At 33.3% G+C, this 72,089-nt stretch overlaps 5 protein-coding genes across 7 annotated transcripts; 1 reads left to right on the forward strand and 4 right to left on the reverse strand.

Moving 5' to 3' along the window:
• Positions 1-16,924: 16,924 nt before the first annotated feature.
• On the forward strand, positions 16,925-23,118 carry LOC107945296 (UDP-N-acetylglucosamine diphosphorylase 2). The gene is made up of 15 exons (XM_016879252.2): positions 16,925-17,509; positions 17,790-17,844; positions 17,948-18,099; positions 18,725-18,764; positions 19,292-19,384; positions 19,466-19,569; positions 19,651-19,725; positions 20,217-20,256; positions 20,371-20,453; positions 20,534-20,611; positions 21,036-21,179; positions 21,715-21,782; positions 22,270-22,384; positions 22,536-22,692; positions 22,782-23,118. The coding sequence occupies exons 1-15, from the start codon at positions 17,300-17,302 to the stop codon at positions 22,877-22,879; spliced, it is 1,512 nt and encodes a 503-aa protein (XP_016734741.1). The 5' UTR covers positions 16,925-17,299; the 3' UTR covers positions 22,880-23,118.
• Positions 23,119-23,262: 144 nt separating this feature from the next.
• Positions 23,263-25,437, reverse strand: LOC107945297 (urease accessory protein D). 3 transcript variants are annotated; one of them, XM_016879254.2, is made up of 8 exons: positions 25,271-25,437; positions 25,118-25,183; positions 24,954-25,028; positions 24,809-24,853; positions 24,396-24,551; positions 24,149-24,231; positions 23,900-24,068; positions 23,263-23,494 (listed from the first exon to the last, which is right to left on the reverse strand). In XM_016879254.2, exons 1-8 carry the CDS (start codon positions 25,373-25,375, stop codon positions 23,381-23,383), a joined length of 813 nt encoding a protein of 270 aa, XP_016734743.1. In that variant the 5' UTR covers positions 25,376-25,437; the 3' UTR covers positions 23,263-23,380. The 3 variants fall into 3 exon arrangements, with proteins under 3 accessions (XP_016734743.1, XP_016734742.1, XP_016734744.1); XM_016879253.2 differs by having other exon boundaries at positions 24,396-24,629; XM_016879255.2 differs by having other exon boundaries at positions 24,396-24,629; positions 25,108-25,183; positions 25,271-25,413.
• Positions 25,438-27,291: 1,854 nt separating this feature from the next.
• Positions 27,292-31,829, reverse strand: LOC107945295 (bifunctional purine biosynthesis protein PurH). The gene is made up of 11 exons (XM_016879250.2): positions 31,464-31,829; positions 31,261-31,336; positions 30,877-30,973; positions 30,400-30,502; positions 30,165-30,298; positions 29,605-29,782; positions 29,187-29,341; positions 28,693-28,902; positions 28,198-28,545; positions 27,882-28,008; positions 27,292-27,692 (listed from the first exon to the last, which is right to left on the reverse strand). Exons 1-11 carry the CDS (start codon positions 31,702-31,704, stop codon positions 27,541-27,543), a joined length of 1,821 nt encoding a protein of 606 aa, XP_016734739.2. The 5' UTR covers positions 31,705-31,829; the 3' UTR covers positions 27,292-27,540.
• A 17,502-nt stretch (positions 31,830-49,331) lies between these two features.
• Positions 49,332-50,476, reverse strand: LOC107945293 (RING-H2 finger protein ATL73). The gene has a single exon (XM_016879249.2). It carries the CDS (start codon positions 50,009-50,011, stop codon positions 49,511-49,513), a length of 501 nt encoding a protein of 166 aa, XP_016734738.1. The 5' UTR covers positions 50,012-50,476; the 3' UTR covers positions 49,332-49,510.
• Positions 50,477-57,970: 7,494 nt separating this feature from the next.
• LOC107945292 (polygalacturonase QRT3) lies at positions 57,971-60,482 on the reverse strand. The gene is made up of 3 exons (XM_016879248.2): positions 60,155-60,482; positions 59,828-60,055; positions 57,971-59,216 (listed from the first exon to the last, which is right to left on the reverse strand). Exons 1-3 carry the CDS (start codon positions 60,338-60,340, stop codon positions 58,146-58,148), a joined length of 1,485 nt encoding a protein of 494 aa, XP_016734737.2. The 5' UTR covers positions 60,341-60,482; the 3' UTR covers positions 57,971-58,145.
• Between the last annotated feature and the right edge of the window lie 11,607 nt (positions 60,483-72,089).

Consider the following 72,089-nt stretch of genomic DNA (forward strand, 5'->3'; position numbering starts at 1 on the left):
ATTAGCAATAAAAAATAAAAGCAAAAACATTGATTGGGTTGCTTTTTAATTTACTCAGCTCTCATGATCTTATGAAAAGGAGCTAGCTTATGGAGTATGGACCATATTACTTACTGTATGGGTATTGGAATAGATCGTCACTCCTCAACCTAGTTTGCGAGGAATTTACGTATAAACCCACTCTCACTCGGGATGCTTACTGCTCGTATTGGAAGTTTCTGTCATATCATACCTCAGCTGCATTACTTTACTTGTATAAACACCACTCTCCAAATGCTTTCCACGCCTTTTTTTCTTGTCTTCCTTCATGCGTTTCGTCTCACCCTTTCCATCCCATTTCAACCTACTTTCTTTACACCAAATATATATATATTAAGGATTAAGTTGACAACCTTTATATCTATACTATAAATGAAGTATCTAACTCATATTATATCACCAATTGAAAGAAAAAACAAATAAACGTATAAAATTAAATAATAAAAGGAATTTATTAGTAAGGTTATATAGATAATTTATTTTTTAAAATAATTTTTTTTTGACATGAGAGCATTACAGGTAAATTTCAATCCCAATCCCTTTACCTTTTAGATTATAAAAATAGTTAAATTTTAATTTGATTCCGAGATTTATTCTATATATTTTAATTCTAACTTAATTTGATACCTCAATTTTTATAATGTCATTAGCTAGACTAAATACTTTATTCTAATTAAAATGATGATGTGAATTATTAAGAATTATTAGCACCATTAAAATTCTTTATTAAATTCATGTTCATTACAATATTATGTTTTTGTTATATGAATACCAAGTTTATTATATTTTTTTCAAAATGCCACACCAACAAAAAAAAATTCTAACAATGTTAACAAATAAATTTATATTTTTAAATTCGAAAAATAGAGAGACAATATTTCTAGAAATAAAAGTATGAAGATTAAATTCTAAATATACAAAGAGTACAAAAACTTTGAACATATTGTAACCTTTAAATTTCACACTATAATTTCGTCAAGAAATAAATTTCACATATTGGAAACCATACTAGTGATTAATGAGTCTAATGTTAGGTAAAAACCCTATACAAGAGTAGGATTATGATTTTCGGTTCTTAATTAATAAAATGGTTTCCGATGCTTACACTTTATTATGATCTAAACTTTGAGTAAATAAAAAATTCGTCTCCAAATTATAACGTTTTTCTCACTTAGGTACCTAAACTATTTTTTTTGGTTAAAAGTGGCACCTAAACTTTAACTCCGTCATTAATTTTGGTCCAAACAGTTAATTCTAATAAAAAAAATCTCATAACCAATCAATCAAAATGTGACACATGACATTTTAAATTAAATTAAATAATTTTTTTTCCTTCTCTATTATCCCACGTTTCATCTTTCTTTCCCCCTCTTTCATAACAGTGAGGAGAAAAAAGGGAAATGTGAGATTTCTCTTTATATGTTAACGTTTATAAGGGAAGAGCAAAGCAGTCAGTGGAATTTCCTTCTCCTTTGTTTTTCACAACTCAAGTTGTAAAATGTAAGACTAATGCCACTCAAGGAGAGTATGAGCAAGAGTATTCACATCATACATGATTGGTTTTTCCCTTTCTGTCAAGGCTTATAAAATTATGAATAAACACCAGAATCTTTCCCCTTTTTCTCAAAACTCCTCTTTGCCTCTGTTGAAAAAGAGAGGGAGGAAGAAGATCAAACATGGGATAGGAAAAAATATTGGATTTAAATTTTTATTTAATTACAAAACAACAGAGTTTCTCCTCAAAAACCACAAAACCAAACACCAAAAACAATATTTTGAGTGTTTTATTGAATTAATGTCACTGTTTTTTATTTTTTATATAATAAATTAATAAACCAATAAAAAATTGATCATAATAAAATTTAAACTCAAAATATCATGCATGATAAATAATTAAATTTATCATTATAAATTGATTTTTATATGAATTTAAATAAATATTTGTTATATATTTTTTCACCTAAGGTGTGGAACCAAATTTGAAATGGGCCGAAAAGCAAATCCTTAATGAACGATATTTATTGATCCATTATAGTTGTAAGGGGTAGGGAACAATTTCCCCTGTGCTTAGCTTGAGCCTTGACGGCTTCAAAACTATCTACCTGGGCCTAGCTCGTTTAATTCTTTCACTTCCACAGCATCAATGTGAGCAACCTATTCATAGATATAGGGGTCAGTTTTCGATTTTTCTTGCCCCATATAGTCGAATGGCAACATCACATGATGAAGCTGGAAAACCTTTACTTTCTTATAATAATAAAAAACCCCTCTACTTTCACTCCAACACTGGCTGGCCTATGGTTAAAGTAACACTAATCTTCAACTATACGCATGCATGCATGGAGCGGAATGGACTGCAGAAAAGCTACGTAACTGCCATTTCTCCTCTCACCAACTTGTTGGTCGTGCTTCTTCAAGATATTTAACTCTTAACAATTATATTATTTATTTCATTCAGTTGTTAAAATATGTCACAGATTCCTATACTTTTCACACATTTGGTACTTAGTCTTTGTATTTTTATTTTCAGGAATTTAATCCTTTTACTTTCAAATTTCGAAATTTAAGTCTTATTGTTAACTCTGTTTAATTTTTTCATTAAATTTATTGGTGTGACATTTTGAAATAAAAAAAGATACTCACTTGGTGGTAGACCTGCTCATGGGTTGGGCCACTGGGCCCGGCCCGAAAGCCCGGGTTTGGGCAAAAATATAGTGCCGAAAAATGGGTTTGGACAAAAAATAAGGCCCATTTAAACAACGGGCCGAACCTCAGGTAAGGCATTTTTGGCCCGGGCCCAGTCTGGCCTAGCCCGAATTCACTAAAGGACCAAAAAAATCTGTTTTTTTTTAAATACTATTTTCTTGTTGTTTTCTCCCTATTTTGCTACCATTTTACTATTATGTTGCTACTATTTTGTTGTTATTGTTTGGATATTGTATAAAACTTATTTTATTGTTAATTTTATTATTATTTTAAAGACGTTTGTTAATTTTGTTATTATTTTAGAGACATTTGCTTGTTAAGTTGCATCTATCTAGTGTTATTTAAGTATATATATATTTTAAATTTTATTTTCAATTTGTTGGGAAATATTTATTTTGATGTTTTTAGTATTTTTGATGTATTATATATATTTTAAAATTATATAAAAAACAATATAAAAATTAATATGGGCGGGCCGGGTTGGGTCCGAGTTTTAGCATTTTTATCCGGGTTGGGATTGGGCAAAATTTGAGGCCCATTTTTGGGCTGAGATGGTTTCGGGCCTAGCAAACTGGCTTGAATTTTTAGTTGAGCCTAGCCCGGCCCGGCCCATGCACACCTCTACTTGGTGGTAATGTAACTAAAAAGATTATATTTTAATTAACCTTAATTTAACCGAATAATTTTAACTTAGATCTAAATTTTAAAATCTTAAAAAGTAAAGACTAAATTTCTAAAAATGAAAATGCAAATTTACGATTAAATAACAACTTAACTACCAACCCTTCTAAAATTGATTGGTTAACAGGGTAGTTATATAAAAAAATTTTAAAAAAAATGAAGAGATTAAAGGAGAAATTAAATTGTATAGATGTAAGAAGCAGAGGTAAATGGGAATTTTGAGTTTGGTTGGAATTAAAGATAAAATAAGGCAAGGTGGGATTAGTTGTGATGGGCAATCCCAACAGCTATTAGCTCAATTTCAATTATTATTTTATCTGAACTTTGGACAATTATCCATATTATTATTGCAATATATTAATAATAATTAAATTATAACACAAATATAATTATTAAAATTTTGGTTGTCTTGTAGATTTAATTTTGTTTTTTCTTATAGATTTTATACAAAAAAGTATAAAAAATTATTTTCCAACTAAATTGATATCAAGTTAATTAATAACACCAACTTAACTAAGAACTTTAACAGTAATAATATAATAATGTTTATATTAAATTATTGTTGATCGAATATTAACTTAATTCACATCGTTGATATTATTATAGAAGTAAAGTTGATACACCTCACTCAGCCCCAACTTCTTTTTGCTAGAGTTACCGGCCATCCAATAGAAGGAGTAATTTCTATCTTATCCCTTCCTTTTTTTCCTTAATTATTAATATTATTTTTATTATATCATTTTAAATTAAATATACTATTAATAAATTTATTATATTTTATTAGTAAATAAATATATAATTTAATAACTTTTAACTATTATTTAACTTTACATAATTTTAATTTTATTATTTAATATAGTCATATTTAATATATTTTTTATTTTTTTAATTATACATATAAGCTCATTTTAATATTATGTCTTTAAAGATCATTTTTTACTTTCACCTCACTGCTACTATTACATTCGAATCTAAATACACATTTTATTATTGATTTTAATCTCATAGATACAATATCCAATCTCACTACTACAATACTTAATATTACTACTACTATTGTTTTTAACTTCACTAGAGCTAAAACACACTATTCATCTGAAAGAAGCCTTAAAAATTTAGAGATTTAAGGGTGATTAAAAAATTGTATAAAAAATACAATTGGTTTGTTTTCATAATTCATACTAAATTATGTATGGATGAAGACAAAAATATGCATAAAATTAGCACCAAGAATTTAACCTACACTCAGAGGATTTTAAATCTTTCAAATTGACCACTATCAATTTTAGAATTTATTTTACAATTTTAGTTTCAACTATTTAATTTTTAAATATATATAATTATTGAATGACGTAAATATCTTTATAAAAGAAATTGTTCTTTTAATTTTTTTAAAAATTTTCTAACAAGTGGATATTCAATTAACTCATGTCTAAGGGTGATCAAACCTTGATTCAACTAAAAAATAAAAAAAAAATTCTAATGGTCGACCACTGAAAGGGTAAATGTGAAGAGGATAAGGATTGTCAGATGATTCATAAGGCTTTTGGGAGGAAGAATAGACTTGCAAATGTTGTAATTACTAATGGTTATTTTAAGCGTATAACTACTAATGAGGAGATAATGAGCCTTTTGGAGTGTAGAGGTTTGGAATTAGAAAATTATGAGCTCAACTTTTCGATTCCAACTGGAACATTCTATCGAGTATGATGGTGAAATAAACCTTTGATAAGGGTTTAGGATTTTTTTTTATGCCTTTATACACTTTGAAGTTGGTTTCCGTCTCCTATTGCACCATTTCTTCGTAAAAGTGTTGGACTCATAAGGTATTTCACTTGGGTAGTTGGTAGGGTTGTTTTAGTTGTAACAACCCGATTTCCAATGGTGTTAGAAAATACAATTTTGAGACCCTATTTTCTTAAACTGAGTCCGTAAATATTAAATAAATATATTTATGGAGTTATTGTAAAGGTGAATTGAAATATGGATAGTTAATTTACCCGAAATCATGTTTAATTAAGGTCTAGGGACTAAATTGTAAAGTTAATTGTTATAGATTTTTAATTAGAAAATAAATTAAGGAATTAAATTAAAATTAACCAAATGTCTAAAACAACAATTAAACCGTGTCAAATTAAGAGGTAATGGACGTAAGGTTAATTAAGCATTAAGCTTGATTAAAATAAACTTTGTTTAATTAAACTAAGATTAATTAAAACTTAATTATGTATATATATAGCCAAATTCGGTGGAATGAAAGAGAAACTTTTTTCATCTTCGACCTACAAACCGTCCACCTCCATTGAAGAGAAAAACAAAAGCTTCAAAGGGTTTTCACAGTTTCGGTCACTAATTAGCTAATGTCGACCTGGATTTATCAAGAGGGAAAGGAAAATCCAAAGTCGTCAATGAATAGCTTAAAATTTTTTATTTGTATTTCTGTGATTCAGAACCAATTTATTTGATGTATTTTCATGTCATATTGCATTACATATTGTTAAGGTAAGTCATTAATGACTATTTGAGCTGATTTGGTATATTTGAGATTGATTATTGAGATAAGGATTAAATTGAACAAAATATAAATTTCTTGATTTGATTGATATTAGATAATTTGTATGAAATTGAATTAAAGCATGTTTTGATGATGAATTGAGGATAAAGGAATGTTAATTGATCTATATGTAATGAAACAAAATTGGTTACCTTTTTAGTTGTTCAGACTGTATCGGATATAGTAGGCATTCCATGGGGTCAGAGTATTGAGTAAAATCATCATTGTTGGGCAATCTAGGGTGGTAGATATTATGCATTGTGTCATCATTGTTGGACAATCCGAAGTGACAGATTGATTGAGTTGAGAAAACCATTGATGTCGGGCAATCCGAGATGGTATTATACATCGTTATAGCGTCATCGTTGTCGGGCAACCCATGGTGACGGATCCGTGTATCCGTACTTAGTCATGTTTGGTTAATAGGGTTTAAAAAACATAAATTGGTTAAATGGAAATTATATGAAATGTAATGAAAATACAATGTTCGAAACGAATTGAAAGCGAGCCTTAGGGGCTGATTGAGTATTAGTGAGCCAATAGACTCAGTAATAGCATAAAATATGGTATGTGATAAGAAGTGTATGTGTATATATATGTATGCTAAAGATGAGAAAAGTTGATGGATGTATTTGTAACTATAGCAATTGAAATAAATCAAATAGTATATGGAATGGTTAAGAAAGTGATAACTTATACGTAAATCTAATGAGTTAGCAAATGATATTATTATATACTTGCCTTGTGAAAATGGAAGTGTATATATAGAATTGTATGGTATTAGATTAAATATTGAATGTAGGCATGTTTTATAAGTTAACTTACCTTGTCTTGAATCATAGATTTACCACTGAGTGATTTCCTCAGCGTGCGATTTATTTTTCATGCCCAGGTCAGGTTCAATTCGTGTCTCCCGAGCATTGACTTTCGCATCCAAATCAATGGTCTCAGACTCAATAATGTTTGTTCATTTTGATTTTTGTTGTTAGTTGGCACGTACCTAATAGATCGAGTCTTGATGAAATTGGTGTTTTAAAGATGTTATATGCTTGTTAGTATATATATGTGCAACTTAGATTAATTTGCCATAGTTTGATTTGAGTATGATACATGTAATGGCAATATAATCATCGTATGTCTTTATATCTTTTGTATATAGCTATATGTTATGAAAGGTTGAATGTTTAGGGTTTGGTGAAATTGGTATAAATATGTAAGTTGTAAATGAATGGTTTATGTTACTTTGTCATCATATTGAATCTTAATTTGGTATTGATAGGTGACTTGAAATTGGTATGGAATATTAAGGTTTTGAAGTGTGCATTTTTTCCAAAAACAAAGACCTAGTAGTCTATTTCCGATACCATAATACCACACCCCTGATATTGCGATACCAACCCTAGTTATTTTGAAAACTTTGCAATTTAGTCATTATGTTAGGAAGTCTGGTTATTGTCTTCAAAATCACAGAACCAATCCCTAGATATCGTGATACCCACCTAATACATTTTCAAAGTTTAGTTACGTCTTTGAAATTGTGATACCAAGCCTTGGATATCGCGATTCCCACTTGCTATATTTTTGAAAATTTTTAATTTAGTCTTGATTCGACATCAGCTTAGTATTAAAGCTTTCATAAGCTTGTATAAGACTAAAAAATGTTTACTTATCATAATGATTTCTTATAACGTTCGAATTAGTTAAATGACTAGAATTGTATTTGTTCTAATTGTAGTTGTTTCGACAACAAATGTGACACATTATAGCTCGGACCTAACGATTGGGTCGGGTATAAGGTGTTACATTAGTGGACCTTAATGGTGTATTTTATCAATTTTAAAAAGCATGGGGGAGCCTTTGCTGGGTGCCTTCCAAAATATTTACTTTTCACCCCTCACTAATGAGAAGTACCAAAAGTGGTTTTTGTCTTTTATAGCACGTCAATGAGAGAACCTTCTATTGGATAATACAAAGAGTAATATGCACTTGTTTAAAGAGAAGTACATTTTTGTATAACGTAAATTTGTAGAGAAGTTTTCATTTTTTTAGAGAAGTGGGTGTTTCATTCTAACATGTGGAGTCAATTGTGTCTACCGTTGGATATTGAAGTGGCTCGACAACAATTAAAGCATTTTCCCTAAGGCTTTCCTGTCAAGTTAGAAGGCTCCATCATGATACAAGATGTTTGAAAGTAATTTTTAGAGGAGAGGAACCCCAATAGGTTCAAAGTCAATAATATAAAAAGGGGGCTTATTAGTAGTAAAAGGTTGAAGTCATGTATAGAGGCATGGCCCTACAAGGCAATGAAGGATAATATTACAAGATTCTTAAAGGGGCTAAGGCTAAGCTTAAGGATATTTTGGTTACTTATGATCATTGGCCCTTTTGCAATTAAGAGTATAAGAGCTAGAAAAGAATGGTAAGAAAAAAAAGAATACATTTTGGCAAGGGGTCTAGTGGCCATCATCAATATGTGGATTGCAAGCAAGGGATTTCCTACTGACAAGGTTGGAACTAGTGAAGAAACTGTGTCTATAGAGGAAAGCATTTCCATTGGCGTGTAATCTTGTTGGGATCTAGTGCCTTTAATGTAGTTATTTCGTCATTTACGTTTGTAACTTTTCAAACAGATAGGTAAATAAAATTATATTGTTTAAATTATTATCTTTTATATACTTCTCCTTAATGGTTTTTGCATGAAAAGAAAAATGTGTAAGCAAACATTGGCTCATTGATTACCTAACGTTTAACTAATATCATGTAGCATCATATGGTCGAATCATTATGTGAGAAGATAACTTATATTAGTAGATAATCTAAAAGGTCTATAAAGTCTGAAGAATCAAAATTGAGAAAATTGATTTAAGAGACTATAATGTCGTTTGTCAAGTCTAATTAAGGAGATATCTTATCTTGGGTATCGAAGCAAATGACTCCTAAAAGGATAGAGACATAGGTGTGATTGCTTGCACTGATAATTCATCAGACATGACCCAAGTTGAATTTATCCTAGATCCGTTTATGGATTTATTCACTTGTGAGGCTTGTGGTATAACTTACCTCAACCTTGCATAAGTAAGTAACTATATGTATGTAACTCGTATACTTTGATATACTAAAAGGATGAGTTCAATTGGTAATAGAGTCGAAGGTTGGTATGTTGAGTATACGACTTATGTATTGTTGGATCGCCGGCACCCCTACGGCGCAGTGGAAAAAATTTAATAATCGGCGACCCTAACCACAGATCCATGTGTGAGGAACGAATCGGGGTGAAAAAGGGTTACGAAATTACCTAATGCTGTTCTGAGTAGACAGCAACTTCTCAACAACGTGTAGTCTGATCTACAATCGAACTAAGCCGCAATCTATCGAGACTCCGATCTCTACGTGATCCACCCAGTTGACTACGAACGGAAGAAATCCCCAACACAGTTTTGAGATTGAATTTTCTTTGACGGCTACTAGACCAAAACAAAGAAAAACGGGATACTTATATCCTTATTATTTATTTTTTAAGGTTTTTTTATTTATGAATTAAAATAAATATAATAATATTTTAAACCGAAAATTATAATTACATTAATTATAATATAATTTCGGTAAACCATATATTTATTTGAATTCATATGCTAACCTCATTATGTGTACAACAATCTTGTACATAATGTGTTGGAAATCGAATTAAATTAATTCTATAATTAATTTAATTCAAGTGACACCTAAAAACAATACCAACTATGGTTTATTCCGTTCATTTTAACTATAGGGTGTGACCCTGTAGGTTCTTGTAACGTTAGCAGTAATACTAGAACGATTCCAATGTTACAAACAATGAGTGGCATCTAGCAATGCATCATTGCTACCTAAGTCACAAGAGATCATGATTCGACATAACCTTTTATGATTAACCTTTTATGCAATAATCCTTAAGTCCTTTATCTCTGGATTGGACACAAGTCATGGAATAGTCACACTTGTATAGTCCATTCCATGTTCCTTGATATTTTAAGCAGACTACGATATACAAATAAGTATGACATCTCATATCAACTTATTTGAGCATGGCCATGCATTTCTAGTCTCACTTAATCAAGTGGCCTAAGATATTACTCCCATTATGTAGGAGGGACTTATTCTATATCGACCAACCATATCCCTCTACATCGATTGTGGTATATCCAACACCAGCCTTTATAGAACAACCAGTTACGGTGTACGTTTGACTGTATCAAAATATACTACTCACGATGTTGGGATTATGATGATCTCAAGTCTGAGGATCATATACATATTAATCACTATGAGTAATGTCGTGACAATTACATAATAATCCAAGAAACATACTCATAATGGGTCAGTCCAATATGTTGTTCTCTAACACACATATTCATGCATCGATTCTGATATTCCATATCAATGATAACTCTTTATCATCAATCAACTACATGTTAGTCTTAATGCATTATTGTTGTCCTATCCAACAATAATACTTGACTAAGGATCTTTTAAGAATAATCATATTATTCTTAAGACATTATTAGAAAACAGTTTATTTATACACATAGAAAAGAAACTGAAATAATAATGGTAAAGCCTTATATTAATAAACATGATAAATCAAGTATGTTATTACAACCATCTCATGATTGATCTTTGGGCATACTCTAACATGTATTACATAACTTTACTTACAACAAAGGAATTCATAGCCTAATAAAGGATAAATGATATCCTCTCATTGACATTGCATGGTTGATGGAAAAAAACATAATCACGGATCATTTGTCTTGGACAAATGATTTTATTACCGTGTGTTAGTAATATGTTTTTTCATGAAGGAAGATGCAATGACAACTATGATGTAACGACCCGGTATTTAGTGGTACTGAAAATTACAGTTTTAGGACCTCGCTTTTAAAAACCAAGTTCATTAAAAGATTAGGGACTTAAATTGTAATTAGACAAAGGTTTAAAATGGTAATTAAACCCTTTTATAAATAAGAGATGGTGGACGATAATGATGTATGTTAATTAATTAAGTAAACTAATATTAATTAAGATAAAAACATAATTAATTATGTTAATTAACATTTAATCTAGGTATATATATAGTAACAATTAGTGGAACATGACATTTTTCATCATATTTCCAAAGCCAATCGTAGCCATTGAAGAAGAAAAACCAAGCTTTCAACTTTTCCATTCAGCAATAAATTAGGTATGATAGATAATCAAGTTCTTTTCTTGTAATTTATTTATAGATTTAAAGTCATGAGAGGTTAATTTAACTAGACCATGTACCAATTTGTAAAACTGATAAAGTTTTTAAAAGTTATCATTATTGATTTCTCGAAAAAATTAGGTGTGAAATTGATAGAAATTAAGCTTAGTTTATGAAAACAACTAAATTGTAAAGCTTAATTTTTGATTTCGTACATTAGGTCAATCTACTGAAGGGTGAAAAACTTGCTTGGAAAGAGAAACTCAAAGCTTTGGGAGAGAATCACATGGCAGAGTTGGAGAACAAATGTTGTTCTCATGTCGTGGCCTTTAAGAAGTACCAAGAAGACACCCATAAGAACATTGTTGAGGCCCTGCCAGAGTGGAAGTTCAACTTAATTATGCACGCCTAAGTGGATGTAGGTCCTTTTAATCTTAGAAAGGTAGACTTTGACTACCTCAAGGACATTTTCACTGACTCACTTAGCTTCACTATTTACCACATAGAAGGCGAAGAGTGGGAAGCTTTTTAGAGGGGTTGGAGGCAATCAGAAAGTTTAATTATTCCAACCACACCTGTTGAAGACAATTGGAAGGGTTCAGTGTTTGGGGATCAAGTTGCAGAAGACGTTTCTCTCACTAGAGGGATCCCTACTAAGCCCATCGGTCCGTCTGGTGCAATGGAGGATTAAAATTCTTTTTTTATCTTGTACTTCATTTCTTTTCATTTTTTATCTCGCCAAACCTTGAACCATGTAATGTTTTTCTTTTTTATTAATGCAATCATTCCTTTACCTTTGTTATTATCTTACTTGTCATTTCATTACATTATTTACCTTACAAAACTTCCTACACATACTTGAGAGATTCTACCAGGCTCGGCGCATTATGCGTACATGATTTTTTTTGTCTTCATAGTCCCAAAATCGACTAAATCAGGCTTTGATACTAAACTTGTAATGCTCTTGACTCGATCCGATTCACCAGATTCAGATATTAGGTGTTACACATTTAATTACAGAATTACTCAAAAACATAACATACAAAATTTCAACCATCGTACGAGACTAGAAATAGCGAGAACTTACAAGCAAATATCATATCTTAATTACAATGTTTTGTTTGTTTTATTCTTTAGTGATAATACTAACTACAATTTTGTTGCCAACATGTTCTATATGCATAATAGTTTGCCCCACCACCTCTAGCATAGCCTTGGCATTGTCTCTCCTGGCATACCCAATCAGCCTATCTGTAACATAATACACATAGGTAAGTTCAAGAGAACTTAGTGAGTTAAAAATCCCTTTTTACCTATGTTGTCTCAATACAATGCATTCTGGGAATTTCATTGTTCTTCATTCTTTAACTTGACTTCGGCAAGTACCTTTTTTCTTCATGCCATAGACGTCATACCTTACTTTGTGACCATGTCTAACCCTTAGCATCTCCAACACATTACTAACGTTCTCTACTCAGCCTATTCATGATTCCTTAATTATTCTCATTCTGGAATCCATACCTATAAAAACACTATTGGTTAAGTTGTTCTTTTAGTCTACTTGGTTCATACTATGAAATCGCCTCATTCCCTAGCGCATTTCAATTTCTCTGTACATATCTTAAGACTATGTAGGATGCGCCACAACATTTCTTACAAAACCATTTCTCTCAGTGTTCGACATACGCACTTTTTCTTCAGAGTTCACAATATTTACCATTCTTCTCCTTCAAGCACTCCACAAAAGTGTTTTCTTCAGATAATAGCCTCTAGGATTTTTCCTTTAGAATGCGCCACGAAGGCATTCCTTTCCATAGATCGCCACAAAAGCTTCAATTTCATAGATTGTCACAAAAGTTTCCATTTTTCCTGTGTGTTCACAATAGGGATTCGCCTAAACTCACATTACATGGGGTTTGCCTCTCATCATCTTAGGTCACGCAGAGAACTCCATTAGGTAATAAACTTCATTTAGTTCTTTACATATGATGTCATAACTCATCAGTTATGGTCTTATATGATTTGATATTTCCATATGAAGCCATATCCTATCAGCTATGGTCTTACATGATATGGTGCCATGGACTTTTCCTTTTAGAGGATCGTGTTTAAAGTCCCGACTGACTCTTTTAGACGACTCCACCATAGTGAACAGACTCAAACTCACTTGACAAACCTTCATGCATTGACCCCATTTAAGACTAAACATATTTCCTTTTGATTCATCTCATACATTTCAGAATCGTTCATGCAACCTTCATCCATCACATGCTCAACTCATCAGACACTATACAAACTACACATGCAAGACTCGTTTATTGACCATACTACAACATCATCTTTCTATCATACTTTTGTAACTTCAGAATCGTAGTGTGACTACTTTCTACAAAAGTATCTTGAATAATCCTATGCATGCAAGAGTCGGCTTAAAGACTTACCTGACATCCACGAACGACAGCTTCATCTCTAAATCCCAAACATCTAGCATAGGAACTCAATAATCACTCTTATAAGACATATGGATACCATTAAGACTCATTTATTTAACTTTTATTATTATTAGAAACCCCGTTATCTTTTATACAAAGTCTTACTTCTTCATTTACTATTTACACTTGTAAACAAACTTAATCAAAAAGTTCACATGCAAATCCATACTACTTACCTCTAAACATGAAGCAATCATCTGTATGAACTCAAATCCTTAATTTCAGCTTAGTAGGAAAGATCTCAAATCAACTCCAAAGCAAGACAAAAATAGTGTTTCCAATTAGAAGGAAGAAGATAACTCTCCCACTCTTTTTTTTTCTAAAGCTCATATCAAGATATATCCATAGAAAACTCATGTTTCCATAGTGGAACTTAACATGTGTCATTAACCTTCAAAACTACCCTCTAGAGGGTTAACAGCTGTAAGGAAGCTTATACAAGAGTCCATAATCTTTTCGTGCCTTTAATTTACCACATCATTCATTTGTGACCATCTCGTTAGAGTGTAACTTGTATAGTAACTAGGCAAACTTGGCGTACCTTACCTTTGGTTTTATCTTCATTACCCAAAGAGCCCTTAATACTCTTACCATTTCTTTCATTTTCACACATCCACATCCTTTAAAGAATATTCCTTACCTTTTACTCTATTGTTAACTATAAGCTATAATTATACGCCAAATGCGTCAATTGGACAGATAAGACTGTACCACTCAGATTCTTTTGAGCTACTTGCCCAACGTAGGACTCGTAAATTTTGGGTGTTATAATAAGACCATGGCTGAAAGGTACTATGGCATCATGGTAAACATGACTAAAACCCTAGCTAAAAGACTCTATGGCATCCTTTGATAGTCTGCTGGGATAATAAACACAGGATAATCTATCGTGATAGTAAACACAAGATAATCCGCTAGGACAGTAAACACGGGATGATCCATCAGGATAGTAAACACAAAAAATCCTCCAAAAAGTTAGACATAGCGATTATAATCTAAAGATCTGCGATTCATGAAAGATGTTAGTGGTGAATATAAAGTCCACAGTTTGAAGGGTATGATAAGTCACAAGAAGAAATAAGTTGGTGCGTCTAAGGAACATAAACCTCCGGAATAAAGAAGGGTGCTAAAGGTGTGTCTCAACCCCAAATTAGTGAAAAGGAAAAAGGAAACTCCTTATGTAAGAAAGTAAATATGGTATATGGAAATACTAGTCCATCAAGAAAGTTGTGGATTCCACACATTTAAGTAGGCATGAATTAGTTTGCAGTAAGGCACAGTAATATATTGAAAGTTGATAAAAGTCAATCAAGGGGTTTATTAGGTTGATTAGGGTTTTTAAGGAAAAACGTATGCCTAAGGCCAGATGGCCAACAAAGTCAGTCAAAGAATAATGGAAAGCAGAGGTCAGATATAGCCATGGGGAATGATAGAGATCTTGTTATGCTCCTATAGGTCGAAACTGCATGTTCTAAAAAGTCTCCAAAGAAAATAGATCGGTAGAGTATTTAGGGCTATTAGTGAGCCTGAATAATACAATGCAGAAGGGACATTAGAATGTGGGAAAGACCGCAAACGTCGAAACCATTTGGTAGTCACCAAGCGTCGCCCGTCAGAGATATTAATTGTGAATATTAATGAGTTAAATTTTGAGCTGGACGCCTTACATACCTCTTAATTCTATATGTGGATCTCACTAAGTTTCCCCTGAACTTATAAGTTTTCTGCTTAAATGCAGGTTATTTAAAGATTTAGAAATTGCTAGGGACCAAGCCAAACTTCTCTAGAAGCAAGGCAAATTTTGAAAACTTGCATGTGTACAAAAGGGCACTTGTAGAGGCTCCGCCCCAGGGTTTTAGTTATCATTTTACGTTTTTTTTCTTTGGTCCAGTAAATTTGTAATTTGTATATGAAAGTGAAGCTTTAAAGTTTTATCACTAGTTAATATAAATTGATTAAGTATGTAATTTAATTTAGAAAAGAAATCTTGTTAAGTCATTCAGGTTATTGTGGCATCCAATACTTGGACTTGACGAACAGGTCGGGTAGAGGGTGTTACAATATGTCTCTTTAGACAAGTTAAAGGTTAGAGAAATGTACTCTGTTGCTATTCCTAAGGCTAAGGGTTTGTTATTGCAGTCCCATTCCATCATCTATCGACTTTGACTTATAAAAGGATTACATTTCTTTCCTTAAGACTTAGATTTTGTCTTCAAAGAAATTAGCTTGTTGCTGAGGATCCACCATCTGTGGTGGTATTGTGGATGAGAAGATAGGTTTCTTTATCAATGGGGAAATGACTCAGTAGTTTCCTCATGTTGTCTTCTATTTAATTTTTATTTACTCGTAATTCTTTGATAATTTTCTCGTTTAATTGATTTATTTCTTGTTTTTATTGTTAGATTTTCTACTGAGTCAAAAGTTTCTCTTCAAGAACTTTTATTTTCTCTTACTTTTTTGTGAATTGTCGAGAATTAATGTTAGGGCTTTGAGAGTTTTGTTCCTTAAGGGTTAAGTAAGGATGGGCTTAGGGGAGGTGGATATGGCTTCTATTTGGATAAGTGGTGTAATACTTGGGTGTCAAGTAGTTTGGGCACATTGCGTAATAAAGATAGTATGGGTTATAAGGTTTATATGGGTCGAAGTGGTGGCTTGTATGAGGTTAAGGTTGCAGTTGTTGGTAGGGTGATTAAGGTTAGTCATTGTTTGTTTGAGTTTGATGTTGTGGATTCTACCTCTAGTCTTCTTCTTTTTTGGCGGGGTATTAGAGTTGGAATGGTCATGTCGTCCACGCTTGTTGCATCAATTATTGATGATAGAAGGTTAAAGGAGGTTGGAGAGGTAGTTTACTTGATAGGTTAAGAGCTACAAGAGATGTTCAAAGAGGTGAAGGAGTTTAGTGTTACTAGGAGAGGAAGAGAGATTGGTAAGTGGATCCATTGACCTTCGAATAGGTATTCAAGAAAAATATTCATAGGCTATGTGCCTTCTCCCTGTTGGCAAACTATCACTATGGCCACATAAAGTAGGTCCTTTTATTAGGTTGAGAATGCAACTTGATATGATATGGTTACAAATTATGTAAATGACAAGTGATAATGATTTTATCAAGTGAAGTGTACAGGCTAACAAAGTAGTATTTTGGTAAGGTGTAATATTTGGTGGAATGGTCCCCTACTCGGACTATGTGTAACGAGTATATAAACATCAAAACATAAACATGTGCTTGAATTAAGTGATGTTATGGTTATTTGACGATAGTGTAATTTCACGGTTCAAGTTGAAGAAAAAAGGAAAAAGAGTAAATTCGCGGTTCACCGAGTTACGGTAAGTGGGGTTGGAAAAAGAGGCATTGAAGGCATTAGCGTTTCACAGGTGTCCACCCTGTAGAAGTTGGTTACCCAGTCAGAGATATTCTTGTCTTCATTTCCACTGTTCCTTTGCCCCTCTCTGTATACCCATTTACATAAACCAAATTCCCTAGTCGCTTGAGCCATACTTCAAACCCAACCCAACCCAACCAAATACCAAAAAACCAGAGATCTAATCTACCATAACAAAAACAATTAACCTTTGTCTGGTTCCCATAGAGACAAATTAAGAATGAGGGAACCAACGATGGTGGTTGGCGCAGACAGCAATGCTGCTGGTGCTGCTGTTGGCGGTGCTGATGGATCACCTCTCCCTCCACCGACGTCTTCACCGCCGCAATCATTAGTCGAGAGGCTCAAGGACTACGGCCAGGAACACGTTTTCGCCCTTTGGGACGAGCTTTCTCCTGATGAACGCCTCCACCTCGTCAAGGATATCCAGGTCATTTCTTTCTAGATCTTTTATCATCATCACAATTCGATATTTGCTTTCAAACATTCTAAAACATCCTTTTTTTTCATTTTTGGTCTCTTGAAAAGATACTACTTTTGTTCCTTCCTTTCAAGTTTTAACTATTATGCCTTTCTTCCACTCCAAGCATTCAATTTCGCTTCTAAATCCTGTAACTTTTGGTTATAGTTCTTCAATTCCAAGCAAATTCAGCTTCGTGAGTCAATTTTAGTTCTTAATTAATAATTCAACTTCGGTTTCCATACTTCAGAGTTTGGATCTTTCGAGAATAGATCGGATCATTCGCTGCTCTCTTCGATCTCAAGGTGCGCCTATATGTAATATAAATTCTTCGATTGCTCTCGTTTTTAGTACACTCTGTTTGGGTTATTTTTTTAATATGATTCTGTTTCTTGGTGGGGCTTTTAGGACTGCCGGTGGCAGCAATAGAGCCAGTTCCCGAGAGTTGCGTGTCCTCTGTAGAGGAGAGAACGATGGAGGAAAGGGAAAGGTGGTGGAAGATGGGATTGAAGGCTATATCGGAAGGCAAATTGGCTGTTTTGCTTCTATCCGGTGGCCAGGTATCATCATCTATCTCCATTTTTTTTTATTAATCTTTTTATAATCTAGATTCAGAGATTTATTACATACAATAGTTAATGATGAGTCTTCATTTTGCTTCTTCTTGATCTAATATATTTTATGCCTCACCTAGAAAGATTTAATGATGCTGTTATCACCAGTTCTTGGCCGAGGAGTTATCTCTTTCCATAATTTTGGAATGATGTTACTTTTGAATGGTTCCCTCATTACTTATTAGACATTCTTTTTTTCTGATAACCAATATGCACATTTATTAATGTAAAAAGCTGGGCCCATAAACTCTTAAAGTGGATAATTGCTGTTTACTAAAGGTTGGTTTGATGTTGCTTTATTGGATGTCCAGTAATGATAATTAGTGATAAAGTTAGGTTAACTTAGAAAGTGGATGCTTCAATATTTTCCTGCAAATAATAATTGTTTAGTTAAAAAGATGCTTTACTAAATTCTATACTCTTTCATTGCTGAAAAAGGGATCTAAATCTGCTTTATAAATTACCCAAATTTTCCAAATAAATAAATAAGATACCCTGTCAAGTAACCCTGTATTATTTCCCTTGTTTTTGATCTTGTGTTTTATCTCCTTGTGATTGAAATGTGCTGCAGGGGACTCGGCTTGGAAGTTCAGATCCCAAGGGATGTTTCAGTGAGTAATTTTTACTCATTGCTGACATGGTTTTGAAAATCTTATGCTGCCTTCAAGTTTCTTTTGATGATGCTTTTCACTAATTTTTGGTGTTGATCAGGACATGTTCAGGGAATGTCCTGTATGGAACTTAAGCAGTTAACCGTGTTTAATGCTTTCCTATCTCACTTTTCTATGTGGCCAAACCCTCTGGATCTGAAATCGTTGTTTAATTCTGAGACATTCCACAAAGTTATATAAAATAGAGGATGATAGGGTTCTTGAAAAGATTTAAGTCTAATGGTTAACACTATAATGTCCTGGCAATGTATGGAATAATCAGAAATATTTTGAAGGAAGTATTTTTCATAATTACAAAGCAATTGAGGAAGAAATAAACAAATTTTCTTGTTAGTTCAAGAAGCTATGAATCTGTTAGATAATTAATGATTATTCGAATAGCTTTAGTTGTTTCATGGTTATTGCTTAAATTTTATTTTTACATATATATAAGTGTTTTTTTTTTTTTTTTTGTATTTTGATTTTAGACATTGGACTTCCTTCTGGGAAGTCACTTTTTCAACTGCAAGCTGAGCGGATTTTGTGTGTTCAAAGATTAGCCGCACAAGCTAAAAATGAGGGTAAACATATTCTCCATCTTCTCTGCATGATTCCGTTTTGCTTGTATGCTATCCTGTTAATTTGATATTTATGAGTTGCAGGCTCAGTGACTATACACTGGTATGTAATGACTAGCCCATTTACTGATGATGCAACACGTAAATTCTTTGAGAGTCATAAATACTTTGGTCTTGAAGCTGATCAAGTAAGATGGTTTCAGATTCTCTGATTTCGTTATGGTCTATCTTTAGTTAATTTTGCTGACTTCAGTCTGGTTGTATTTCAGGTTACCTTTTTCCAGCAAGGCACCCAACCTTGCATTTCAAAGGATGGTAGATATGTCATGGAGACTCCATTCAAGGTGTGGTTTCTTTCCTGAATAAGCCTTGAATTTAGAGTGACATTTCCTTCGGTTGAATAAAATAATGTTCAAGTTGTAATTAACAAGCTCCTCTGTACATATAGTTATATTTGTCCTTAAACAGTTCTTAAACAGTTCTACTTGCTATATGGTGATTTGCATCAGATGTTAATGACTACTATCATAACATCACAACTTCAATTTTGGGTTGAGAATCTTGCAAATGAATGCTGATTGTTGAAAGGCCAAGTAAAATTACCTGTCTGTAAGTTTTAGGAGGAAAAGAGTTACGTCTATTCTGTTGTGTCATGTGTGATTTAACAGCAGTATTCCGGCTACACTATTCTCCTAGAAGTATCCCTTTAGTATTAATACTTAATGGTTTTTCTTTTGGCTGATTTGATATTATTTTATTTCACAATTTGCTTCTTGCTCCAAGTAGAAAACTTTTTCAACTTTGGTGGTTATATGAGTTACTTTTTTTAAGCCAGGTAGCAAAGTCTCCAGATGGGAATGGAGGAGTATATACAGGTATTTTAGAACTAGAGCGGAAATACGTTGTGTTTGCTGTTCAACTAACCCGTGAAGTTACCTGATTTCTTCCATTGTATGAATATTTAATTGGATTCCAAATTTCTTTTTCAGCTCTGAAATCTTCAAGATTGTTAGAGGATATGGCTGCGAGAGGGATTAAATACGTGGATTGCTATGGTGTTGATAATGCATTGGTGAGTCTTTTTGTCTTTATTTTTTGGTTAAAATTTCCATGATGTTCCTTTTTTAGAGAGCCAGTGAGTCTTGACTGCAGGTTCGTGTAGCTGATCCAACTTTCTTGGGATATTTCATTGATAAAGGTGTAGCTGCTGCTGCTAAAGTTGTGAAAAAGGTAGTTAGTGTTCTCAGTTTTCAAGTATATCTGATTTCTGGTTGAATATGCTTTCTTGCTAGTTAATCATGAGCATGCTATTGATGTTGAAAATCCCATTTATCTCTCTGCTTTGTTTTTTTTTTTTTTTAACATATTTTGGAATGGTATGTCTTCCATTTGTTTATTCTTTTGTAGCATGTGTTACATTTACCCTGCTGCTATATTTCAGTCACTCCTCATGTCATGCAAGGTGCTAACAAGCTAATTCTTCCTTGAATTTTACTGCACCTCGTTTATCTGTACTTGAAGAATGCCTATTACATGATGGCATGTTAATGCTTGATATTTTTTTGTGTCAACTTGTGGACCTTGATAATATTATAGACTTTAAGCTTTTCAAGTTTTTTATAATATCTTAATCTCTTCTATAATTTGGTTACAGGCCTATCCCCAGGAAAAGGTTGGTGTTTTTGTAAGGCGTGGTAAAGGCGGGCCACTTACTGTGGTTGAATACAGTGAATTAGATTCATCACTGGCTTCTGCAGTTAACCAGCAAACTGGACGCCTTCGTTTTTGCTGGAGTAATGTATGGTTTTTTTCATCTATTCTGATTAAATATTGCTTGCTTCTTACAAAATATAGTGCTTTCTGGACTCAATATGCTGCGTCTTCAGGCTTCTTGGAGGCTTTTATATGTGAAAATGTATCAATGTTAGGTTGTAGGCTTAGGTGAGAGTTGAAGTTGGTACGTATAAGAGTGCGTAACATTGTTGAAACTATTTCAAGAAACAAAGAATTTTGAAGGTTATGGAAACTGTTTGCTTTTTGTAAATTCATGTAACTTGGCTGTGCATATCCTGGGTCATAGACTTGAATGATTTTGTTTACAGTTTAGATGTAGATTTTATAAAAAATTGACAATGATTGCTAACCTGGTAAATGCTCGAGAATATTCAAATTCTAAAATCAATTATGTTTTTTTTTTATGGCATTTTATTATTTTGGATTTGTCATGTTATCAAATAAGTGTGACACTTTAGTACCTAGAATATGTTTGCAGTAACCAGTGAAGATAAATACATGCACTTATATATCTTATGCCAATGCTTTATGCTTTTCAGGTGTGCTTACACATGTTTACTTTGGATTTCCTAAGCCAAGTGGCAGATGGCCTTGAGAAAGACGGCATGTTAGTGATGCTATTCCTTCCCTTTGAGATGCATCTTTTGATCTGTTATGCCTTGTACTTGATCAATGTTATGTCAATTAGTGCTGTTACCGACGTTATCATAATCTATTTCTCAGATGCAAAATCCATGTATTGCATGATTGATGCATTCTCCCCCTCCCCCTCTCTCAGGTGCCTGCACATGCACACACTCACTTTGAACTGGAAACAAACATGACCAATGAGGGTTGTCTGTTTCTTCCGCAGTTTCTTTTCAAGCTGACAATTCTTTTGATCCTAGAGATTTTCCTCGACATCCTTGAGAAATGGATGCATAAAGTAGTACAATTTAACTGAGCTATCTTTCTTCCTTCAAGAGTATAGTATCTGAAATAAATCTTATATTTCTTCGTACCTCTATAAATTGGATGGGCCATCGCTTGTTCATAACTTCCTACTAAACCGTTTTAAAGGATGTTAATATTATTTATACATATCTTGGCTGCAGTTACCATCTGGCGGAGAAAAAGGTTCCTTCTATCCATGGGTATACAATGGGTTTGAAACTAGAGCAGTTCGTCTTTGATGCATTTCCATATGCTCCTTCAACTGCTTTGTTTGAGGTGATCACTTCTCCCTTCTATTTTTTGCTCCAACTGATTACTATTTGTTCCTCTCCCCCCCCCCTTCTGATTCTCTTTTTTTCTCTGTATATTGGACATGTAACAAGGGATTAATTCTCTCATGTAATTCCTTGTGTTATAAAATATGCAGGTATTACGAGAGGAAGAGTTTGCACCAGTGAAAAATGCTAACGGTTCAAATTATGACACTCCAGACAGTGCAAGGTTGCTTGTTCTGCGGCTACACACACGATGGGTAGTAGCTGCTGGTGGCTTCTTAACACATTCAGTGCCATTATATGCAACTGGTAATTTTCATGATCGAATAGCGTTAATATTGTTTGTTGTTTTTGGGATCCTGGTCTATCATATGCTTTGACGTCTTATATGAACCCAGGTGTGGAGGTATCACCGCTTTGTTCGTACACTGGAGAAAACTTGGAGTCCATATGCCGTGGAAGAACATTTCATGCACCCTGTGAAATTGCATTTTAGTTCAACTTTGTGACGTAGCCACACATTCTTTTTGATTTGTGCAGTGTGTTTGGGTTGATGATGTAAGATCCATTGTACGGCATGGATGTAATTCGATGGAGTGGATGGAGAGTGGGTGAAAAATGCAAAATGTTGGATTTAAGGATTTTTGCAATAATGTTCACCCTTGTGACTGTTATATTGTTGTATTCATATATCATTGTCGAGTCATATGGAATTTGATGTTTATGGTGCATTAATTCATTCGTGAGTGGGATTGCCGTACTTATATTATTTAAGCTTGAATTAGTTATTAAGAAAATGACATTTTCCATGAGCATGATGCTGCTTGTATGAGCAATTATTAACTAATTTCAGCAACTTAGAAAGAAAAAAAAAGTGAATGAAAAAACCAATAACTTCTTTTCAAGGGTGGGAATTCTCAAAGATCAAATCCGGAACTAAAGACCACAAGCTAAGCTATTGAATTCAAATAACAAAAAAGAAAATGACAGTGGGCATTCAAGAATAGGGTGATACACCGAGAAGGGGCTCCATCCCAGCCAATTGATGGTGCAGGAACCTATAGACTGCCTCAGTTGTTGTAGAAGCTACCCGAACAACAACACCCATTCCCTGCAAAACATTTATTCACAAGATTTAACATTTTGAGTGATAAACATCTCATGGAACTACACCAACACCAACATCAACATCAAAACCAAACCGATCTTTATCTGCTTATATCGCAACACTATTCCTACCATCAAATTTGTTTATGCACAATTACGATCGTTTGAAGCCACAGGTTAAACAATCTAACATATATTAAGACGAGATTGAAGAAATCTTTTTTCAACCACTTGAATATGAAGATGCAGTCAGAACAGACCAGTGACCGGGGAAAGATGACCAGTATTAATATTTGATAGATAGAAAGAAAGATGAGGGAAATGAAGATCAGAGATTATAAACCAAGCAAACATGAATTCAATACAATAACAGAGCTGATTTTGTATCAGTTACATCTGATGAAAATACCTTAGGACCAAAGGCACTGCAGGAAGCAATAAAAGCTGGCCTGACCAAACAATTATCTGAATTTGTTTTAGCACAGCACCCCAACCTAGTGGAAGGAATCTGTAATTGCTGAGACATTAACCTCTTCACATTTTCTTGAACTTGGTCTTGAACATGCTTCAACTTTGGGCTACAAATAAGTTCCTTATTCAGCATAAATGAATTCAATACATGTACAATAGTAAAATAATGGAAAACTTAAGTATTTACCCATAGATTAAGACCATTGCGATGACTTGGTACTCGTGCATGCGTTCTGCTATATCCACCGGGCTAGATTGTTCTAGCAAGACCTATGATTTCATAAAAGAACAATGCGAAAAGGAGGAAGCAAATAAAAGAAAAAAGGAGAGATTAACACATTACAAGAACATCAGAGGCCACCATTTCTTTAATGCATCATGATCATAAACAGATTAGCATTATTTACAACTAGGGGTAATAATGAGAGTATTACAGTGTCAAGAAAGACAGGTTGATTGCCTTCGGCAAATATGCAGTTGCTGCTCCGATAAAGTTCAAAATCCCATTTCTCCCCACTCTCATGACGACCGCTTGTAAACCAATCTACAATGACCAAACTTGAGTCGGACACCACTCTGAAGACCTGTTTCTGAGAATATCTTGCAGTGGAAAAACATGTTACTGGATCCGGAATGACTACGAATAGAGCACCACTACCAATTCTTGCCTACTGCATAGCAAAGCAAAACTTAGCCATTTCCATCGCAACCATTCATCTAAGCACAGTCAAAATGTAGAACCTTTTTTTTATAAAAGGTCTCACCCAAGATAAGATGTTAGCGTAAATTAGTGGTTATGCATCAGTCTGCATTAGCATGTGGGTCATAACTAAGGAACGATAGTTACCTCCAAGACTTGTTCAGAACACTTGGATCCCAAAGATTTGTAGACCTAATACCACAACACAAGTGGAACCATGTTAAGAAACCAATGCGGTAAAAACCCAATTTGTAGTGCAACAATATGTGATCTCATCAGATAAAGATCAGACCTTTGTAGAGGATTGGGTAGTAAGAACAGCAGTGCAGCCATCTCCAATTGTAAATTCAACTGAAATAGAATCCCCCTGACAAAGACAACGATTCACAAATTCACAACCCCCCGAAAACACAAAGAAATGATAGAAAGACTGATGTCTGAGTTACGAGAGAATACGGAGACAATGCCACCGCCATAGGTGAGGCTGTAAATCCAGACAGCATCGGTAATGGAAGAACCCACCTGGGGAATCAATCAATCATTTCAGTTGAAGAGGAATAAACAAAAAGACTTGTTAGTTACCAGTTGTAATGTAAGAAGAGAGAAAACCTTTCTTGGGGTAATGAATTTAAGTGGATACTTTGAGAAGCTTCTTATCACTGTTGACTTTCCTCTCACCTTCTCCACTACAACCTTTCCCTTCTCCATTTCCATTTTCTACTCCCATATTTCCCAACCCCGTAACAAAGGAACACTCTATTACAAATACTCATTGGGCTTTGTTAGAGGGCAGGCTGCTTTGTGTTTTTAAGCAGCCGGCTGTTAACCCAAGTTCTATGGAGGGCTTTAAAGTTAAAAGCCCAAACTCAAAACAGCTCTGTCAAGTGCTCGGTACAAAAGATCTTTGCTTTAGGGTCTGTTTGATTGGCAGTAAAATGTTTTCCGTAAAATGATTTCTGGAAAGTGTTTTACTTTTTTGTAAAATGATTTACTGGAAAATATTTTCTGGTGTTTGATTGAATCTGTGTAAAATATTTTCTGCTGTTTGACAGGTTTCCTGAAAATATTTTCCGGAAAAGTTTTTTACATATATTAATATATATTAATAAATTTTTATATTTTAAATTATTTTTACATATATTGCAATGACTTATTTATAATAATACTCAATTATTAAGCTACAATATTGATCGTTATAAATTGAAAACAACTAATATCAAATAAATTATTTGTAATTGTGTTAAAAAAATAAAAAAACAAGGATTGAATAATTATAAATTAGCTTCGAAACCACAATGAATACTAGAAATTAATAATATTATCCAAATACATGATTAGTAGTATATCACCTATACTGAATAGATATGTGCAATATACTGAGTACCAATACATTAAGAATTAATATCAATTGAAAGCAGTTGAACAAATTTATATATATCAACTGAAAGCAAATTATTAGAATACGAAATGGCAATATTCACATATTCTAAAGCTTCTATCAAGCTTTGGATGTGAGCTAATGGTTTCTTCAGCTGGAAAAACCCCAATCCTCCTGAGCTGAAGTTCCAAGATTTTCCTAGCTATCATGTTCTGCAGACATATATTAGCATGGTTATGGAAGTAAAGAACAGACACAGTGTGGTAAACAAGAATAACATGTAATTACATGCATGTGTACATACACCTCTCCTTGAGTATGTATCTGTCTCAGAGAGAAAGATCTATATTGCAACTTAAACAACAAAAGAAACATAGATACGAAAAGATAATCCTCATACATCAAATTCTAAACTTAAAAGAGTCATTGATTTACAATAAACAATTTTAGATGTCAGAAACATCCATCTAGTATATATAATAATAGGTGAAATTCATTCTAGCACTTAAAATACTTCTTATGACATATCTTGTATTACTTATAGGCGTAAAAACCATAGCACTCCCTGAATGAAGGTAACTCTTGATGTTAAAACAGGGGAGTTGAAATTACCATAGCAGGTAAGCATTAAGCATAAATTTGCTGCTACCCGAAAAGAAAATGTCTGCTGCATGTTTACCACTATAGACAAAGAAAAAATGTGAAATATATCTCCACTATAGACAAAATGTCTGCTTCATGTTCTAAAAGCAATTATCATCATCTACAGACCTGTTTTTCCATACAACAATGTATATCAATATACAGTTTGCAGGAATTAGTACAATATATGTACAATATATGTACAATATATGAGAAAAAAATGACCGTTTAAAACGATACTCATTGGGCTTTGTTAGAGGGCAGGCTGCTTTGTGTTTTTTAGCAGCCGGCTGTTAACCCAAGTTCTATGGAGGGCTTTAAAGTTAAAAGCCCAAACTCAAAAAAGCTCTGTCAAGTGCTCGGTACAAAAGATCTTTGCTTTAGATTCTACGTCTACATAAGGTACTCATCTTCAGATGGTTTTGACTAATATTATCACTCTTGACAAGTGGGTGCGGGTTCAATTTGGAAATTGTGTTGTGGAAAACCGAATTAAAGTACACCTATAGTGATTTCTCTTCGACTGAAAGAATCATTTGATTTGATGAACGGAAGTAGGACCAAGAATATGCAGTTGGCCGTGTTGGTTTTTTCTCACGCCAGGGATCCATTGAGGACAATCTATATTAGATCTCTTATTTCTATTATTTTGGCAAGCTCAGAAGAGCAATAAATGTACACTGCAAAACTGCAGGGTTCATCTTCTAAAATTTAAATACAAACACAAACGTTTCTTATTTGTGAAGATTACAGCCATACAAATTGCACGACATTGCGGCAGCATTTGCTTGCATCCTCCCGCAACTACTCTTCCTCTTAGAGCACAAGTTGAACCCATGGGGGCAAAAATGAAATTGCATCAATGCCTAAAGTGTCTCACTTTTGTGAAAAGCAATGAAACTCCGTACTTGTTACAACAGTCCACAGCATCCCCATCTCTAATGCTCCCACCAGGCTCTGCAATCACTCCAATACCACTTTCACAAGCTTCTTCCACTGCATCTTTCCAAGCTATTAATAGAAAAACACATCTTTGTTAGCTAACAGGTCATATGGACAAAAGAATCATTACTACATTGAATGCCTGCATACAGGTCCATTACTTGAGACGTTTTCAGTATTTATTTGCATGTCTGTGTGCCTATGAAATTGGATCTTAAAAACAATAAGGAGCACAAAAATTTTCAAGGTAGTAACTACCAAATGGAAAGAATGCATCACTAGCCAAAGCAGCTCCCTTGACCTCATCTCCTGCTTTCCTCAAAGCTATTCTCAAGCTCTCCAGACGGTTTGGCTGCCCGCTTCCCATACCCAACATACGGTTGTCCTGATGAGTAAATGTCAAAGGGTCATCAAATCTCATCATACTAAGCTTTTCTTTTCATGGCTGTTTTATCCAAACATTTTTTTTGGAAGACGAAGTGTACATATTTATCATAAGGATCTCCAGGCCAACAAGATTACTAAGGACCATTTTAATCAGTACTGAATTTCCTAACAAAATTAAAGTTCAAACCTTTGCTATTACAATAGCATTGCTTTTGACATGCTTGACACACAGCCATGCAAATTCTGCATCACGAAGCTCATTATCTTGTGGCTTCTTCTCAGATACCACATTGAACTGGATATCTTGGGGGGTCAAGTCATCTGAATCCTGGGCTAACCACCCACCACCAACCTGTCGTAAGGAGAGCTTCCCTTTCTCATTCTTCTTTGCTTCAAGGATCCTCAATGTTTTTGATTTTCCACAGAGGATCTCAAGTCCCTTCTCTGTATACTTGGGAGCCACAACAATCTCATAAAACATCCGAGTTTCACCATCCGTTGGGCTTCTGAACTCTCGGATTTCCTTAGCAAGAGCCTAAAAGCCAAAAGTGAGCAACCCAAACCTCTAAAAGGATACTCTTATTCTGATGTTGAAGGTCACATACAGATAAGATGATATTCAATGTGCGATACAAAGCCAACACAGTTGCATATAAGGATAGCAAGAAGCTAATTAACTTACATCATCTACTTCTATGTTGAAGGCTACAATTCCTCCAAATGCACTCACTGGATCGGCTTTCACAGCAAGCCTGTAAGCCTCAAGGATGTCATCACCAGAAGCTACGCCACATGGATTTGTGTGCTTTACAATAACACATGTAGGGTTCCTAAACTCGGAGACACAATTCCAAGCAGCATCGGCATCTAAATAGTTATTATATGACATTTCCTGCACCAAGATATATAACTAAGGATATGCCATGGAATAACATGGCTGAAAACTAAATTAGACAAGAAATAGAATCATAGTTTTCCAATAGTTTTCCAATTTGTTAAGGATTTTATCTCCTCAACTACCATAGTAAAAAGGAACAGCAACAAAAACTAGACACTCTTCGAAATTGGTAACAGTAAAAATTCTATCTCCATTTGCATGATAGAAATTAATTGGAAAAGAAGGATGAAGTGACTGACAAAGCCTCATATCCCATAACGATGAACTAAATTAATCACCTTTCCATGGTGTTGAATAGCAGTAGCAATACCACCAGCATTGACCTCAGACAGACTCTTGTCAACATAAAATGCAGCCTTCTGATGAGGATTTTCACCATAACGAAGTGAACTTTTGAGGGATAATGGCACTGTCAACTTGGGAGGGAATTTATCTTCCAATAGATAGAAGAATTTTGTCAATCTAAATTTGTAACAATTATAGGTAGCACTTGATAATCATATTTAAAGAGTTAGTTCATTGATTTGTTAAAAGAAGAAAAGAAAAGAACTTTCCTTTTATGTAATAGTATATTTTGTTAGGCAAGGCCTCAGCTTATGGGATGGGAGGTATCTTTCTTTTCTTCCAAACATCATCAAATGACTAGAGACCATTTCAACTACAATGATCAGATTTAGCTAACACATAAGAGCATACCTCCCCCAGTCTGTTTCCAGAGCCACTCTGAAACTGCAGAATCATAAGAAGCAACATGCTCAAAAGCTTTCCAAGCAAGATTTCTCCGGAACTGTTGATCATCCTGACTGCCTTTAAGGAATTCAAGGAGTGCAGGATAGTCTTGTGAGTCAACAACAACCAAGACATCCTTGTGATTCTGTTTAAACAAATGTGTCATTTTGCAATAGAAAATGATTAAAACAAAGAATGGCCCATTCAACTTGATGTTTATGTTAAGGAATGATTAATTCCTCCACCTCTAGCACTGCACTTATGGATCAGATGAGCAGGAAGTTAATACTGACTCTAAGACTATAACCAAACCTAATTTTGTAGCCCCCAAAATCAACAAGTTGAAATGCCCTTCATTACCAATGTGGTTCAATTACCTATTTGGCTTTTTTTTGTAAACATGCTCACACATAAGACTATCTATTGAAACATGAAGCTACACAAAGATGATTCCAGATAATACACAACCTATGCCAGTTAATACACCAGTCAAACAGGATTTCACCACTTAACTCATTAACAAGTACCTTTGCAGCAGCTCTAATCATTGCAGGGCCACCAATGTCAATATTCTCGATGCCATCATCAAAGGCAATTCCTCCCGTAGAAGTAACTTTATCATAAAAGGGGTACAAGTTCACAACCACCACATCAAATGTACCTGAACAGAAACAATTTTAGCTAAAAGACAAAAAAGAAATGGAAAGTCTGATAAAATACTTGGAAAAAAAGGCCCTACGGCATAAAGAAGTAAGAACTCACCAATACCATGCTCATTCAGAGCTTCCATATGATGCTTTTGGTCTCTTCTAGCAAGAATACCACCATGTATGTTGGGATGTAGTGTTTTCACACGACCATCAAGCTATAAAAGACACTTCAGTCAATCTCCAAACTCAAAGAACTTTAAAGCTGAAATTAACATTTAAGAGAAGATATAATAGTGTTAGCATCATATGCTTACTAAAGCATGGTGACCAATCATTGATAGAGAAGATAATAAGAAGGCTTTGACTTCAATGTCAAGTCTTATGCATCTCATTTTCCTATTAAAAATTATACGTGGTCAAGCTCAAGTTGCAAAAAAGCTTCATAAATTATCAGTAGGGATGTCATTATCACTCTAGCTGATTGGTTTTATCCCCTTAAACAGTCCTAAATGCCTTAAAAAGGCCACGGTATATTAATTAAAAAGAAAAGATTTAAGCAGGATAGGACAGAACAGAATAAGAAGGTTACCATTTCGGGGAAACAAGTAAGCTGCTCCACTTTGGTCACGGAGACACCAGCATTTTCCAAGGCAGATGCAGTTCCTCCAGTTGAAACAATTGTGTACCTATAGTTACCAAAGAAGCAAGTTCAAACCAAATAGGCTTCCAAGACCCTACCAACTCCAAAGGAAAAAAAATTCACAGGATTGAATACATATATGATACCATATTTATGTCAGTTTGTTCACTTATTATTCCTCATTTCCTTACTCTTCAATACTCGATGATCAAAGTTATTTTATTTTATTTTTGTTTCTAAAGAAAAACAAAGAATAAACAACAAAGGTCCAGAGTAAAAGACGGAAAAAGAATTATGAAAATATCCAAAGAAAAAAGGGTGTCATTTACTTACCCCAATTCTTGAAGGCCATTGCCAAGCAAGGTCAGTTCCTTCTTGTCTGACAAAGATATTAGTGCTTGCTTATTGCCTGACAGAGAACAGAAAAGCCATCAAAGGAATCTTTTTGGTTTGTTTTTCCAGGAAAAAAGAGAAAGGGGTGAAAATGGTCAACAAAATGGGAGAGTAGGGAGAAAACAGGGAGGAAAGAAGAATACCAGGAGCAGAGGATTGAGGGTGGTAATTAGAAGCATGGAGGGTTTGAGAGTGAGACATGGCCTTGGTGGAAACATTCGAGAAGAAGCGTAGCGAGAGGAAATGAAAGCGAGCGCAGAGAATAGGGTGATGAGAAGAAGAGAGAGAGTCGAAAGTAGTAGTTTGAAAGGCGCGGCGTATGCTGTTGGCGGTCTGGGCAGTTGTAGGTATGGTGGGGGCAGAAGACGCAGCTGTCCCCAACATATCTTTGTTCCTTTGTCTCTCTGCTTAGGACTTGATACTGATAGTGCCTGAGAAACTGCTAATATTTTTAACTCTCTGTATGATATCTCGCCTGTATTTCACAACTTGTTACTTTACCACTTGCACGGTTAGGGTAAAATATATTACCGAAAACTCTTTCGGTTTAAATAATTTATTTATATATTTATTAATGTATTTTTGTTTTATTCACTCAAATTTAATTTTTTTATTTTATTAAAAATAAATAAATTATAAAAATAATCACTCAACTACTAGTGTCACGGGCTAAATCTTTCATCTTGAAATCCGTGCAGCCTTAGGCGATCCGTTCGTCCAAACTCGCTTAAGTCAGCCTTTATTCAAGTGATGATTCCTTAAGAACTCCTCCAAGGCACCAAGTTAAAGAGCGGAAGCGATTTATGCCAAAAGAAGCTACAAAGAACAACAGAAAGAGCGCACACAAAGTGTTTGAGTAAATGCTCCCAATATTCTCTTATTTACAAAGAATAATGAAACAATGAATGGAATGAGTACAAATGAGGGGAGGCTCTATATTTATAGTTGAGCTCTCCAAAACCGACGGTTAAGATACATTTACATCGACCGACGAGATTAATCATATCTCTTTATTTTATGGATTTACAAGATATGTCATATCAAATCTAATCTAATCTTTACAAGATATGATTCCCTCAATCTTCTAAAATTAGTTACCAAATTAGCCTAAGTTGTCATATCTTTATTATTGGGTCAACCAGGCTTCAATCTAACATGCTTCTCCAACAGTTCTTTGAATTGGACCAGTTCTCGTGGGCTAAATGATCCCCATCTAAACAATAGACCACCATTGGATGCATTTGGTGCGATGGTCACGGGCTTTGAACTGCGGCCCGTGACACTAGCGTGTTCTTGTCTTAGTCACTCAAGTTTTTTTTAGTTACTAATGTTATTGAAATTTAATATTTTGGTCGCGCCTTTATTAGATCACTAATGATGACCTTTTTTTTATTGGCATAATAATAAATTTAACCCTCCAATGTTTATAGATTCTATTGATTTAGTCTTAAATTTAAAAAAACTCAACAAATTTAGCCCTCAACTTTATACATTGTCAATTTTGTCTTGATTCATAAAAATTAAAAATAAAAACTTTAAAAAATAAAAAATAATTAGAGGTTCATTTTTTGATAAAAATGCATAAGATTTTATAAAAATGCATATAAAATTATAAATAAATATCTATTTTTCTTATTTTCTAACATACAATTTATTTATTAAAATAATAATTTTATAAATAAACAATAATCTTATATAAAACAATTTAAGCGAGATTCAAATCTCTTAGCAACTCTTGGGACTAGAACTCCTCTTATTCCACACTTTATTCTTTTCTCTTTCCTCACTCTCTAAGCGATTTATCTCTTTCGCTATCTTGGTTTCATTCGACTAAAATCATTCAATCATAGGCCCTCGAACCACATATATAGATTGGGCCCTAACGACCCTTTGTAAATCTCTTAGAACTCTTAGAACACAACATCAGCCCCAGTTTGCAAATTACCGCCATCAGAAATAAACGTCTTCACAATCTCGCTAATTTCCAGATTGGGCATATTGCCCCTAGAAAAGGACTTGGCGCGAGCCACTAGGCTACGCTCACCACGCCCTCGCACACTATGACCACGTACACCACGAGCACTCATAATATCTATCTACCATTCTGAAATCTAATATTTGGCTTAGGTTTTAAAAATCCTAAATCTAAAGTTTTATCAAAAGTACTTATCAGAATTCAGAAATGTTTATTGTACTATAGTCTCTAAAGGCAAACAATTGTACTAAAGTAGCAAATGTAAAAGTATCTAAAGTATAGCTAAAGTTCAAAGTTTCTTACTTAGATCGACATCAGAGTCTTGGTTTCACTTTTCAGAAATCAAAAGATCAAATTTACTAAAATTTCTAAATAATGCAGAAAAATTTTGAAAACATTTTGAACCCAAAATGCACAATCCGAGTTTTGCAACCTGACTTTGATACCACCAAATGTAACATCTCAAACTCAGTTTAGACATTATGGCTGAATCTGGGGAAGTTACATTAACTCGTTTGAAAAACTAATTTAAAATCTGGCTTAGAAATCATGTGATTTGAAAATATTATTTACCACAAAGCACTTACAAGTCCATTATGAAATCATACGTAAAATTTATTTATTTTACATAAAAAACGCTTAATTTGATACTTAGAATTACAACGGAAGTTCTAGAGTAACAAATTCGAAAATCATGAATTAGATTTGAGAAAACGTATATTCACTGATTGAGCATATTTTGAAACTTCCATTGTTATCTTACGTAAAATCTATTTCAAATTTGCAACGAAAAATCCATATTTTATTTAATTTTAAAAACTATGCATTCCTTTAACTTAACAAGAAACATCCTGAAATCTTAAGCTAAATGATGAAACCCAAAACTAAAACCAAAATAAAATTCGAAACAACTTAAAGTGAAAAATGTTCGAAACGAGCTCTGGAAAACTTCGCCAAATCCTAAGTCTGAGGATCACCTGAAATGTATTAAAATAAATGAGTGAGCTAGAAGCCTAGTGTGTGACTTAGCCTACATACAGAATTTTAACTTATAACATGCACGAATGCAATAAAATTTTGCTTATAATGTACACATATGCAAATATCATACCAAAGTGTCATATTTCTAGAAACATATATCAGATCAGAACAAATCCTACCCCCCATCCGCTACACACCAACTTCGTCCATCCAATCACATCAAATAGGACTACAAGAGTCCATCCATCCAATCACACCGGGTCATGGTGGTATGTCACTCATAAAGGTGTAGCTAAACTGCAGACAGATATTTGCGGTTTAATCGTTAGAATTGCAGTAATACTGCCAGAATACACTTCCTCCATCATATCAAAACTCACACTAATGCACATGCATAAACATAATAATATATGTACATATCATATGAATGGTATGACATGCATATCTAAACATATTTTTACAAATCATAACATATCATATTGCTTATACAAAATTAATCCTACTTAACATGTTTATACTAACAGTTATTCTACATACAAATGTCATGTATTTGTTTCCTTTTACACGTAATTATGCTTTCAAAGTTATCAGAACATAGATTGTACATACATTTTTCACTTATTGTAACACTCCAAACTCAGCCTAGACGTTACGGTCGAATCTGAAGATGTCTCAAAAAAGGATTTTGAAATCAATGTTCTTCGATAGATCAACCAAGTTTTACAATCCATATTCATTTATACAACTATTATTGAAAATGTTATTTAATTAATTCATTTGTCAAAACATAATTTACAGCGAAAGTCTTAGAAATCGTTATATTTTGGAAATCTAGCTTGTATTTTCAAAAAAACCTTTGTTTGCGTAAAATCGTCATTTTCATAAATCATTTTGTCAAACCATGCAAGACAGCAAGCAAACAAAACCAAAACCAACAGTTAAAACCATATAGGTCAGAGAGTCCCAAAAAAATTACAAACTCTCAAATAAATCTAGAATTTTAAATAAAAACCATTAATTACTAAGTATAAACAGTTCACAAACTTGTGGTCACCGTGAGACTCTGTGGTACCGATCTGCCTAAGTTTGTGGATTACCTAAATAGAATAGACGAACATATGTGAGTTTTCGTAAACTCAGTATGTAACCCAACAGAAGTAAACATGTAATATACACAGAAATCTCATATACAGATAGATACAAATTTGGACTTAGGTCCATGACAAATGCAGATAATAGAATCAGATAAGCAGAGTCCTACCCCCATCCTTTACACACCATCTCCGACCATCCCATGTGGGGTTAAAAACACCCACCCATCCCTACACACCATATAGTGTCGATGCGACACACGTCAGATAATTTGCAGACAAGCTGTCAGAAAATAGGCGAAGAGTCGCCATACAAATCACTTCCTCCACATATATAATTCCCACCCCAAACATCAATACACATATACTGATACAGTAATATCATGCATAACATGCTCATATAAAGATAACAGTACAGTTAGATAAACATATCGATGTCCTATTCAAAGCAGTTTATCAGAATATCAGATCATATAACTTAGGGTTTGCTTAGCCCTTACTGACCCTACGGCAGGCCCACAATCGATCAGAACGACCTGCGCAACCCTAGGGAAAATTTTAGAATTATAGGTCATCACGCATGTATGGCTCACACGCCCAGATTAGCCTTGCCCGTGTGGCCTACACGGCCTGGCCAAAACCCATATGCCCGTATGGCCCACACGTCCAATCTAGCCTAGCTCGTGTAGCCCACACAGCCAGACTCACACCATCACACGGTCGTGTCTTACGCACAGCCGTACCTTCGTCAGATACACGGTCGTGTCTCACACACGACCAACTACACGGCTAGGCACACGCTCGTGTGTCGTCGACAGAATGCTTTTTCGACTTTCGTCGAAACTCATTTTTTTGAGTTTTGGGAACACACCTGGTTTGATTTTGATGCGAAAACACTCTCAAGACCACCAAAACCTAAAATCGACATAAACATTCCCAAAACCAATATTAATCCTCAACTAAACCGAACTAACGAAAATCAACTACTAAGAAATTCGAGTGTTCAACGCTTACCCGATTCTTGAACGACTCCGCCTACGATTTCGCAAGAAAAGAACTCAGCACTCCTCGATTCTCTACTGTTAAAAACACAAATTCAAAACCAACGGAAGAGATAACAACGTTCTAAACGGCTTTAAAGGAAAATTCCCTACTCGAGCAAAACATACTACTCTTACTTACCAAACGTATGAACACAGTGAATCGAAACACCACAATTTGGAAGAATAATTTTGCTAAAACGAGGAAGAAAAAAATAAGAAAATTCTATTGAAAATAAAAATACAGAGAAGAAAAAAAACGTCGAATTTCCAAAGAATGAGAGATTTTTGGGAAAACAAATTTGACATAAATCTCACTACATCCACATCCATAACCATCCACTAACTCAGAATCCCACTACAACTGAAACACTAACCACCACCCAAGCAAAAATATTAACTACACTCACACAGGGACTTAAACACGAGACCTCCAACACACTAACTCATTACCACTCAAACCAATAGGTTTATTCTATTATGGATTCACAAACATATTTATATAAGTCCACTCAAAAAGGGTAAGACTTGGATCTAAAATAACAAAAATTTGGCATAAGGAAGACTTGAACCCAAGACCTCATACACACACCCAGAACACTTAACCACTGAAGCATATAAATATTTGGGTTAAATTTCACAAAAATAGACTTAAATTATTTAGGGCGTTACACTTATCTTAACCATATCACATATTAACATATATTAACAGATGTCACATTTCGAGTCTTATTTAAGCCAAATAGACCCCACAAAAGGTTTAATTACGAATTTCAGAGTCAAACAGACTTAAGTGAAAAATTTTATAAAATGAGCCTAGACGTCCGTGTGGCCCACAAGGCTTACTTGATCTGCCCGTGTAATCATACACGGCCCAATTTGCCTGTGTAATTACACACGTTCGTGTGCTCCACACGGCAGATCACACACACGTGTGGTGCACACGGTCGTGTGACGAACATCAGTCTTGAAAATAGGGTCTATTTTTCCTAGATTTTTTCAAGTTCTAAATGACGTTTCGAGTTAGAATCACACACCTGATGATATTTCAGATCGACCACACATAGAACACTTTTGAATCCTACATACGGCACCAAAACACATCGATTACAAACATAAATTAACCCAAAATTTCACTTAAACACACTCATTTCCTAAATAAAAATAGTCCCAAAAAACAACGTACAAGCACTTACTTCATAGAAACAGCGTCGAAACAATTACTACTCTGCTGAGGGGTTTCAATTCTCACACCTTTCACCTAATCAAACACCATGAAAATATTTAACATAACGTAGAACAAAAATTAAGCATTAACAACTCAAACCTTACTCAAGAACGAACTAAAACTTAATAACATAAAATAAAACGACATTACTTACACAAATCTTGGATTACAACCGAAAATGAAAAGTCAAAAAGGTATTCTCACCTTGAATTAATGACAATAAAACAAAATTACAGAAAAAAAAAGAGAAAGGGTGAAGGGAAGAAACAAAAGAAAGAAGAAAAGATAAAGAAAAAGGGAAGTGGGAGAGAAGAACGTGAGAGTGGGAAGTGGGAGAGATATTTTGGGATAATTTCAAAACTACCCATATCCCACAAAATCGCATTAACTAACCACCTATCAGGTTTCCTTTAGAGTCAAAACAAAAATAATTTCTATTTTGCACACATGAGGTTTCAAACACAAGACCTCTAGGTAAGTTAAAGTCTTACCACTGAACCAGCAAGTTTATTCTTATCGACAATCGAGCGAAAATAATATTTAAACCAGAAGTTCAAATATATGGGTTTGGAAAAAAATTAACAAACTTTAAGGAGAAATGATTCAAACCTAGAACCTCACACATACTAACACAACACTTAACCACTAAATCAGATTAAATCAGTTGATAAAATTTTCACAATCTTAACTTGAAAATCAAGACTTGATGACTGTTGGTTTCATTAACCCAATTTCTTCCAACCCAGTTTTCAGGATGTGACAGATGAAGTCTTGGAGAAAGGTCGTGCTGGCAACTCCACAACCAACTCCTAATTTTGTGACGTGATGATGGAGGATGTGGAAATAAAAAAATTTGGAGTAAGGGTTATTAGTGTAGGTGATTGTGGCGAAGGTAGTGCCAAACGCTTGGCAAATTTGACAAGAACTAAAGAGAAAGGCTAGACATAAGATAAAGTTCATTATTTGTAGAATAAACTAAAACAAAAAGAAGGAAAGGTTTGAATACAGTTTAAGTCTTATTTGTGGGGTTTTTAAAAAAATATTTTATATATAAAAGTATTCTTTTAATAAATAAATTTTAAGTTACAAGAGGAGAAAAAAATAGGTATTCATTTATTTATAATTTTGTATGTATTTTTATAGAAAAAATAGATTTTTAAATCTTTTAAATTTTTTAAATTCTAAATTTTGAATTTTTAAGAAGTAAAATTAAATTGAAAGAATGTGTAAAGTTGATAGTTAAATTTTGTGAATTTTTTAGAATTAGGACCAAATTGATAAGATTTATAAACATTGGAAGGTTAAAATTATTATTATGCATGTCGATACAATGTATAACAAGGGAAGATGACAAAAAAGAGATCACAATGGTGTAGAGGAGGTCGGTTCACCTAAAGAGGTCGAGAGTCGGAACAAGGACAAGAGGATGGACTGATTAAGAAGAAAATTGCTTAGAGTAACTTTAGGATGCTGGAAGCTCGATCCCTTCTTCATCATTCATTAGGGTATTTATACGACGGGTCCCCTTGTCCATTAGTGTGACATGGCATGATAAGCATCCAATTCCGTCAAATCTGCAAATGATATTTATGCGTGTATATCATGAGACCTTATGAGTATGTGGTTGTTGCTCCTAAATAAACTCATTATCATATCAGGAGTGCATTCACACTTTGAGAGTGTTCATACCTGAAAAACAGGTGGACGGCTCCCTCTAAAGGAACAATGGTTTGCCAAAGCATTACTTCAGATGGGGTCAACAGGGAGGTCAATGGTGCGTCTGGTGCTAACATGTGTTTGAGTTAAGGAAGGGTATAACAATGCCATCGTTAGTGATTTAACAGAAGAGTGACTAGGGCTGTATATGAACCGAGCTTGAATGAACAAACCCCTGTTCATGTTCGTTTGTTTATTTTTAAGCTTGTTCGTGTTCAGTTTGTGTTCGTTAATAATTTCAATTTTTTGTGCATGTTTGTTTATTTAAAATTATGTGTGTTCATGTTCGTTTGTTTAATATTCACGGACATGTTCATTTAACTTAATCGAACATGTTCACGAACATTAAACGAACATGTTCATGAACATATAATTGAACATGTTCACGAACAACATTAATAAATAATAAACAAACAAACAATAAATACACACACATATATTGTTTAGATATAAAATAGTCAAATATAAATATTAATAATTATATTATAAATGAAAAAAATACAAACAAAGATAATTTTATTAATATATACGAATGGAACAATAAATGAGTTTTTAGATAATTTTATTAATATATACTAATGAAATTTTTATAAGAAAATATCATTAATAAATAAATGAGTCATAAACATGCTAATTCATGAACAAAAACGAATCGAACACGCCTCTTTTTGTGTTCGTTCATTTATTAAACGAACATAAAAATTTTGTTCATACTCGTTTATTTAGCTTAATAAATAAACATAAACGAACGTTATACGAACAGTTCATTGAACGTTCTGTTCATTTACACCTCTAGGAGTGACCAAAATATTAAATTTTGATAATGTTAGTGACTAAAATAAAAAAAATTTAAACCTAGGTGGCCAAAACAAAAACATGCTAATAGTAGACATAATGTTTAGTATTACTATTAAAAAAATATAAAAAATATTGCCATGAAAATATTTTTAAGAAATAAAATGTTAATTGTAGAAATAATGTTTTAAAGTAAAAAGATACTTTAAATTTGTTAAAATTATGATATTTTAGTAAAAATATTTAAAAATTATTGTAACTCGTTAATAAGGGTCTGTTTGATTGGCAGTAAAATGTTTTCCGTAAAATGATTTCTGGAAAATGTTTTACTTTTCTGTAAAATGACTTACTGGAAAATATTTTCTGGTGTTTGATTGAATCTGTGTAAAATATTTTCCGCTGTTTGACAGATTTCCTAAAAATATTTTCCAGAAAAGTTATTTTTTACATATATTAATATATATTAATAATTTTTTATATTTTAAATTGTTTTTACATATATTGCAATGATTTATTTATAATAATACTCAATAATAAGCTACAATATTGATCGTTATAAATTGAAAAAATATTATCCACAATGAGTACTAGTAAGAATATTGAATAATTATAAATTGCTTCGAAACCATAATGAGTACTAGAAATAATATTATCCAAATACATAATTAGTAGTACACCACATAATAACAACATTGTCCAAGTGCATAATATTACACCACATAAAAGTATCAATATCTTCAACCCTGAGAAAATTTTTGAAGCCAAATTTTTCTATGCTTCTTACTTTTAACTAAAAACATTTTGGCCTCTGATTCATGACTCCCTAGATAATCACACACAGAACACAAGAATTCATCATCAAATCCTTCTTCCTCCATCGACATCACTTGTTCGTAAAGCTGTGCTGTCTTGTCGGCAGTAAATTGTTTCAAAGCATTAGCAATTTCGCCAAGTTGCTCACCCACAAATTTAATTTGTTCATCAACGAGACTTTCTTGACCACTTTTTCTTTTACGTTTGGATGTGCCAGATGAAGATACATTTGTTCTTACCTCTTCAGCCTCTTCATTGTCTCAGTTTACAGGCATTGAATCTTCATTACCATCATCCAAATCTATGTCAGCAAATGTTCTAGCAAAACTCCCTGTTGCCATATCTTTGCCAACAACCACAGCCATTTCATCATAATGATCAATGCTTTTATTCAAAAATGGTTCATACTTCTTGTGTGCCTGTTGGATATTATACACAATTAGAATAACAAGTAAAAAACAATTGAAATATACTTAACATATATATACATATATTACCATCACTGTTGCATCGTATGTTGCTCTATCACATGTGATCATTTTCATGTTATCATCCCATCCAAAACCACTTTCACCTCGAATTTTGCATATAATCTGCCACTGGTTTTTTACTGTCCTCAAATGATTTTCCACGTGCTTCGTATCGCATTGGACTTGGAATCAAGAAGAAATGGCGTCGGCAACTCGATTAATAGAAACTGATTTGAAAGTATTAGAAGGCTTATTTCCTTTTTGAGCCTCCTCTGCTAGAATTTCAAGGAAAACATGTTCCATCGGTTTTGTCCACCTGAATTGCTTGGAGGTCCCTTCTTTGTTGCCCTTACCCATTCTACATAATAATTGTCATTGTCAATAATTTCAATATCCAACAAGCTTAAAACATAATAATCAATTCAATATCCAATAATGTTAAAACATAATCAATATCTAACAAATTCAATACATATATCAAAATCCAACAATCTAAAATTTGACAATGTTATTATCCAACCAACATTTACAAAAAAAAAAATCAGTCTAAAACATACATAACATAGAAATAATAACCCTAAGCCCTAAATCTACCTAATATTTCTAGCCATATAATCAATCCACATAGTTTCTGCAATCTCATCTCTCTTAGCAGACCATTCTCTTGCTTCTTGTCTTTCTTCTCGCTCCGTGAGAGTTTGTATTATCGAATCAAACTCAGACTCATCGTATAATCCTTGATTAAGTAAATCACTAGGATCAACTCCAATTATATGATTATGAGTTATACAACAAGCCAAAACTATATCTACTTGAGTTTGAAAACTCCAAAATGGTTCAGCATCTAATACACGAAACCGTTTCTTCAAAATCCCAAAAACACGTTCAACAGTGATCCGTAATGATGAATGTCGAAGATTAAAGAGTTCCTTTGCATTTTCAGGCTCTTCAGCACCAAACTCTTTTAAATGATATCGGACACCACGATATGGGGTAATACATCCAATTCGGATGCCATATCCAGCATCAGCAAGATAATATTTACCTACAATTTTACAATACGTAATTAATACTGATAAACTATGAGCTTACTGGAACTATTTGTGATAAATATTACCTTCTGGAATTCTTAATCCTCTTGGGCGTGAAAGTGCATCACTTAAAATACAAGAATCATGTGCACTACCTTCCCAACCAGCTAGAACATAGGCAAATTTCAAATCAAATGTAATGGCAGCCAATACATTTTGTGTCGTCCCCCCTTTACGGCTACGAAATCTTCCTTGCATGCTAAGTGGAACCGATGCACGAATATGAGTTCCATCTAATGCTCCAATACAATCTTTAAAATAAGGATAAAACCTTGGATTGTTTCTAATTTCACTAGGAGTTGACTCATCAGGTAATCTAATAACTAGTCTATACAATTTCAAAATAGCTCTCAATACAACCCTAAAGTAATGGTGAACTGTCTGAATTGATCTATAATATCTAGATCCAATCACTCGAAACCTTACATTATGACCAATTATATGTAAAAATATAACTACTTGCTCCCTAATATCGACAGATTTAGACGATTGTAACAAATTATTCGTACTAAGAATATCACATAAATTAAAAAAGGCGATTGGTCTCATCCTTATTATATCAATGCAATGCTGGTCACAACTATATAAAATACTATTAATATAGTTTTCTCTTTCATAATCTCGATTCACACGAGGGCGAGAAGCAATTTCCTTCCTAGTTTCTAATTTTTTTAATCCAAAGAGCCTCAAAAGCTAAAACTGAAACCACAACTCCGGCAATTGCCATTTGATTTTGATTACGATCCATCTACACAAAATAATGCCACACAAATATATGATCACTACTACAAAAGATGCAAGATTTTCATAAGATCACATAAAGTTACCATGACTAAAAAAGTGCATACATACATATCAAGCTAATTATAATTGCCCAATAATAATTTTTTAAAGTAGCACTTAAATATTGATCATAGTTAATACAATACTTCAATTGGTGCAAGAGTTTGTTATATATTATTAAGTTACCAATACATACATATATTGATCATGTATTTATAAAGAGTTTTAAATTATAATATGTTTCATGTATTTAAAGAGTTTTAAATATATTGATCATGTATTAAAGTTACCATGACTTAAAATATCTTTCATGTATTTGTTATATATTGATCATAGTTAATAATATGTTTTTATAAAGTTACCATGACTTAAAATATATTGCCCAAAAGCTATAAATGTTGATGCCTCTTTTTTTAAAATATAAAAGAGTTTTAAATACTTCAATTGCTATCAAGTGTGTTTTCTTTTTTTATTTCAATATAAACAAAAAAATTTGACAATGTTATAAATTTTTTTATTTCTATTTTTTATAATTTTTTAAATTATAAATTTGACAATGTTATAAATTTTTTTTATTTCTATTTTTTATAATTTTTTAAATTATAAATTTGACAATGTTATAAATAATGTTTAACTGCACTGCTACAATTGCTATATATACAGTTAAAATTTCGAACATAATTAACAAAAATATCAGTCTTATCATAAATATAACAGCTCATCACTGCCATTTCCTAACAAATTACAGAAAAAATGTAAATCAATAATAAACCATACCCAAACACATCCAACAACCATTTAATTCACTTGAACCGAATTATAACAACCACAAATGCATATTAGAAGGCTTATCATAAATCAAGCACACCACAAACCTCTTATGAAAATATCGACCAAGGCCACCAACACGAGTACAAATGCTGAGGTAGAGGCTAGGACAGCAAGAACTATACAGCTGGAGGTCAAGCATACAAAGAAATTAGAACCGTTAGGAGCAATAAAAAATAGAAGCTAAGACAACATCAGTCTTGCCATCATCAATAAACATAATCAAAATCCAAATCAATAAACATACAAAAATTGGGTCATCTTCAACCGTTTATTTTAACACAATTACATCCAACTTGTATAATTAAAGACAACATCACATGTTTTTATCTTTTCACTTCTATAATAATTAAATTTATATCGATATTAATTAAAAACTCCAACATTTCATCCATAATTCCTGATATAATATTTAATCATCCTCAACAACTCTCATTACCATATTAACAATAATCTGTAGAATTATGAGCTAAAAACATGTGAACTTCGCTTGTGTGAATGGAAGTAAAAAGAAAATACTTATTCATAATTATGATTAGTTTCTTTAAAAAGAATTAACTTATTTGAATTAACTTATTTTTAAAGGCAATTATTATATAAAATATCCAAAAGCCGTAAGCAGTATCTACATATAATTCAATCTGTAGAATTATATTAGTGTCAAAACATACTAACCCAATGGAGGAAAAATACATAAAAAATGAAACTCTAATATATTTATAATTTAGTTTTTCAAAAACAACCTTTATTCATTTATTTTTCTTTAATTCCCACCTTTATTTCATGTTTCTTTAAACCAAATTCGATGTGTTTAATTCAGTTAATTATGCAGAAGAGAAGAGTTCAAAGAAGCACCAAATTTCCAGGCTATGTTAGATGAAGAAGAATGCTTAGAAGAAGGTGGTCAAGCAACAGAGAAGAAAATGCGTTTATCTATGCATCAAGTTAAGGCTTTAGAGAAGAATTTCGATGTGGGAAACAAGTTAGAACCAGAGAGAAAAGTGAAGTTAGCTGAAGAATTGGGGTTACAGCCAAGGCAAGTGGCTATTTGGTTCCAAAACCGACGTGCTCGTTGGAAGACCAAGGTGTTGGAGAAAGATTATGCAATGATTAAAGCTAATAGAGAGAAGGAACCTCCTAGAAATTGTTCAGATTGCTTGAATAGCCCCTCAGACAATAGACAATTAAGTGGCGATGACTGTCCCTCAGTTGTATTCAACTGAAGCATATGCTTGGTGACTGAAGGGTCTCAGTACGGGTTACCAAAGAACTGGATTCAGAGAAAAATCAAGAAGCTAATGAGAAGAAAATTCGGATTGTTTGTCGGAGGGAGGGGACGGATGATCACCATATAAATTGGAAGTGAAGGGCTGGGAAAATTATACTGAATTATACGTTCCAAAGCCAAGTCTACCAGGCCTTTCTGATGCATTGAGCTGAGCTTTGGACTTTCTGCTTTTAGCCTCACCACCAAACTGTTGCTTCTTTAGAACATTACCTATTTTTTGTCAAAATTTTCACCTTTTCTTGTTCTTTAAGAAAAAAATCAAATATTGTTCTAAATATTAGCTTTGTGAACCAGCCGACAGAATGGGCAGTAAAATTGGGGATGCGTTAGTGTCCCCTTTGTTCAGATTTTGTGGTGGGTGTGGCTGTTATAGAGAGAAACAAGAGGGAGGGTTTAGGGGGATGAAATATAATATTTGATTGTGGGTAGAAGGGGCCAAATTCTCTTTGATTGTAGGGTGAAGAGTGAGTGAAGACCTCATTTATAGACACTGTGAAACAACATACCGTTAAAACAACAATTATAAGGTGAGAAAATACTTGGAGCAGCAAGATTCACTAAGCATAACAGTATGAGAAATCCAGTCTAGTTGTACTAGCATTCTAAGCATTGCAAACTTCTATTCCACTAAAACCAACGGTTCAGAAAATAGAATCTAGCCTTTCACATGTAGAACTAGAGAAACTAGAAATGACTTTGGGAGCAATTTCAGAGCAAAACATACAAATATATGGTTTTATCAGCACACAACAGAGAATCATAAAAACCATGCAGATCAATTTTTGTCTAGACAAAACCGTACACATGGCAACCTCATCCCCCAAACCGCAAAAGAAAGAGGGGGGAAAAAGAAGAAAAAAAAGCTATCCTCTATTCAAATTTGCTTTGGTTAGCAACCATTTAACCAGCCACCTGATCATGTGGAGGCTAAAGATAAGTGCATGAACCCATATGAAGAAAGAAAAAGGGGAAAACACACAAATTTACTTAACCATAAAAAATCAAATAATGTCTTACCTGAAATTTTCCACAGATCTGACGGAAATGGTGGTCGGAGAGAACGTATTGTGGGGGAAAATCAGTCGACAATGGAAGGAAATGAAGGAATGAAGTATTAGATGGCTGGAGAGAAAACGGAAAATGTCTTACCGAAATGAAGGGCGTAAGACATTTTCCCCAATTTTGTAATAGCTTTTCCCGTGTCTTGGAATTGGTTTTACAAAAGGAAAATATTTTCCTGCTATCAAACACTGGAAAATCTGTAAAACCAATTCCGGAATTGGTTTTCCCCTATCAAACACAGCTTAAGATTTTGATGTATAAATATGAATTTTAAATATTGTTAAGTAATTAATATTAATTATTTACAAAATTTAATTTAAATATATAAATTATATTAAAATATAACAATTACAAATTAAAATATATAAAATTTTATATTTGAAATAAATTTAAATAGAGAAATAATTGTATATCCAATATAAATATTTATAAATACATTAGATTATAAATGAAAGTTTAAAATATCAACTGATTCCAAAAGTATTCAAAAACTAAAAATTATAGCTTTTGAGTTTAAAAGCACTTTTGAAATGTAAGGAGAAACAAAGCTTTATTTTCGTTATTTCTCTCTTAATGAAATCTATCGTACTATGTATAAAAGGAATCTTTTGATCTTTTCTTGAGGTTAGGGATGGCAATAAAGCGAGGCATGGGCAAATATTGTTAAATCCATCACCCGCCTCGCTTCATTATAAATGTATAATTTTGAAAATTTCTACCACCTCAATGGATGTTAGATACATCCATCCCCGCCCCACCTCGCTCCATTCTAATTTAAACTTTGTCATGTATCTTTAAATTTTTAATATTTTTAAAATCAAGTAAATTTTTAAATCTAATTCTTCAAACAATATTTAAACAAAAAAATATATGATTTTTTTTCTATATTATGTTTTTACATTGTTACCATTTTAATAGTTTATATATAGAAGGATAAGATGATAATTTCATATAATAGAGCAGGTTGAGGTGGACCAAGCAATTACCATATCTGCTTCATATAAAATTATAAAATTTGAATTCAATGTATGTTTTCTAATTCAAAGTTTAGTTCATTTGGAAAATTTTTCCAAGCATTTTATGAAAAAAATTTGAATTAGACCGTGAGACCTAATAAACCAAATAATACATGAAATCTATCATTCCCAACCTATGGGCATAGAGATGAATCTTCAATCTCTTTATTTCAATAATATTGTGCTCTTTATTATAATAATTTTTAAAAAAATTTAAAATTTAAAAAAAATCTTATAATTTTTACAATTTTAATATTTTTAAAATTTTTAATGTTTTTCAAAATTATTTAGTATTTTTTTTACATTTTAAAAAAGTTGCAAGTTTTATAATTTTTACAATTTTTATAACATTTTAATATTTTAAAAAAACTTTATATATTTTAAAATAAAATTTAATATTTTAAAAAAAAATTTACTAATTAGAATTTTTAAAATAAAATTTACAATTTTTAAACAAATTTTGACTAGTCAATGTGGGTCAATGCTAGTCAACGCCTTGATCAACATGCCGCATCACATGTCATCAATGATGTGGTGCGTTTTGATTGGTCATGTTTTTTTTTAATGCCATAGCTTTTAGGTACCAAAACGGTTAGCAATGCAAAGTTTAGGTACCAAAATGGGATAAAAAAGTGTAGATACTAAAGTTGAAAAAGGTGTATAGTTCAAGGGCAAAATTGTGAATAAAGCCTATGCAATATTTAGTTTTAGTTTACATAACCTTAAGATGTTAAAATTTTAAAAAGGCTTAATTCACGATTTGACGTATAACGTGTACTTATTTTTTTTATTTTGGTATCTAAATTTTTTCTTGTTTCAATTTGGTACCTAAAGTACATTCAAATTCTCAATTTGGTACCTAAAGTATGCCTTTGTTATATTTTATAGTCCATTTTTTGCGAACGTTAAAAAAATTTATAGCCAATCACAAAGCGCCACATGGGATCTTTATGTAAAAAAATATTTTCTTTTATTAAATGTATATACACATTAAAAATATAAAAATGAAAATAAATATATAAAAAATTCAGAAATATATATAATCTAAAAAACATATAAAATATAAAAGAATTATAAAAATAAAATTTTAAAAAAATATGATAATTGAAAAGAAATTAGTTGAACTTAATAATATTATGACAAAAATGTAAAAATTATATAAATTGTTATAATTTTTTAAAAAAGGTTTCAAAACAATTTTTTTAATAAAATTCTAAATTCTAAAAAAGTATTTAAATTTCAATTTTTTTTGCAATTACTTGAAATTTAAAATATTTTTTTATAAATTTTATAATTTTTTCAATTTATGTATATTATTTTAATTTTTTAAAATTTAAAATTATATATTTTAGAATTTTATAAAAAATAATTCTTAAACATTTTTTAAAATTATATATTATATACATTTTTATATATTTAATCAATATAATATATAATACTAAAAAAAAGACACGTGACGTGTTCTAATAGCGCTGCGTGGTCAGCCAACACCGGTCAACGGTTGATCAACTATAGGTCAACAGTCAACAATCAATCAAAGTCAAAAATGTTTTTTAATATTTAAATATTTAATATTATAATTTTCTATTTTTAGTTTAAATTTAATATTTTTATTTTAAATAAACATAGTTGTCACATAAAAATTTTTTCATTGGCCAAAATTACCTAATAGATGGACCATAAATAGAGGAAATTGATACATTAGATAGTAAATTAAAATAAAGAGAAGTTTAGATATCAAAATGGGAATATGAGAATATTTCAAGAGAGAAATAGTGAAATAAGCAAGAGTAGGTACTTCAACATTGAGGTGGCAATTTGGCAACTAGGCTCGTGAAGGCTGCAAATTCGTAAGTATAGAGTTTAGGTAATAAAGCTACAGTGATTGCTACAAAAATACAAACGGGACTTATTATAACATTTGCCCCAAAAACAGAGCCAGAAATTGTCGGCGGAAAAGCAACTAACAAGAAAGGAATTAAGAAAAACAAGAGCTCTATTCTGCTACACACTTCAAAAATCTGTAACAATTTGGTCGTTATTGGAGTTGAGCCTATACCGGCAAGTAGGACAGGAAGAGTGAGAGAGCAGCCATTTATCGATGCACGCAACGTGGAACCCATGGTTGCATTTGGGAAGCATCCGTATTTTGTCACCTTTCGAGAAATCCGCGAGGCAAATTGCGCAACCTGAAGCTGATGACGGTGACCCTGAATTTGCATAGGTCAAAGTTGGTAAAGCTACCATTTCTTTCTTCTTAAGACCCGAGTTCAGTCTACGGGAGGCCACCCATTCCCTTGGCTCGGTCAAGGTACGATGGGTGCATTGTAATACGCATTGTAGCATGGAGTGAAGACCTAAGACACACACCAAGGCACACAACAAGGCTGCCACGATGATCATGAGGTTCAAGTCTACTGTGGGTTCTTGTGTCTCCTGACTGGGAGTACCAGCAGAGGGAGATGGCGAAGTTTGGGCCATGGAGAGATATGGAAGTGGGAGAAACTGAAGCATATAGAGATTGAAAGAACTTAGAGGGAAGGACACATGGGTACACAAAGCAAGAGGAACATGAGGCTCATCCAATATATGGGTGTTGGCAAATGCGATGGTATGGATTTGGGATCAGATAAGAGATTGAATTATGGTGGAATGGCAGCTGCTTATGCTTACTTGATAATCCACTGTCTTCCCCTTTTGCTCATTGCGCTTCAAATCAAGGGAAAGGCATGTCTCTCTTTTCAACAACTTCACAAATTTTCTATTGGTTGCCTTTCATCAAGTCTACTGTGGGTTTTTGTCTCTTAATTGAGTTTCACCCGCTACTTTTTCTAACCCCTTTCACTAAATCACATCATTAAAACGAAGCAATAGATTCTTGGTTTCAACAATGATTAGGATTCAATTAGCCAAAAAGGATTCGATTTTTCATAGTCTGAATGTAAAAGATACCACATATATGAGTATCAACTTTTGTTTTTGATTATTGCTGTAGTGAGTGGGGAAGCATTCAAATAATGATTTACAAGAAACTATAAAATAACATATATCCATAAGATTATGACAGTTGCATTTTCTTATTGGGGTGTTTCATTCTCGGTTTCAATTGGAAATGGTTCATTTAACTTGTTGGAAAAATTGGTTTAAAAATAATATATTTAGACATAAATTTATTTTTTTTTAAAATTAATCTTTTTTATATTTATAAAACCCTTAACCAAGTTATTACATGTGTTTTGTAATAGGTGGATTAAGTTATTTCATAGCTTTTTACCAAACGGTCTTCTCCGCTATTCTTGTACCTCGAATTAATCACCTATAAGATCATTACTAAAATAACGGTCAATCGCCTTCATCCCTTCCTTTAAAAACTCATTTTCCCCTTCCAGTACAGCTTTCTCACGGGTAGACATATAGTTGGTGATGGCATTATTGTTTAAGAAGCGATTCACTCACTTCACACAAAAAGGGTGCCTTAGGAAACGTGATAATTAAATTGGATCTTGAAAAAGCTTACAATAAGTTGGAATAGAGTTTCATCAAGAGAGTACTCTCCTATTTCAATCTCCCTTTGTATTAGATTGAACTTATTAAGGATTGTGTGTCCTCCACTTCTACCTCGGTAGTTGTCAATGGATCTAGGTGTTGGAAAAATTGGTTGAGAAAATGATTTAACAATTACAACGGAAGTTTTAAAAAATTTCAAAACTAAGCCATTTGTGATATTTATAGTAATAAACCCTAATTGGAATAGTACTTGTGCTTTGTGCGATACGAATTCAAGTCGATCTTGGCTTTGAACTGAATGCCCTTCTCCGCTATCCTCATACTACGAATTGTGTCGAGTGTGGACTTGAGCAAAACAAACTAAATCACAAAAAAGAAAATAATTTACTTACTTTTAGTAGGAAAGTAAATTCTCTCTATAAAAATCGGTAAAAATCATAAATCTCAGAAAATAAAACTTATTCTAAATAAATAAATTTTCACTACTTTCTGGCAGAATAACAATAACTGAATAGTCAATGAAGTGCGTTTTTAGGTCAAACTAGTGCTCTCTATTTATAGGGAGAGATACAAGAATAATGGTTGAACAAGCCCTAAATAATATTATTTAAATAGAAAACACAGTCTCACTCTAAGTGAGATAGGGATGGGAGTAGAGGTGCTCATGGGCCGGGCCAGGCCGGGTTTGGGCCGGGCCCATAAAAAAATTTCGGCCCGGGTCCTAGGCCCGGCCCCGGTCCGACCTGAAATATGGCCTTGAAATTTTTCCCAGGCCCGGCTCGGGAAAAAATCATAAGCCAGGGCTCGGCCCGGCCCATTTTTTTAATAAATACCAAAAATTTATTTTAAAAATTTAAAAAGTATTTTAAAAATATTTTAAAATAAAAAAATAAAAAAGTATTTTAAAAATATTTTAAAATTAAAAAAAAAATTAAAAAATAAATATATTTATTATATAGGGCCGGGCCGAGCCGGGCCCGGGCCTAAAAAGTGGTGCCTGAGGCCCGGCCCGTTTTCTAAACGGGCCTCGTTTTTTTTGTCCAAGCCCATATTTCGGGCCTATATTTTTACCCAAACCCTCCCATATTTCGGGCGGGCCGTCGGGCCGGGCGGCCCGTGAGCACCTCTAGATGGGAGGCATACCCTAATGTTTTCTATTAGGGTTACGCCCCTCACATGCTATATAATGGCATGTTGGGCTTCTTATATATTGGGTCTAATTATATGTGTTTCATCAATTTTTGACTCAACACTTTATAATTTTAAACCAACCCAATATTTATTTCATGTTTCCAAGATAAATATTGTTTATTCAATTAACTAAATTAATTTCTTAATTAAATAAATTTTTTTCAACCCAAATTTTTTTTCATTAAAGTCATAACAACTTTATCGTACTAGGATCTATGAGGAAATATATTTAATTTCCTTATTCAACAAATTAATAATGAATAATTAATTTAATTCCATTTTTAAATTTTAATTACTTAATTGCAATTAATTAAACAATCATCCAAAAAACTTAAATTAATTCTCAAATCATTTTTTGTACTTAGTGAGAAAACACATTCACTACGAATACGATTCATTTCTTTTACTTCACCGTTTCCATTCATTTTTGTTCATTTGATTCTACATGCAATTAATTTTTACTTTCAATGAGCTAGTGGAAAGACCGAATAGACATATATAATTAGGGCTCAAATTTATAAATAAGTTTCGACTTGTAACCTATTAATTATAAACTTATTTAGCCACGAAGTCATTCCACTGTAGTATCGTGATTGAGCACTCTTTTATTATATACCAATACGAAAGCTACTTAATAAGTGTTCCTCCAATAACCTTGTCATAATGTGTTACCCTCATAGGATACTTAATCTCTTTTGGGATAAATCAGTTCTCCTAATATGATCCTATTTTATCTCATGGTAATCGTTACACCTTTTTTCATGAAAAGTCAATTACTATCAAATGGTAATCAAATCATTTATCACAAAGACAAATGACTCATGGGCATGTTTACTTTTCATCTATCATGTAATGTCAACGAGAGGATATCATTTACCCTTTAGTTGGGCTATGAATTACACCACTGTGGACTGATGCTACATAGTGCAAAAGTCGTATTTCTAACGTATCAGCTTTTGGTTCCTTATCTATTTGAACTTAGGCTTTCACTTTCACTAAAGTATGAGTCACACATACATAGTCCATCATCCACTCAGTATTAAAGTATGTCACACTATGAACGTCACAAATGAGTAAATTAGTAAACAGATTTAAGATCTATTCTACTTGGGTCATTGACCTGCCACAAATTAATGTGACAAATTAGGCTCTTCTAGTGTACTTAAAGAGTTTTTTTCGAGCAAAATAGCGTCTTTTGTGTAGTTTTTCACTATTTTTATATTTTTAGTTAATAAGTAGAAATGTCACATTTTGCCCATTTTGTGACCCAAATTGGCCAATAACGCCATTGGAAGGCCTAACGTATGATTGATTGATGTAGGGACATGTTGGAGGTCGAAAACAAGCAAGAAAGGCGCCGAGGCAAGAGTATTGCGATATCCACACCCTAGGATCGTGATACCTCCAACAATTGAAGACTTCCTTCAGTGGTATTGTGATATCCTTTTTTGGTATCACGATATCCACCTTGCAAGGAGGATCCCAAGGTTCAATACTGCCCGAGGTATCGCGATATCCACTTATGAGTATCGCGATACCATCTTTGTCAGGGGGATAAACTTGGACAAAAAGGGTAGTCTTTGTCTACCTGGTTCACCAATCACCCAAGGCCCTTGTAGAGGCATTTTTTACAAGGAAAAGTCATCAGAAGACACCTTAAACAACTAAAATTGGTTAAGGAGGAGACACACACACATTAGCTTAGTTTTAGATTTATTTTTTTCTAGGTTTCTCTTAGTTTTCTCTGCACTTTTTTAGGGTTTTTATTTTCTCATCTTCTACCTTAGCTTAGATTTTATTTTTATGCATTTACCTCTTATTCCTTATGTTCTTAATGTTAGTTAAGTTAGTTATTACTATAGATAAGGTTTATTTACACTTTTACTCTCTATACTCTGCTTGTAAGACTTTTCTAGTTTAAGTTTAATGCATTTCAGTTTCTTTTGCTTTAAATTTGTCAAAACTTGTTCCTTTTATGTTTATTACTTTAGATTTTCTTATTAAATGCTTTTAGTTTCATGTTGTTTACTTTTTCTTATATAAAAATCCCAATTTTGATATTTTTCTTGAGTTTTACTTTCATGGTTGCCTTGTTCTTCATTTCCATATTTATTTCATTTACTTTGGGTGCATGTTTATTTCTTTTACTTTGAGCATGAGTAGTAAACCTCAAAGGAGGTTGGTTGATGGAGATGTGAGTAAACTAAAATCTTTGGACAAATGACTAAATCGTAATAATTTGGACTAAACTGAATAGACCTAAGAACTTAGGAAGTGATGCCCTTAAGGGAATATTAAAGCAAGTGAGACCGAAAGGTAATCTTATCGTGCACTCGTTCATTAGTCTTGAATTAATTGGTGAGACCAGAAGATAAATTGGAGCTAACTTGTCTAAGTTGGTAAAATTGATATCGGGAGATAAAATAGAGTCACTTAGTAATTCAAGCGATTTAAGTCCCTTATTTGAGGATCGATGAACCACATAGAAGTCAACCAACCACTATTAATTATTTATTGGATAGTCCATTATTTTTACCTTTTTACAATTTAGCTCTTAGACTAGCATATTTAGTTTTCTTGCAATATTCTCTTGTTATGAATTGTCATACTATAAAATCGTATTAGTAGCCACTTAGACTCTACTGTGTATGCTAGTTATTGCTCAATCACCATCTCCTTTGGGTTCGACCCCTTGAAAAACTTCGTGTTCCATCGGAACTATAAATATCACAATTGACTTGTATGCTTGCAATAAAATCAGGCTTTAAAATTTATTTTATAAATTTGTTGTTTTAATGCGCACATGCGAAGTCGGTCAGTCATGTCTGATGTACTTTCAATCTAGTTAGTCACATCTACTTCTCTATCATCTGGGAGTCATCTGCTTCGATACTCAAGATAAAGCAGATCCAAAATTGGATTTGATAGACATGTTAGCCTGTTAATCGGTTTGCTTATTTTCAATTAGATTAAGGTCATGTTTAGATTATCTACTAATACACGTTGTCTTTCTGTATTACAATCTGACCACGTAATACTGCTTAGTATTAGTCAAACGTTAGATGATCAATGAGCCATTATTTGTTTCCATTTTGCTTTGCGTGCAAAAATCGTTGAGGACAATATATAAAAAAACTTAATATAATCCTTGGATATTTTATTAAACCATTTTGTTTGAAAAATACAAGTATACATAGACAAAATACTACACTAAGGGCTCTAGATCCAACACTAGGCTCCCATCCTTCAATTCTTCTTGAGGTATTTGGTAAAGGGATCCCTTATCCCCATACTTGTTCATCCTTTGCATGGAATGCCTCAATCTTTAGATTTTGGAAGCACTCAAATGTAAACGGTGGAAATCATTCACAACTTCTCAAAGGGGTCTGAAACCTATACACACGGTTTTTTTTGTAGATGATGTCATTCATTTTTCCCAAAGGGCCAAAAACCTTGATAGCACCAATCTATAACGTACTTAAGCACTTCATAAAATAATCATGTCAATCAATTAATTTCTCTAAATCTAAAGTACTTTTTTTTTGCCAGCACCTTAGAGGATCAAAGGAATCATGCCCTCATCATCATTAATTTAAGTGTCATGGATAAATTGGGGAAATATTTTGGTTTTCCTATCTACTCAGGAAGAGTGAGGAAAATGAACTACAATTTCATTGTGGAGAAGGTTTACATAAGTTGAGTGCATGGAAAGAAAACACCTTATCCCAAGAGGGTTGACTCATTCTTATTTAATCCACAATTGTAACTATTTCCCTCTACTACATGCTAAGTAGAATGCTACCTTTGAATATGAAGGAGCAATTAGATCAAAACAATAGGAATTTCCTCTAGGAAGCATTAGAAACTTTGAGGAAGATGCATTTGACGAGATGGGATAATGTGGCTAAACCAAAGTTGGGAAGGGGACTAGGCATTAACAAAAAAGAAAAAACCTTCAACCAAGCACTATTGATGAAACTTGGGTGGAGACTTCTTCATGAAAATGACAAGCTCTGGGCCCAAATCCTTATCTCCAAATATACCTGCAAGAGATCTAACACTCCTCGTAGAGAAAATACATCTACCACTTGGAGTGGTGTTAGATGAATCAACAATGCTTTCTAAAATGGTCTACGATGGACTGTAAGGGATGCCAGAACTATCTGATTTTGGACCGACAATTGATCCACCCTTAGTACACCTAGGTGCCTCATCTCAAGATCACTTTTACTAGGAGAGGAAGAGAAAACTTTTCAACAAGTTAGAGAAGTTTGGAACAAATGGCTTCATTTAGCCTTTCCCATGAAACCTCTATTGGGTATCTTGAATCACCTTTTGAGTACCCCGCCTAATGTAGATGCATGACTGTGACACAATTTGTCGATTCGGTTCCAAGATGGCATTTTTAACTTCTCTAGTGCTTACAACTTAGTTGATGAAAGCAAATTAGTCAATTGTAAGGAGAGTAAGCTTTTTTGTCAACCACATGGAAGCTAAACCCCCCACCTAAACTTAAAGCATTTTCTTTGGATATGTAGTCTTAGCATTCTCCCTAGTAAAGCTTTTTTACAAGGACACGGTATGATAGACGATCTCACTTGCCTCTTATGTAATAATGATGAGGAAGACATCGCTCACTTACTACGCAACTGCCCATTTAGTGAAATTTGGTGGAATAAACTGTCATGAAGAACAAATCATTGCTGCAAGCGATAGGGACTAGAATAATTAGCTACTTGAAAACTTGCACTCTAAGAGTTAGTTTTTTCAACCCTCTCTCCCTTGGAATTTAGTTTTTATTTGCTTCTTTTGGGAAATCTATAATTTTTGTAATAATGTGGTGTTTCTTTCCTTACCCACCAACAGTCTTGTTATTAGGCATACTTTGGAATCTGTGAGTACCTTTCATGCCCTTACAACCAAGACAAGCCAGCGGACGTCAGTGAGCTGGGTGGCTTACATTGGGGACTCCTACTGACTGGGCTAAATTAAACTCGAACGGTTTGGTAGTTTTGAGTCCTGGTCTGTCGATCACTGGAACAATTATCTGAGACAAAAATGAGACATGGCTTTTTGGATCTTATCATCATATACCACATGCTAGTAGCTTAGAAGCTAAACTTTGGGAACTCAAGGATGGCTTAGAATTAGTTGAGAGACTTAACCTGTGGAATTTGGAATTGAAGTTGATGCTATTGTCATAAGCCTTATTCATAATGCTTCAAATAATAATATGTCGCTTTCTACACCTGTCACTGACTGCAGGACTCTTTTATCAAAGTTGGAAGGCATGACTCATAAGCACATCTTTAGAGAGCATAATGGATGCACGAATGCACTTGCCCCGTCTAGGAAGCAATTATCGCACTTCTCGTTATCTGTTTGGCGCCCCCTTAAGACCTTTCCCCTCTTTTGAAGTCTGATGCTTATGGGATATTTTGTACCAAATTATTGGTTAATTTTATTTAATCTAGTTTCTCATGTTTGCGCAAAAAAAGACAAAGTAAAAGCATAGGCAAAGCAATTCTGCTCCTCACTTTAGAAGTTCTTTTTTCCCTTTGTTTTTTTTGAACAAGGGAAGTTGCTTTACAAGCTTTCCATATATGCCCTTTGGCTTACATCAAGTCCCATAAATTGAAAGGTAAATTCCAAGTGAGATTTTTGTTAAAGTATATTGCTTTCATGTACCCAAAAAAGGTAAATTGCATTCTACTTTCTAGTATTACTTTTAGACGATGAGTACTTGTTGAAGGCACTACTAGTGTGGGGGAATAATTTTTAACATTAGAATAATGAAATAGCTTTATTCCCGAATCTGATGGAACCTTGAACAAAGATTTCGAACATGAATAAAATCTCATTCTTGCACTCAAGGGAAATGTTCCTTATTGGTTCTAAAATATTAACCCTACCCAAATAAACAAATAATTGTAACTTGGGAGCATCCAATCTAAACCTTTAGACTACTAGTCTCTCCGATACGATTGAACTGATCAACTGCCACGGAAACCACCCCATTGACTGCTTTGTCACTCTCTACGACTACAATATTATTGGACGTATTGGTGACTGCATGTACAGGGAATCCTGCAGACACCTCCTTTTGAATATGAAATGAGTATTGGAAATGATTTATCCGGTCTGGAAATACTAACAGTGATGAAAAATCAGCAACCCACTTTGTTCCATTCCCGGCCACCGTCATTTCCCCAACCGTTGATTTCAGGCTCATGCCATTCACATTGTTGTGCTGGATCACCACTTGATTTACTGTACTAAACGTCCCGTCTAATTGGATGTTTGGAACCATATTTCCAGGATTACCATTAAACATGTTGTTAACTATATTCAGCCCTGATATTTGTCCTTTAATCGGCTTCAACACTACATTAGCATCTCCTAAGAAAAGCCCATTGGTAACATGAACTTGAACAGGGTCTTCCATCACTATAGCTGTGAAATCTAAGTAACAATTGTCAATTCTAGTTAGTGCAGCGGTGGATTTTACTAAAATTCCTACTCCACCAAAGGCTGTTGCTTTGTTATAACAATGAACCCCTGTGACAATATTAGCTTGGCCGATCAATAAAATGCCAATGGCTGCTGAGAAGATGGCAATATCGGTTATCGCGTTATCGTTACTTGAAAGTTGAATGGCGGTGCCCGAAAAGCCTCTCTCACCTTTGTCTCCACCAACAGTGGAAACCTGCCCTAGGAAACAGCTGGATATGAAAGTCTCGTGACCTTTTTGGACTAGAATTCCTTGGGTTGAGAAGTGAAGGAAGAAGCAATTATCTATGCGGATTCTGGCGGAATCAATTACAGAGATCCCTCCGCCTCGGAAGCTCGAATCGAAAAGAATGTCCCGGAATGTGACGTCCTCGTAGTAGATTCCTACATTCTCATCTTTCATATCGTTGAAACCGGTAGGGGATGATGGTTGAGAATTCGGAGACCATACTTCTATGAGATGCCGGTCACCAGGGAATGTGTCTGACGCCCGCAACGACCCTCCTTTCACCTACGTAACCGGTTACATTATGAGACATTAATATCCGAGTTAAAAGCTGCACATTCAAAATGCAGAACTTAATAAAAGGGAATGGTAAATAAATACGGACATGAATGTAGTTATGTGCAATGAAATTGAGTTGCGACATTTCATAAATTTTGGAGGGAAAAGAAAAAGAAAATGGTCGGAAATATTTCACTTTTGAAAGGGAGATTCTTGATTGGCTGGAAATATTTCACTGTTGTTTCTTGCATTCCATTTGGAAAGGCGGACCAACCAGTATGTAGAGGCAACGTGGCATAGACAGCACATGCATTGCTGCAAAAGCGAGCCCATAAGCCTCCAAAGTCTTTTCAGCTTGCTTGTCTTGAAAGTTCAAACTTATACCAAGTAAATTCTAGAAAGTTTAACATCTTAACTACGTTAGGCACAACACATGGCTTGAAAGTCACATACTTCATAGAAATAAATTAGATATTTAAAATTTTGTAAATATCTATCTGGGAAAAAACCAATTACTTATATTGAAAAATATTCCATCTGGCTAACAAAATTTAAGTATATATGTAAAAAGTTCATATGTATGTATGTATGTATAGGTGAGATGGGTATAAACTAACCACAATATTGGCTCCCCCAGAAGCAGGAAACCTTATAGGATTGCTGATTTTGTAGCTTCCGCCGAGCAAATCAATGACGACACCACCCAAGTCCTTCAAGCCAGGCAGCATTTGGAGAGTGGTTTGGACCTGGAAAGCGTCATTCAGCGCTTGCGAAATGGCGTCACTGCTCTCTTGCACCCCAGTAGGGTCTGCCCCGTACGCAATTGGGTAGAACGCTCTTCCATTCTAACCCCCCCACCGGGCACAATTCAACAAATTAAACCCACACCTCAAATGTTCTTTGAATACAAGATAAAAAAAATGTAGGGAGTTTCTAAGTCTTACATTTTTGGTGACTGAGTCTAAGGAGTCGAGATGGAGAGGAACAGAAGGTGGCGATGCCAGCTCTTGTAACTTTGATCCAAGTTCAAATAACTTGTCTTGCCTGATGCCGGTGGAACAACTAGTTTCCTGCAACAGCAACAACATGATTAGGTAGCAGGATGCTGCCGAGTAGAGTTTCTTAGTCATTTGTACTGGGTTTTTTTTTCACTCAGAGTCAGAGAGAGAGAGGAAGGGAGAAGGGGGTTATGAAGGAAAGACTGTTACTTTTTGCAACGCGGGAATGGAGTGGGTTGGGTTTTGGCTTGGGGGGGACTCAACTTATGTCATGGCCTTTGCCCTTTGGTCAGTATTTTAGGTGCACTACTACTCCTACTTCCATACCTAAAAGGGTTGTGTTAATTAGGAAATTAAATCAAAGTATAATTAAATTACTTGAACTGTCAATGCCTTTAATTTCCTTTAAAACATGATTGGGTCCACTCTGATCAAATGTTTTGCAAGGAATTAATTATAACCAGTCTGGATGGACGGTGCTGAGCCTGTCCAATGACAAAACTGTCCGAGGAAAATTAACTTTTAGACTTAAAAAAATATTGTAACTTCCATTCCTGTCCATATCATAGTACAAAGATGGTATGAAATAGGAATATTATCTTTCTTTCTTTTTTAATTAGTTTAACATTATATTAATAATTTTATTTTAAATTTTAAGATTTTCATTTGATTTTGATTTTTTTCAAAATGAAAATATTAATATTACATTAAACTATTAGAAAAGATATACAAATAATGCAATTATGTTCAAGATGAACATATAGACATTCACCAACCAGTGGCGAAGCGTAGTAAAAAAAATAGTAAAATTTTAAATTAACAATAATAAAATTATATTTTCGTTCCTTTAAAAATAATAAAAAATTGATTTAACATTTTAAAAATTATAAATATATAAACTATTAAAATAATAAAATTATATTTTTACTATTATAAAAATATATAATTTAATTTCGATAAAAAAAACTTGTGTCTCTCCATCACTGCCACCAACCAAGAGGAGAAGTGTGGCGCAAATATTACGATACCCGGCTAAACAAAGTTGTTAGATGATATTATTTTGTTTCATTTTCAATATAATCAAATATTAATATACCAAAATCCACTATTATATTGTTTTAACAGTAAAGCAAGAGTCAAGACTGGTTAGGACATTTGTTATGTTTACTAGGAAAAAGTGAACATAAATATGAGCAACAATGGTTAATATTGGCATTAATGCGGATAGTTGAGCTTGCAGACCGCAATAATTGAGGTTGATTGATTCAAAAAAATTAAAAGAAATTTAAATTTTAAGTTAATTAAATTTAGTTATTTGAATTATTTAAGTAAACTCGAATATTTTATTTCAAGTTCGATTTGATTTGAATTTTACAATTCGAATAACTCGAATAATTTGAATATCAAATTGGTGTGAATACCCTTTTGGTCATTGCCAACTTTAAAAATAAGCAAATTGATCTTTCTTTCAATAAAATTTACAAAAAAAAAATCAAAATATTTTTTCTAAAATTAAAACATTTATAAAAAATTCAAATTTTATATTGTAAAAAATTATAAAAATTCTAAAAAATATAAAAAAGTTAAATTTTTAAAAATTTCTAAAATAATAATTTTGGGACTTAATTAATTATTCAAATTTATCATACTCAAATATCTTATTTTTTATTATTTTACTTTGAAAAAAATTCAAATATATATTGTTTCAAATCTACGTGTTTTAACATGGAATTAGTTAAACTATAATAATATTTTTATTTGACATGTTTACTTTTTTAATTTAACTCGAACAATTCTACTTGATTTGATTCGACTCGACTCGAATTTCATTTCACTCGACTCAACTCGAAAAAAATTTAAATTGAGTTAGGATAATAAAATAGAACTTGTAAACTCGATTAACATAAAATTTTTCATTCGATTCAAACAAATGCTCACCTTATAACCTGTATGCTTTTTTTTTTTTCAAATCTAATCTAATTTCCTACTAATTTAAAACCCCTAATGATTTGTAGTTTAAAATTTTTATGTTGAATGTAGACTTTAAATTGAATAATATTGCAAAGATAAGATTTATTTTGAAGATAACATTTATGACTTTGATTTAGATTTACTATATTAGTAAAGAAATATCACATTTTCACATAAATACAAAGTTATCATATTTGATGTAAAAAAAAGTATAATTATATATACACATTTATTTTGATTATTTTATTGAGTTGGCGTTATAGATTAATTTATGAAATTAATAAAATGTACTCTTATTTTCAAATTTAATTATATTTTGTAAGGGTGTTTTTATCTTTTTATATGATAAATCAATAAAAATTTGATTATAATAAAATTTTAACCCAAAACACACGATTAATAATTAATTTTACCATTATAACCAAAATACCAATAACTTTTTATAAATATATTTGTTAAAGGGTTAACAATATGTAGAACTCCCTATACATCAAGTAAGACTTTTGCCATTAGTTGGAATATTGTATGAATGGGAGTATTAAGTTGTTGTTAAGTGATTGATAGAGCAAGGTGTTAGAATCAACACTGATTGTATAAAGGTGAGGTTGTAATTTCAGAGATAAGAGTTGAGCTTAAATCATTGTTCTTTGTACGATGAGAATTTTAGCAAATTGGTTTATTGAGCAATGTTTCGCAAATGTAGGTTAAGTTCAAATAGCAAGATAAATTCGTATTTTTAATATATTTATTTTTGGCTAATCATCAAATAAAATGCTATTAAATTTGGATTTTTCTTATCATAAATGAAGTTGGCGTACTGAATTCAAACTCTTACAAAAATGGGTTAAATTGGAATAAAAAGCAAAGAGGAGGGCTTAATTGAAAGATTGAAGATTCAAAGATGACTGGATAAAGATTGAAGGGTTTTTTGATATTGTTACAACTCTGTAATTAGTTTAAATTATAGTTTAAATTTGATTTTTAAATTTTGAATTATTTAGTGATAATATTTAGAATTATTTAGTGATAATATTTAGAAAAAATCTAGCTAAATTTTAGCATTAAAAGTGTGTATAAATACTTAGTGGCTACAACCAATTGAACACACTTAGCTTCTGGAATCAATTAAATTCCTTAATTTCTTTCCCTTCCTGCGTCACTTTTCTATACTGTTTCATTCATTTTTATTTTTATTACTTTCTACCTTTTGGGTTTAATTACCTTCCAAGGCCCTTTCCCTTTCCACTCTCTATAATTCCATTAAAACCATTTATTGTGATTACTTTCATGATTAACTAAACCCTTTTTAGCTTTAGTCCAGAAATTACTCCAACAAAACAATTATGAGATTCAAACCCACTCAAAAAAAAAAACCTCTCAACGTAGTATTTTCTCTCTCCGGTATATGGGATAGTACAAATTCGTTCCTTAAAGTTGATTCAGCTTCAATTCAAAAAGTGCACGTTGGGTTGGAGTTGTTTGGTGTACAGTTTGGAAGACGAATCGGCTGTGATGTGTTCGAATTCCCTCAAACAAACTGGCGTGCCTAGGTGGGAAAATCCAATTGGATTCCGTCAAGGGAGATAGAGATCAGATATAAACGACTTACGCGGTTGAGGCCGTTGATTCGAGTTGGATTTTTTAGATCGAAAGGCTATCAAAATCTTAAATTACGAACACGTGCAGTTAGAAATTTGGCAAGATTCAGTTTGCAGGTCGTACCGGGATTGATTACAAAAGGAAAAGTTGGCGAGCGGGATGTTTTGGCCGCTACAACTAGCTTATTACTTGGAAGGGAAAATTTAATTCAATGATCGATTCAATATTGGAGTACACTGAGGCTAAGGCTAAGCTTTTAAAAATATATTTTATTTACCAATTTATTTTATTTACTTAAATTTACTTTTACATTTTCGAATCTATTTTTATTTTATTTTATTAATCTTCATATTTTCTTATTTTATAATCTTAATCAATCTAAATCCCCAATTTTTTTCAGCATTGCTACGCACAAGTCGTTGGCACGACTATGACCGCGACAGTGATTCTGGTTATGAAAAAAGGCGAAATTAGAAAGCTAGTCCCTATGGATTCGACCCTACTACTCTATACTGTCATTTATTGTTATTTTGTTGTAGGAATTTATATTTGGTGGTTTCAACGCCCATTAAATTTTGGCACCGTTGCCGAGGATTAGTGAAAATTTATATTTTTTTTATTTTCTTTATGACTAGGTCAGAATCGGGGACTCTAGCATTTGAACCGAAAATAGAAAAACTAGCTCGTACACTTCGAAGAGAAGCTATTTGGCCCGGTAAATAACCACAACCCGATTTTGAAAAAGGATCTTACACCAAAGATATCTACTCATCCGAAGATTCAGACGAACTGTCAAATCAAACTATACGCCAACTTGTAGCTGTATCAGATGAACAACAATCACTATGCATAACTTATTCGACGGACAAAACACCGTTCGAGTTAAACTCGGGATTAATACATTTATTGCCTACTTTCTGCGGTTTGAAAAATAAGAACCCCCATACTCATATGAAAGAGTTCCAAATGGTTTGTCTAAGCATGAAACCAAAATGAGTAACTGAGGATCAAATAAAACTGTGAGCTGTTCTTTTTTCATTAGCTGACTCTACTAAAGAATGGTTGTTTTATTTACCTCCGGGATCTATTAATACTTGGACTGATATGTCTTGATTATTTCTTGACAGGTTTTTTCCAGCAGCTCGAGTAGTCGAATTAATGAGAAGTGTAGTCAAAATACAATAAAAAGAAGCAGAGTCACTCTATGAATATTGGAAACGATACAAGAAGTTGTGTGTAAGTTGTCCACAACATGGCTTGTTTGAAAAGTCGCTCTTACAGTATTTCTATAAGGGGTTACTCTCAATGAAGATGATTAATGCCGCCAGTGGAGGTACTCTTGTGAACATGACTCCCCAAAGAGCTAGGGAATTAATCTATTCCATAACTGTAAATTCTCAATAATGTAGACCACCTATGGAACCTACAAGAAGGGTTCATGAGTTAAGTACTCCTTCCATAGTAAATAAGATTGATGAAGTTACTAATGTGGTTAAAAATATGCTTGGAGGACAGACGAACCCAGCTCAGTTGTGGGAGATTTGTGCTAAGCCTTATCATCCTACCGACTTGTGCCCAATTTTACTTGAGGACACAACTGCATAAGTAGATGCCTTTGGAAACTTCCCAGGGCCACCTCAAAGGCGCTATGATCCATATTCGAACACGTACAATGTAGGGTGGAGGGACCACCCAAATCTAAACTATGGATCGAACCCTCAATGCAATCAACTATATCAATCAAGACCACCTCTACCTCAGCATATCAACCTCTAAAATCATCTCCCAAAACCATAGTAGAAAGGCTAGTCGTTAGCACCAAAAAGTTCCAACAAAAGACTAAAGCAGATCTCCAAGAAATGAATTAGCAAATAAGTAAGTTAACTCTTACGGTTAGTCATTTGGAGAACCAAGGAAAATTACCATCTCAAACCGAGTCGAATCCATGTCCAAATGCAGGTGTTGTGACTGTAAAGAATGGGAAAGAGTTAAAACTAGTACCTGGCACGAGTCGTGACCACGATGTTGAATAGAAAGTCGAACTAGTAGCTCCAACTAAACTGACACCTCATAAACCATTTGTTGTACCTTTCCTATAGCATGGAAGCCTTGCCCAAGTTAAAAAGGAATGAGAGGAAAAAGAAATCCTTGAGACATTCTGAAAGGTTAAAATTAATATTCCTTTACTTGATGCAATTAAAGAGGTTTCATGCTATGCAAATTTTTTGAAAGAATTGTGTACTGACAAAAAGAAGCTCCAAGGAAACAGATAGGTAAATGTAGGAGAAAACATTTTTGTAGTGCTACAAAGGAAAATCACGCCTAAGTGTAAGGGACCAAGGTATGTTTTATATATCTTGTAAAATAGGTAATATTGGCATAAAGAAAGCTATGTGTGATTTAGGAGTATTTATTATGTAATGTCTTTATCTATTTTAAATTGCTAAACACAGGTCCTTTGAAAGAAACATGGGTGATTATTCAATTGGCGGACAGGTCATGCATATATCCAGAAGGGGTACTAGAAAATGTTCTTGTGAAGTTAAATGAATTAATTTTCCTACAGACTTTTACATCATCGATATGTAGGATGACCACTCAAAAAATGCTTTTGATATTCTACTCGGGAGACCATTCCTAAGTACTACACAGAAAGATTGATGTTCGTAGTGGAACCCTCACTATGGAATTTGACGGTGAGGTGGTAAAATTTAATGTTTTTGAGGCGATAGGCCAACCCAACGCAATGTCAAATATTTTTAGTGTTGATATTATTAAGCCACTAACGAAATTTCATTATGAGTATCATGAAGGGGATAGATTACAAACTGTACTTTCCAAAATTTTAGACATCAATATGATGGATAAATTGGAGAAGATAATGACGTTCAGAGAACCAATTCGGGAAACCATTGTCTTATTGGAGACTCATCAATTCCCTAGAAGCCAAGGTAAGTATTTTAAACTTTCTCCTTCTAAAATTAAACTATTGTTTTCTATTTTGCAGGCCTCAAAAATAGAGTTTAAACTATTGCCGGAACATTTGAAGTATGCCTATCTAGGTAATGGAAACACTTTACCAGTAATAGTTTCAAGTAAACTTTTGGGATTGGAAGAGGATAATTTAATTCGAGTCTTAAGAGAATATAAATGGGCTATTGGATGGACGATTGCCGATATAAAAGGGTTAAGTCCCTCGACTTGTATGCATAGAATACTGATAGAAAAAAATGCAAGCCCAAAGAGAGAAGCTCAAAGATGCCTTAATCCACCAATAATGGAGGTTGTCAAAAAGGAAATTCAAAAGCTATTAGACGTCGGGATGATCTATCCAATTTCTGACAGTAATTGGGTCAGCCCAATTCATGTGGTACCTAAGAAAACTGGTATGACAAGAATAAAAAATGCAACAGGAGATTTAGTTCCCACTCGAGTCCAAAATGGGTGGAGAGTCTGCTTAGAATATAGAAAGTTGAACTCTTTAACTCGGAAAAACCACTTTCTATTTCCTTTTATTGATCAAATGTTAGAAGGTTTAACGGGAAAAACTCACTACTGTTGCTTTGATGATTATTCAGGTTTTTTTCCAAATTCCAGTGGCACCGGAGGACCAAGAGAAAATAACGTTTACATGCCCCTTTGGCATGTTTACATACAAATGAATGTCGCTTGGACTTTGCAATACACCAGCCACAATCCAGAGGTGTATGGTAAGTATATTTTTCGACTATGTCGAGAAAATAATTGAAATATTTATGGATGATTTTAAAGTTTATGGAAATTCTTTCAATGGATGTCTGTCAAACATTGTTAAAATTTTGGAGAGATGCCTAGAATTTAATCTAATTTTTAATTATGAAAAATGTCATTTTATGGTAGATAATGGATTGATTTTAGGGCATATTGTTTGCGTTGAAGGGATCATGGTCGATAAGGCCAAAACTAATGTTATCAAGTCATTTCCATACCCCACAACTGTGAAGGAAATTTATTCTTTTCTTGGTCATGTAGGTTTTTACAGGCGCTTTATTAGGGAATTTTCTAAGATTTTGTGACCACTCTGTAATCTCTTGCAAAAAGATAAAGAGTTCGAATTTGATCAAGGATGCATTCGACACTTTCAAACAAAAGCTTGTTTTAGCTCCTATAATACAACCACCAAATTGGGACTACCCTTTTGAGCTCATGTGCGATACAAGCGACCAAAGTGTATGAGCTGTTCTTGGGCAAAAAATTAGGAAGGAACCTCACGTCATATCCTACACATCTAAAACACTAAATACTACCCAGAGCAATTACTCAACTACTGAAAAAGAATTATTAGCTATTGTTTTTGTTTTGGAAAAATTTAGATCGTATTTATTAGGCACTAACGTTATTATTTTTTTCTTACTATGCATCATTGAAATATTTTATCATGAAAAAAGAGGCAAAACCTAGGTTGATTCGATAGATTCTTCTCTTACAAGAATTCAATCTCCAAATTAAGGATAAGACAGGAAGTGAGAACTTAGTAGCTGATCATTTGAGTCAAATTCCCTTTTCAAAAGATTACACACCTCTTAAAGATGACTTCCTAGATGAAAGTCTTCTGTCAGCTCAAATAATTTACCCATGGTTTGCAGATATGGTAAATTACTTTGCTATAGGTATTGTTTCTTCCAACCTATCACGTTCTGAAAAGGACAAGCTCAAAAGAGACTCACAATATCATATTTGAGACGATACATACCTATGGAAACACTGCTTCGATTAGGTAATTTGACTATGTGTCACAGAAACTGAGGTACAATTATCCTTTCTTTTTGTCATTCTTATGCTTATGGAGGGCATTTCTGTCCTAAATGCACCGCACATAAGGTACTTGAGTGTGGATTCTTTTGGACACACATATTTCTTGACGCTTTTTTATTTTGCAAAACTTGCGAAAGTTGTCAAAAAGTGGGGAATTTAAGTCGAAAGAGTGAGACACCCCCAACATCAATACATGTATGTGAAATTTTTTATGTCTGAGGCATCGATTTTATAGGACAGTTTGTTTCATCATTTAATAATGTTTACATTATCTCGCTATAGATTACGTATCTAAATGGGTGGAAGCTAAAGCTACTCGACATGCCGATGCTAAAACTGTAGTGGATTTTCTAACGAACTTTATTTTTTCCAGATTTGGCATACCGAGAACATTAATCAGTGATCGAGGAACTCATTTCTGCAACAAGGTAATTGATACTCTACTGAAAAAGTATGGGATGACACATCGTGTGGCCACGACTTATCACCCATAAACAAATGGTCTAGTAGAAGTTTCAAACTACGAAATAAAGTCGATTCTGAAAAAGACCGTGAAACCAAATAGGAAAGACTGGAGCTTATGTTTAAATGATGCATTATGGGCATACTATACTACTTACAAGGGACCTATAGGAATGTCCGCTTACCGACTCATATTCAGTAAACCGTGTCACCTTCCAATGGAGTTAAAACACAAGGCATTTTGGGCAATGAACACAAGGCATTTTGGGCAGTAAAAAGATGCAACATGGAGTTGGATGCCGTAGGTAATTATCAAAAATTTGACATTCAAGAACTCAAAGAGATCTGATGAGACGCATATGAAAATGCCCAAATTTATAAAAACTAAATCAAGGCGTTTCATAACCAGAAAATATCTCGCAAACAATTTTCAGTTGACCAAAAAGTGTTACTTTACGATCCTATACTGAGAATTCTTTCGGGTAAGCTTTGAGCCAAATGGCTTGGTCCTTTTGTTATTACTAAAATATTTCCTCTTGGTGCAGTTGAAATTAAAAGCGAGGAATCCGAGAAATGTTTAAAGTCAATGGTCAAATATTAAAACCCTTTTACGAGAACATTCAAGTACACGTGGTGGAGGTATTATTTTTCGAGGAGCCGAATGATTAAAATTTCCAAGTCGTCGAGCTAACGACATTAAAAAAACGTTTTATGGGAGGTAACCCACATTTATTTTTATTTATTTTATTTAATTTAATTTTGAATTCTAGTTTAGTTTGAGAATTAAATAAATATTACTTTAATCCATTTGATCGTGCTATTTTCTAGGAGCAACCACCTTCTACTGTAGATAAACGACTTCATTGCATTGAAGCTCGCCTCAAAACAGTGTAAGCAAATATCTTAAGCATCCTCAACATACTACAAAGCAATTACTCCCACCGCCCTCCAGCCCATTAAATATAAATAGGGAGTATGCTTTCTCCACTCATATTATTCTTTTTGCACATTGGGGGCAATATAAGCTAAGTAAGGGGAATTTTGAATCATGCCATACTTTCTTTTTTGCATATGTTTTTCTAAGAATAATTTCTTAATTCATTTAGGAAATAAACCTCTAATTCTTATGTTTAGTTTATTTAAATAAGTGGGAGAATCATGAATAACTATTGCTAGCTTGATTGATGAATATTTTGTAGAATTAAAAATGTGATGTCTTAGTCAATATTTCATGAAAATGGTTAGTTTTGTTGAACTTGCCTAATGAAAGTACTCGGTTAAAAAATAAATAAATAAGTTTGCTAAATGCTTATTGATTGAGTTTAGCAATTGTTTATTTTTTATTCACCTAATTGTTTGATGTATGCTTGACTAAGAAAGGGGGTTTTGATTTTGAAAGGAACTGACAAATTATTTTTAGTGGATATCATGCTTGAGGACAAGCATCGGCTAAATAGGGAGGAATTTGATAGCAAGATAAATTCGTTTTTTAATATATTTATTTTTGTCTAATTATCAAATAAAATGCTCTTAAATTTGGATTTTTCTTATCAAGAATGAAGTTGGCATACTAAATTCAAACTCTTACAAAAATGGGCTAAATTGGAATAAAAAGCAAAGATGAGGGCTTGATTGAAAGATTGAAGATTCAAAGATGACTGGATAAAGATTGAAGGGTTGAATTTTTTTTTAAAAGTGGCTGGATAAAGATTAAAGGGTTTTTGATATTGTTACAACTCTATAATTAGTTTAAATTCTAGTTTAAATTTGATTTTTAAATTTTGAATTATTTAATGATAATACTTAGAATTATTTAGTGATAATATTTAGAATTATTTAATGATAATATTTAGGAAAAATCTAGCTAAATTTTAGCACTAAAAGTGTGTATAAATACCTAGTAGCTACAACCAATTGAACACATTTGGCTTCTGGAATCAATTAAATTCCTTAATTTCTTTTCCTTCCTGTGATACTTTTCTATATTGTTTCATTCATTTTTATTTTTATTACTTTCTAGCTTTTTGGTTTAATTACCTTCTAATGCCCTTTCCCTTTCCACTTTCCATAATTTCATTTAAACCATTTATTATGATTCTTTTCATGATTAACTAAACCATTTTTAGCTTTAACCCGGAAATTACTTAAACTAAACAATTGTGAGATTCGAAACCCGCTTAAAAAAAACTCTCAACGCAATATTTTCTATCTCTCTTAAAGTTGATTCAGCTTCGATACAAAAAGTGCACGTTGGGTTGGATTTGTTTGGCATATAGTTGGGAAGATGAATCGACCGTGTTGAGTTCAAATTCCCGCGAACAAACTGGCGTGTCTAGGTGGGAAAATCTAGTTGGATTCCATCAAGGGAGATAGAGATCGGATTTAAATGACCCACGCGGTTGAGGCCGTTGATTCGAGTTGGGCTTTTCAGATCGCAAGGCTGTCGAAATCTTAAATTGCAAACATGTGTATCGCAATTAGAAATTTGGCAAAAGTCAGTTTGTAGGTCGTATCGAGATTGACTACATAAGGAAAAGTTTGCGATCGGGATGTTCTTGGTCGCTATAACCAGCTTATTACTTGAAAGGGAAAATCTATTTCAAGGATCGATTCAAGATTGGAGTACACCGAGGCTAAGGCTAAGCTTTAAAAAAATATTTTATTTACTAATTTATTTTATTTACTTAAATTTAGTTTTACATTTTCAAATATGTTTTTATTTTATTTTATTACTTTTCATATTTCCTTATTTTATAATCTTAATCAATCTAAATCCCCCATTTTTTTCAGTATTGCTACGCATAGGTCGTGAGCACGACTGTGATCGAGACAGTGATTCTGGTCTCCAAAAAAAGGCAAAATTAGAAAGTCAGTCCCTGTGAATTTGACCCTACTACTTTATACTGCCATTTACTGTTATTTTGTTGTAGGAATTTATATTTAGTGGTTTCGACACCCATCAAGTTCGAACTATGTAAACATCTCTGGTGTATACTATTTACCTTCCATTGAGTCTTCTGTTGTGCCAACAACTTATCTCACAACCCAGCTAGAT

Source organism: Gossypium hirsutum, chromosome D12 (genome assembly GCF_007990345.1).
Source record: "Gossypium hirsutum isolate 1008001.06 chromosome D12, Gossypium_hirsutum_v2.1, whole genome shotgun sequence".
NCBI classification, from domain to species: domain Eukaryota; kingdom Viridiplantae; phylum Streptophyta; class Magnoliopsida; order Malvales; family Malvaceae; genus Gossypium; species Gossypium hirsutum.

What these genes read in the sequence shown, in the direction of transcription:
- LOC107945292 (XM_016879248.2), bottom strand. Translation starts at nt 60,340, where the DNA reads ATGACTAAGAAACTCTACTCGGCAGCATCCTGCTACCTAATCATGTTG. An exon ending in TAGACTCAGTCACCAAAAAT is followed by an intron (nt 60,056 to 60,154) that starts GTAAGACTTAGA and finishes TGGGGGGGTTAG; the next exon opens with AATGGAAGAGCGTTCTACCC. An exon ending in CTGGGGGAGCCAATATTGTG is followed by an intron (nt 59,217 to 59,827) that starts GTTAGTTTATAC and finishes CCGGTTACGTAG; the next exon opens with GTGAAAGGAGGGTCGTTGCG.
- LOC107945297 (XM_016879253.2), bottom strand. Translation starts at nt 25,375, where the DNA reads ATGGAAATGGAGAAGGGAAAGGTTGTAGTGGAGAAGGTGAGAGGAAAG. An exon ending in ATGGCGGTGGCATTGTCTCC is followed by an intron (nt 25,029 to 25,117) that starts GTATTCTCTCGT and finishes TGTCTTTGTCAG; the next exon opens with GGGGATTCTATTTCAGTTGA. An exon ending in GCAATGGTCTTAATCTATGG is followed by an intron (nt 24,069 to 24,148) that starts GTAAATACTTAA and finishes ACTTATTTGTAG; the next exon opens with CCCAAAGTTGAAGCATGTTC.
- LOC107945293 (XM_016879249.2), bottom strand. Translation starts at nt 50,011, where the DNA reads ATGCTTCAGTTTCTCCCACTTCCATATCTCTCCATGGCCCAAACTTCG.
- LOC107945296 (XM_016879252.2), top strand. Translation starts at nt 17,300, where the DNA reads ATGAGGGAACCAACGATGGTGGTTGGCGCAGACAGCAATGCTGCTGGT. An exon ending in TGCTTCTATCCGGTGGCCAG is followed by an intron (nt 18,100 to 18,724) that starts GTATCATCATCT and finishes AATGTGCTGCAG; the next exon opens with GGGACTCGGCTTGGAAGTTC. An exon ending in CTTCAACTGCTTTGTTTGAG is followed by an intron (nt 22,385 to 22,535) that starts GTGATCACTTCT and finishes TAAAATATGCAG; the next exon opens with GTATTACGAGAGGAAGAGTT.
- LOC107945295 (XM_016879250.2), bottom strand. Translation starts at nt 31,704, where the DNA reads ATGTTGGGGACAGCTGCGTCTTCTGCCCCCACCATACCTACAACTGCC. An exon ending in TTACTTGTTTCCCCGAAATG is followed by an intron (nt 30,503 to 30,876) that starts GTAACCTTCTTA and finishes TGTCTTTTATAG; the next exon opens with CTTGATGGTCGTGTGAAAAC. An exon ending in CTATTCAACACCATGGAAAG is followed by an intron (nt 28,903 to 29,186) that starts GTGATTAATTTA and finishes ATCTTGGTGCAG; the next exon opens with GAAATGTCATATAATAACTA.